This window comes from Oncorhynchus clarkii, unplaced genomic scaffold (assembly GCF_045791955.1).
Source record: "Oncorhynchus clarkii lewisi isolate Uvic-CL-2024 unplaced genomic scaffold, UVic_Ocla_1.0 unplaced_contig_1596_pilon_pilon, whole genome shotgun sequence".
Lineage (NCBI taxonomy): Eukaryota > Metazoa > Chordata > Actinopteri > Salmoniformes > Salmonidae > Oncorhynchus > Oncorhynchus clarkii.
Window position 1 is genome coordinate 47,647 of NW_027258033.1, and position 72,089 is coordinate 119,735.

General features: G+C 40.7%; 1 protein-coding gene and 3 pseudogenes across 1 annotated transcript; all 4 read left to right on the top strand.

The window, feature by feature from the left end:
• Window positions 1-5,128: 5,128 nt before the first annotated feature.
• On the top strand, window positions 5,129-8,836 carry LOC139394599 (CD5 antigen-like; the record flags this gene model as incomplete). The annotated part of the gene is made up of 5 exons (XM_071142702.1): window positions 5,129-5,434; window positions 5,560-5,835; window positions 8,339-8,437; window positions 8,541-8,629; window positions 8,747-8,836. Coding segments are annotated over 5 exons (860 nt in total), but the record flags the coding sequence as incomplete, so codon positions are not given.
• A 12,768-nt stretch (window positions 8,837-21,604) lies between these two features.
• Window positions 21,605-52,422, top strand: LOC139394601 (scavenger receptor cysteine-rich type 1 protein M130-like; annotated as a pseudogene).
• A 9,142-nt stretch (window positions 52,423-61,564) lies between these two features.
• LOC139394600 (zinc finger protein 180-like) lies at window positions 61,565-64,017 on the top strand (annotated as a pseudogene).
• Window positions 64,018-71,567: 7,550 nt separating this feature from the next.
• LOC139394602 (CD5 antigen-like) overlaps window positions 71,568-72,089 on the top strand; it is an 8,501-nt pseudogene continuing 7,979 nt past the window's right edge.

Consider the following 72,089-nt stretch of genomic DNA (forward strand, 5'->3'; position numbering starts at 1 on the left):
TCCACTATTGGCTCAGCTCAGCTGACCTATGGAGCTGAACAATTGAGAAAACAGAAACATAAGAAAGCAAATGAATTAAATTATATATAAACTCCTTTGCAGAGAGTGGTCCACCTTTCCACATTGTGACTGTTGTGGTGAGGTCTTGTTGAGAAATGTCACACCATTTCTCAGTGCTCAATGTCTCAACACTGTTTCTCAAGAGAACCACAACCATTTGTCCTGCTCGTCTCTCACAGTTTAGTTCAGTCTACTGCTCAATAACAGGATATGGAGAAACAGCATTTGGCTGTGAGTCCAGAACCATGAGTCACTCATGTAGACAAATGGGAAGTGTTCTAGCAGAGGGAGCAAATCTCATCAGAACATCATGTGACTTTAGTTAAATACAGAGATACACTAGATAAACATAACAGACTATAATTAAATACATAGATACACTAGATAAACATTATAGATAAACATAAACATAATTTTGCCAGCTGTCTCCACTAGGGCCCTCTCAGCCACCTGGCTCCACTAGGGCCCTCTCAGCCACCAGGCTCCACTAGGGCCCTCTCAGCCACCAGGCTCCACTAGGGCCCTCTCAGCCACCAGGCTCCACTAGGGCCCTCTCAGCCACCTGGCTCCACTAGGGCCCTCTCAGCCAGCTGTCTCCACTAGGGCCCTCTCAGCCAGCTGTCTCCACTAGGGCCCTCTCAGCCACCTGGCTCCACTAGTGCCCTCTCAGCCACCTGGCTCCACTAGGACCCTCTCAGCCACCTGGCTCCACTAGGACCCTCTCAGCCACCTGGCTCCACTAGGACCCTCTCAGCCACCTGGCTCCACTAGGGCCCTCTCAGCCACCTGGCTCCACTAGGGCCCTCTCAGCCACCTGGCTCCACTAGAGCCCTCTCAGCCACCTGGCTCCACTAGGGCCCTCTCAGCCACCTGGCTCCACTAGGGCCCTTTCAACGAGCCGGCTCCACTAGGGCCCTCTTAGCCAGCCTGCTCTATGTGGGCCCTCTCAGTCAACCGGCTCCACTAAGGTCCTCTCAGTCAGCTGGTGTCTATAGGAGAGCTCCACTAGGGCCCTCTCAGTCAGCTGGTGTGTGTAGGAGAGTGTGAGATGTATGTACAGAAAGTAGAAGTACAAATGTCAAGGGAAATGAACTAAAGTGATAAATCTAGTCCTAGGTTTTATTTACTGTGGTGTTTGTTCTCCACTGGTTACCCTGTTCTCATCACAACAGGTCACACATTCTGCTGACATGATTACACACTGTGGTATTTCACCTAACAGATACAGGAGCTTGTCAATATTATATTTGTTTTCAAATTATTTTGGGATCTTTGTAATCTGAGGGAAATATGTGTATCTTATATCATCGTACATTTGGCAGGAGGTTAGGAAGTGCAGCTCAGTTTTCACCTCATTTTGTGGGCAGTGGGCACATAGCCTGTCTTCTCTCTGCCTATGGCAACTTCTCTCAATAGCAAGGCTAAGCTCAATAAGTCTGTACATTGTCTCTATTTATGCCATCATGTACTGTCTGTTTAGGGCCAAATAGCATTTAAGTTCAAATTGAGAATTTGTAATGTTTTCCCAATAGGTAATATCATTTTATATATGTTTGGTTATAATTTGTTTGGGCCAGACTGTCTGAGTTCTGTCCTGAGGCTTTGTTGGGTTAGTAGTGGTTTGTGAACTAAGCTTCAGGACCAGCTGGATGAAGGGACTTTTCTCTATGTTCATCTCTTGGTATTTCAGTGCTGGTCTCTTGTTTTTATGTGGTTATAGACATTGAAGTCTTGTTTCTGGATATTAATTAATGATGGATATTAATTAGTGATTGTATTAATTAGTGATGGATATTAATTAGTGATGGATATTAATTAGTGATGGATGTTAATTAGTGATGGATATTAATTAGTGATGGATGTTAATTAGTGATGGATATTAATTAGTGATGGATATTAATTAGTGATGGATATTAATTAGTGATGGATATTAATTAGTGATGGATATTAATTAGCGATGGATATTAATTAGTGATGGATATTAATTAGTGATGGATATTAATTAGTGATGATATTAATTAGTGATGGATATTAATTAGTGATGGATATTAATTAGTGATGGATATTAATTAGTGATGGATATTAATTAGTGATGGATATTAATTAGTGATGGATATTAATTAGTGATGGATATTGGCCTTATTCTGCCCTACATGCATTATTTGGGCCTTTTTCTTTGAGAATGTTTTTGCAGAATGTCAATTGGATGTTGGCCCCATTTAAAAAATCTTGATTGGTTAGTGGACCTAACACTTCACTCCCACAAAGGGCAACTAGTTCAAGTGTAGATTTGGATACTTTGTGTGAGGTTCTAATTGTTATGTCAATTTGAATTTGTCTTTTGATAGCTCAAAAAGTCCCTCTTCCTTCCTCTTTCAGTTGATTGACAGCCAAGCAGAAATGGCCCGTATATCTTATTGTTAAGCCCAGATATGAAGAGACTTTAGTGTCCTCTGTCTTTCATCCTACTGTGACATTTTTAAACCTTGGATTTTAGTTGTTATTTTTTTAATCATGTTCTTTATCTGAGAGATATAAGACAGATCAGGAAACTATAATTTTTTACTTGAATGTAACCCCTTATTGTTAAGAACTAAACTCTCTCCATATATACTTCTAAAAATGTGTTAAACTAGTACCAGGAGACCTTCAGACGAGTCTTGTAAAGCTTGTGGACGTCCTAGATCACAACAACCTGTCTGTGTTCCTGAGAGACTCACCTTTCCATAGTGGGATCATGTTAGTGTGTCCTAGATCACAACAACCTGTCTGTGTTCCTGAGAGACTCACCTTTCCATAGTGGGGTCATGTTAGTGTGTCCTAGATCACAACAACCTGTATGTGTTCCTGAGAGACTCACCTTTCCATAGTGGGGTCATGTTAGTGTGTCGTCCAAACGGTTCTGACACTACAGACAGAAGTTGGCAGATGGACTGTATGACCTCAGACGATGCTTATGGGGTTGTAGGACAAAACAGAGAACATCATCATGTTCCTGAGTCTCATCTTTCCATCGTTTACAGGCCAAACTGATCTGACGTTACAGATTTCCACACGGCTGCAGAAATTGTAGGCGAAGGGTTCCATTGTAAATGAAAAGAGCATCTGCCAAACATGGATTGTGTGTGTGGGGGTACAGAGATGTGGTAGTGTTGGGGAATAATCAGAATTAGTTGGTAACATAGGTAACTACATGTGTTGGGGAATAATCAGAATTAGTTGGTAACATAGATGTTTTATATTCATCATATGTTTGTAAGTTACTTCTCATCAGAATGTGTTTGTATAATACTGTGGCAGGGTTGCAGTATCTGGTCTCTGTCAGGACTAAGTTACTTCTCATCAGAATGTGTTTGTATAATACTGTGGCAGGGTTGCAGTATCTGGTCTCTGTCAAGACTAAGTTACTTCTCATCAGAATGTGTTTGTATAATACTGTGGCAGGGTTGCAGTATCTGGTCTCTGTCAGGACTAAGTTACTTCTCATCAGAATGTGTTTGTATAATACTGTGGCAGGGTTGCAGTATCTGGTCTCTGTCAGGACTAAGTTACTTCTCATCAGAATGTGTTTGTATAATACTGTGGCAGGGTTGCAGTATCTGGTCTCTGTCAGGACTAAGTTACTTCTCATCAGAATGTGTTTGTATAATACTGTGGCAGGGTTGCAGTATCTGGTCTCTGTCAGGACTAAGTTACTTCTCATCAGAATGTGTTTGTATAATACTGTGGCAGGGTTGCAGTATCTGGTCTCTGTCAAGACTAAGTTACTTCTCATCAGAATGTGTTTGTATAATACTGTGGCAGGGTTGCAGTATCTGGTCTCTGTCAAGACTAAGTTACTTCTCATCAGAATGTGTTTGTATAATACTGTGGCAGGGTTGCAGTATCTTGTTGCACCATACCAACGATAAGCCTGTCTTCCCCATCACATCATGAAAGGTCATGTTGATGTTCATTTAACCTCTGTCTCTCTCTTCCTCTGACTCCTCCCTTTCTCCTTTGTTTCTCTCTGTCTCTTTGTTTCTTTCTCTCTCTTTCTCCTCTGTCTCTCTCTTTCTCCTCAGATCTCCAGGCTCAAAGCGTCAGTCCACCAGGTAGGTAGAGTATAAATCTACAGTGATTATAGCAGTTCAATATTAGTTAACTTTATTATCCCACATGGATAAATTAATGTGTCCATACAAACCATTCTAAACCCCAATAACAATTAGTGTTTTATAGAACTACTAATACTTGTCAACCACAAAGCATTACTGCTGTTAGAATAACAGAATCACTGTCATCATCTGTCCTCACCACTGTGTTTTCCTCTCTGCTGTTTACAGCTGAATACTCAGTCAGACTGGTGAATGGGACCACTTCCTGTTCTGGTACAGTGGAAGCCTTCTACAGAGGAGAGTGGTTGAGTCTATGTTCTAGCTGGTGGAGAATGATCGGAGAGGTTAAGGTTGTGTGTAGAGAGCTGGACTGTGGGAATCCTGTAGCTGAATCTAGAGGAGGTCTGATTGAAAAGGGAAGAGGAGGAGTCATGCAAATTAGTACTTGCAGGGGAAATGAGTCTTCAGTTAGACAGTGTGGCATCAGAAGAGGAGGACCTGGTATCTGTGATGGTGGATATTATCATCATGTGATCTGTTCAGGTAAAAGACTGGTCATATTGAGAGATTTATTTATACATTATACAATATTACCATGTATCATGTTTTATGTGTTTTTATTTCATTTAAATAGAGGGAGAGATGTCAGATGTATTTAAACATTATATTTGTGTTTGTCATATTGGTTTATGGGAGATGTTCATGGGCAGATCATTGTAGTTCAGATGGTACTGAAGTGAAGCTGCCTGATGGATGTCCAGCTGTTTATTTTCTATAAAGTGAAGTGAACTTATTCCTGTCTCCTGCCTGCATTATTCCCAACCCTATCCTGAGTGACTAAGAACCCATTTCTACCTCTTACAGTATCAAACATAGCAAACTACAATCTTTTATCCAACATATTTGTGTTTAGTCCTTGACAGTGTCATCAACAAAACTGATTGAATGTTCAACCAACTCTTTTTCTCCAGACTCTGTGCGGCTTGTGGATGGAGCTGGTCTCTGCTCTGGGAGAGTGGAGGTGAAGTCCAATCAGTCCTGGGCCTCAGTGTGTGAAGCTGACTTTGACCGGCAGGATGCAGAGGTAGTCTGTGGGGAGCTTGGCTGTGGGTCTCCTGCAGCTCTACAGGGGGGGCTCTATGGAGGAGGTGAGGGTCAGACCTGGGATAAAGAGTTCCAGTGTAAAGGCAGAGAGTCCCTTCTCCTGGACTGTGACACCTCAGACAGAGAAAACAACACCTGCCTACCTGGTAATGCTGTTGGACTCACCTGCTCAGGTAAGAAACAGTTTGTCACTCAATCAACATTGTTTCTCACCTGGAGTGAGGAATATGAGAGACAATATAGGTGAGTTTTAGTGAGAAAATAGTAAGATTACTGTCTCTCTCTTTTCTTTTCTCAGAGCCTGATGATGTGAGGCTGGTGGGAGGAGACAGTCGCTGTGTTGGTGGAGTGGAGCGGTACGACCAGGGAGAGTGGAGGACTGTGGGAGCTGACTGGAACAAGGAGAATGCAGCTGCAGTAGTGTGTAGACAGATGGGTTGTGGCTCCACTGTTTCAGCACTACCTGGAAACACCACTAGAGGGATTGGAGTTTTCTGTTATGGGTCTGAGTCTTCACTGAGGGAGTGTTCCAGAAGTTTTTATCTCCGTCCTGGACTCACAGTGATCTGCTCAGGTAATAACAAGATACACTACAGTGCCTTGCGAAAGTATTCGGCCCCCTTGAACTTTGCGACCTTTTGCCACATTTCAGGCTTCAAACATAAAGATATAAAACTGTATTTTTTTGTGAAGAATCAACAACAAGTGGGACAGAATCATGAAGTGGAACGACAATGATTGGATATTTCAAACTTTTTTAACAAATCAAAAAATGAAAAATTGGGCGTGCAAAATTATTCAGCCCCTTTACTTTCAGTGCAGCAAACTCTCTCCAGAAGTTCAGTGAGGATCTCTGAATGATCCAATGTTGACCTAAATGACTAATGATGATAAATACAATCCACCTGTGTGTAATCAAGTCTCCGTATAAAATGCACCTGCACTGTGATAGTCTCAGAGGTCCGTTAAAAGCGCAGAGAGCATCATGAAGAACAAGGAACACACCAGGCAGGTCCGAGATACTGTTGTGAAGAAGTTTAAAGCCGGATTTGGATACAAAAAGATTTCCCAAGCTTTAAACATCCCAAGGAGCACTGTGCAAGCGATAATATTGAAATGGAATGAGTATCAGACCACTGCAAATCTACCAAGACCTGGCCGTCCCTCTAAACTTTCAGCTCATACAAGGAGAAGACTGATCAGAGATGCAGCCAAGAGGCCCATGATCACTCTGGATGAACTGCAGAGATCTACAGCTGAGGTGGGAGACTCTGTCCATAGGACAACAATCAGTCGTATATTGCACAAATCTGGCCTTTATGGAAGAGTGGCAAGAAGAAAGCCATTTCTTAAAGATATCCATAAAAAGTGTCGTTTAAAGTTTGCCACAAGCCACCTGGGAGACACACCAAACATGTGGAAGAAGGTGCTCTGGTCAGATGAAACCAAAATTGAACTTTTTGGCAACAATGCAAAACGTTATGTTTGGCGTAAAAGCAACACAGCTGAACACACCATCCCCACTGTCAAACATGGTGGTGGCAGCATCATGGTTTGGGCCTGCTTTTTTTCAGCAGGGACAGGGAAGATGGTTCAAATTGATGGGAAGATGGATGGAGCCAAATAGAGGACCATTCTGGAAGAAAACCTGATGGAGTCTGCAAAAGACCTGAGACTGGGACGGAGATTTGTCTTCCAACAAGACAATGATCCAAAACATAAAGCAAAATCTACAATGGAATGGTTCAAAATAAACATATCCAGGTGTTAGAATGGCCAAGTCAAAGTCCAGACCTGAATCCAATCGAGAATCTGTGGAAAGAACTGAAAACTGCTGTTCACAAATGCTCTCCATCCAACCTCACTGAGCTCGAGCTGTTTTGCAAGTAGGAATGGGAAAACATTTCAGTCTCTCGATGTGCAAAACTGATAGAGACATATCCCAAGCGACTTACAGCTGTAATCGCAGCAAAAGGTGGCGTTACAAAGTATTAACTTAAGGGGGCTGAATAATTTTGCACGCCCAATTTTTCAGTTTTTGATTTGTTAAAAAAGTTTGAAATATCCAATAAATGTCGTTCTACTTCATGATTGTGTCCCACTTGTTGTTGATTCTTCACAAAAAAATACAGTTTTATATCTTTATGTTTGAAGCCTGAAATGTGGCAAAAGGTCGCAAAGTTCAAGGGGGCCGAATACTTTCGCAAGGCACTGTATATGGCCAAAAGTAGGTGGACATTAGGTGGCACATCTAGGAGCAACAACGGCTCAGCTGCGAAGTGGTAGACCACAAAAACTCACAGAACGAACCTCAGAAGCGCATAAAGCGTACAAATATATGATTGAAAAACTCACTGCTGAGTTCCACATACTTTTGTCCATGTATTATATCTCCTTCCTGGACTCACAGTGATCTGCTCAGGAAATATCAACATCCTTCATTCATACAACTTCCTCTGCACCTCTCATGATGACTGTTTAGCTTGTCAGTCTGCTTTACTAAATAGATTACTCAGTCAAGTAGGAATCAAATACACCTTAAATATCCCAGAATGCTTTTGTATGTGAGTGTTATCTCAGTGAACGTCTCTACTCACTACCACTGTCACATGTCATGTTATTGTCACATCTAAATGAGGAAAGTAGTTGAGGAGCTACGTTTTCTTTTTCTCTCCTCTTGTTCCAGATGTCCTGCTTAAGCCTGATATCAACATATGTTGTCTCAGTGACTGTAGGCCCACTACTCATGTTGCCCTGTGAGGGAGGATGGCTGGCACTGTTACATGCTGATGTTATTGTCATATCTATAGGAAACTAGTTGAAGAGGTTTTTCTTGTTCTCTTTTATTGTTACAGATCTCCTGGTCCAGCCTGATATCTTCCTGACTGACTCAATGGGAGGGGTCTCCAGGGGCCACCAGGGGCCCGAGATGTTCAGGGGCTACAACTTCACCATCACCTGCTCCACTCAGCCACAGTACCCAGTAGGCTCCTTCCACCTCACGTTCACCGGCTCCAACAGAACCCAGACCCAGCCAGCTGTCAATCACTCTGCTGCCTTCCTCTTCCCTGCTGCAGATGACTCCCACCAAGGGACCTACAGCTGTGTTTATGACAATTATGTTTTCTCTCATAACTTCTCCTCTGAGAGCGAGCTCCTCTCCCTCACCATCACAGGTAACTGAACATGAACCAGACTTATAACTTTGTCATTGACAGATTTCCCACAGATCTATGTGATGTTGATCAGTCCCCTCATCAAAGGTGTTTCTGTTTGCAGCTTCTCCTCTGCCAGCCTTCATCATCAGACACGTTGTAGTGCTGCTGACCCTACTGACAACCATCACCACCTCCTACCTGTACTACAAGGTAAAGACATTTACTCAGACGTTACAAGTCATTTAAACTAGAGGGTGAGAGGGTGAGGGGGAGAGAATGGAGATACTAGAGAGTAAATGTCTGACTGTTGGTGCTGTGTCTACCTAGCCCACCAGGAGGCAGAAGAGAGTGAACAGGGTGAGCAGCATGGATCTTTGTCAATGCCATGGAGATGGTCTCTCTGAGCTCCAGAGCTGAAGCTGGACCGGGAGAGGAGAGAGCAGCCCAGGGGACGGAGTAGGAGTAGAATAAATCTGACCCTATATGCTGATCTTAGGTCAGTTTTGTGTTTTAAATCGATGGTCAGCAGTGGACTGGTGTTTAAAATGTGGTGACAAACCTGAAGTGGTTCTAATTTTAATAACAAGTTCAGAATTAGTTTCTCTTTCTAGAACCTTGGAAGAAATCTAAAAGGAGTGACTGCAACCACCATTATTCATTTAGTTTGTTTTTTACCACCAGAGAAACATGGGGTTTGGGTAACATGGGGTTTTGGGTAACATGGGGTTTTGGTAACATGGAATTTTGGTAACATGGGGTTTGGGTAACATGGGGTTTGGGTAACATGGGGTTTTGGGTAACATGGGGTTTTGGTAACATGGGGTTTTGGGTAACATGGGGTTTTGGGTAACATGGGGTTTTGGGTAACATGGGGTTTTGGGTAACATGGGGTTTTGGTAACATGGGGTTCTGGGTAACATGGGGTTCTGGGTAACATGGGGTTTTGGGTAACATGGGGTTTTGGTAACATGGGGTTTGGGGTTTTGGGTATCATGGGGTTTTGGGTAACATGGGGGTTTTGGGGTAACATGGGGTTTGGGGTAACATGGGGTTTTGGTAACATGGGTTTTTTGGGTAACATGGGATTTTGGGTAACATGGGATTTTGGATAACATGAGGTTTGGGTCACATGGGGTTTTGGGTAACATGGGGTTTTGGGTAACATGGGGTTTGGTAACATGGGGTTTGGGTAACATGGGGTTTTGGGGTAACATGGGGTTCGGGTAACATGGGGTTCGGGTGACATGGGGTTTTGGTAACATGGGTTTTTTTGGGTAACATGGGATTTTGGGTAACATGGGATTTTGGATAACATGAGGTTTGGGTCACATGGGGTTTTGGGTAACATGGGGTTTTGGGTAACATGGGGTTTTGGGTAACATGGGGTTTGGTAACATGGGGTTTGGGTAACATGGGTTTTTTGGGTAACATGGGGTTCGGGTAACATGGGGTTCGGGTGACATGGGATTTTGGGTAACATGGGGTTTGGGGTAACATGGGGTTTTGGGTAACATGGGGTTTTGGGTAACATGGGGTTTTGGGTAACATGGGGTTTTGGTAACATGGGGTTTTGGTAACATGGGGTTTTGGGTAACATGGGGTTTTGGGTAACATGAGGTTTTGGGTTTTGGGTAACATGGGGTTTTGGGTAACATGGGGTTTGGGGGTAACATGGGGTTTTTGGGTAACATGGGGTTTGGGTAACATGGAGTTTTGGGTAACATGGGGTTTGGGTAACATGGGGTTTTTGGGTAACATGGGGTTTGGGTAACATGGGGTTCTGGTAACATGGGGTTTTGGGTAACATGGAGTTTTGGTAACATGGGGTTTGGGTAACATGGGAATTTGGTAACAATCGGTTTTTAATTATTTTAAGAGAGCAGCTGTTTCATGTTCAAGTATTGCTTCTTATCTTTATTTTTTTTGTCTTATTTAGTGTCTCTTAGATTCAAAATCTTATTTAGTGTCTCTTAGATTCGAAATCTTATTTAGTGTCAGATTCTTTATCTTATTTAGTGTCTCTTAGATTCTTTATGTTGAAGTGTTTCCATTATTAGTCCAGGTATTATTATAATCATCTGTTCATTCTTTGTGTTTTTAAACATTTTTTAATAAAGGGGTTTGTTGTTGTTTACCTCTCATGATGTTATTGATTATAAACGTTATGATATTGATTATGATGTAGATTAGTGTTATGTTGTTAGTAGTATATAGATAATGTTATTGATTATAAATGTTATATTGATTATGAAGTAGATTATTGTTGTGATGTTGCTCTCTAAACTGCCATGTAATCAACTGAATGCTTTTAATAAAATTACAGGCTGTCAGTCTTGTGTGATTTAATTATTAGACAGACTACAACATACAGTATGAATTAACTGAGATCAGTCTGTGTGATTCCCCTCTTGGACAGACTACAACATACATTATGAATTAACTGAGATCAGTCTGTGTGATTCCCCTCTTGGACAGACTACAACATACAGTATGAATTAACTGAGATCAGTCTGTGTGATTCCCCTCTTGGACAGAATACAACATACAGTATGAATGAACTGAGATCAGTCTGTGTGATTCCCCTCTTGGACAGACTACAACATACAGTATGAATTAACTGAGATCAGTCTTGTGTGATTCCCCTCTTGGACAGAATACAACATACAGTATGAATTAACTGAGATCAGTCTGTGTGATTCCCCTCTTGGACAGACTACAACATACAGTATGAATTAACTGAGATCAGTCTTGTGTGATTCCCCTCTTGGACAGACTACAACATACAGTATGAATTAACTGAGATCAGTCTGTGTGATTCCCCTTTTGGACAGACTACAACATACAGTATGAATTAACTGGTACATTTGGCAGAAGGTTAGGAAGTGCATCTCAGTTTCCACCTCATTTTGTGGGTTGTGTGCACATAGCCTGTCTTCTCTGGAGAGCCAGGTACTGACCTGTATATAGTCCTAGTACTATACAGTCATTCTCAAAGTCAGACTTTTTAAACAGAAAAACAATACAAGTACATAACAATGTATATAACAATGCTTAAACCACATCAGGAGACCACGTTTGAGTTTTGGGAAGAATCTAAGAAATTTAGATTTTAATTCAAGTGTGAACCTGGAGTACAGACACCCAGCACTATTGTTGTATTAGCAGTGTTTATATAGTACAGACATCTAGCACTATTGTTGGATTAGCAGTGTTTCTGGAGTACAGACACCTAGCACTATTGTTGGATTAGCAGTGTTTCTGGAGTACAGACACCCAGCACTATTGTTGGATTAGCAGTGTTTATATAGTACAGACACCTAGCACTATTGTTGGATTAGCAGTGTTTATATAGTACAGACACCTAGCACTATTGTTGGATTAGCAGTGTTTATATAGTACAGGCACCTAGCACTATTGTTGGATTAGCAGTGTTTATATAGTACAGACACCTAGCACTATTGTTGGATTAGCAGTGTTTATATAGTACAGACACCCAGCACTATTGTTGGATTAGCAGTGTTTATATAGTACAGACACCTAGCACTATTGTTGGATTAGCAGTGTTTCTGGAGTACAGACACCCAGCACTATTGTTGTATTAGCAGTGTTTATATAGTACAGACACCTGGTGGAACCAACTTCACATCGCCCCCCAGAAGAAAGGCACACAGACACCAACACTTCAGGTTGACTCAGTTTTTATCTGCAGTAAAAGATATCTAACAGTGATGACAGGCATTGACAGGACGGTCACATGTTCACTGGTTAGGTAGGACACAAGATATCTGTTAGATAGGAACAACAGTAGTGATACATGGTTAGGTAGGACACAAGATATCTGTTAGATAGGAACAACAGTAGTGATACATGGTTAGGTAGGACACAAGATATCTGTTAGATAGTGTGGCGAAATCTGCACGGAGCCTTCACCGTGCACTGCCACTTTAAGAGCGCATGAGCAGTAAGGAAGGAGAAAATAAAGAGAGCTCGTTCAGCTCTTTGGGGAGGGGCTCTTTGGTGGCGCGACAGTTTGATTGTGTGTGCTGTAGAAGTTTTGTTTGTTTTTTCAGCGTGTGTAGTTTATAGAGTATTTAACTCAATCATCGGTGTAATTGCTCTAGGTCGTGGTTGTTTTCGTTTGGGACCGCGCCCGTTATGGATCGCATGGATTAGTAGCAACATTGTTGCGAAGCTTTAACATACAAACCAACAAACTCCCTCTATCGTTCCAGTGTTTTACCCTGCAACAGACTCTCTATTTTTCCAATGCACTTCCCATTGAAGTTCATTAGAGCTGTACTATTATTGCCCTGCCAGAAGTATTTGGACATTTCAGTTAAAAGGGAGGTTGCTTGCAAATTGTGTATTGTTATGTGAACTGTATTGAGATGTACTAATGACATGTGGCCGAGAAGACTGGACATTTTTAAGGCCTTTGTTGTGTCGATAAACACCCCCCACATTCATACCCTCTGCACTCATCCACTAGAAAATAATACAGATTATTGCAAATCCTATGTTGATGACTGGGTTCATTCTTGTATGAAGTTGCTGTTGAATTGCTCTGCCATTATTACTATTATTGTATGAGGTATTCTTGTTGGGGTTAACCCTGTGCTGTGATGTGGGTTTTATATGGTGTGTATTCTCTTTTCTCTCCACTGGCTATCTGGTAAACAGGCTACACTCTAGGCAGTCTCTTCTGCTGATGTGTGTGTGGGTCTGGTAGTGGTTCTCTCTATTCTACTCTTTTCCTTTCGGCATGGTTAATACCTGCCTGGCGCCCGAACAAAAGCTTTCTTTACCCCTCTCTAATAAATACCGCTACAATAGGAACAACAGTAGTGACACATGGTTAGGTAGGACACTATATATCTGTTAGATAGGAACAACAGTAGTGACACAAGATATCTGTTAGATAGAAACAACAACAGTAGTGATACATGGTTAGGTAGGACACAAGATATCTGTTAGATAGGAACAACAGTAGTGACACATGGTTAGGTAGGACACAAGATATCTGTTAGATAGGAACAACAGTAGTGATACATGGTTAGGTAGGACACAAGATATCTGTTAGATAGGAACAACAGTAGTGACACATGGTTAGGTAGGACACAAGATATCTGTTAGATAGGAGTAACAGTAGTGACACATGGTTAGGTAGGACACAAGATATCTGTTAGATAGGAACAACAGTAGTGATACATGGTTAGGTAGGACACAAGATATCTGTTAAGATAGGAACAACAGTAGTGACACATGGTTAGGTAGGACACAAGATATCTGTTAGATAGGAACAACAGTAACGTTATTGATACAAACCCTCAATGTGAAGTGATATTAATCCATAAATACAGAGCACAAGTACAACCCTTTTATATAAACCTTTTACGGTAGTAAGAAAATAAACATTAACTTAATATTTCAACAAGTCACCTGCTAGTAAATCACCTGCTGGTAATAACTAGCGTGACATTGTAGTGCAGAGACCAACGGTGCTCGTTAGCTCGTCATTAACACGGCTAGCTAAGACAGCAACAACTTGGTTAACTGGCTGAAATATGTCTTCAATTCATGAACGGCTAAATAAATATCTACAGAGCCACATTCGCTATTGACTTTAGGATATATGAACCAGTTTTCCAAAACCACTATTGTGTTATACAGTTTGAAACAGTTTTTATGTACAGAGGAAGAGGACTCGAACCTGCTCTCAGAATATCTGTCAGACTGAGGAGCGGGCAGACCAACTTCCCAAATAGGGGCGAAGCACTCAAAACACACTAGTTGTTCTTTCAAAGGAAATTATACAAAAATGGTAAGTCCGAAGACCTCTCGTATTACCAACCTTACTACAATGGCAGCAAATATTTTAATGAATTCAGTAACACATAATGAAAGGAAACGTTATTTATATGACCCCTTTTCCTGAGGTGAATGGTTTCTCCCACTACTCTCCCGGAACTGAGGCTTTGACATCAACAGTTTCACTTTGTTCCACCTTTGGTGAGCAAAACAGCTAATAACGTAGCTAAATACTGACATTATCCTCCATCGAGATATCTGTTCATATCTAAATACATGGCTCTGCTTTGGTCTATTCCATTGATATTGTCAAACTGAACATTACATTGAACATGTGAGTCATTTAGCAGACGCTCTTATCCAGAGAGACTTACAGTAGTGACTGGATACATTTTCATACGTTGCATTGGCAGGACAATTCCATTAGTAGTTGGGAGGAGAGCAGAAACAGCCTAACACCTCCACTGATACTGTGTAACCTGTCTGCAGTCAACCAGCCATCCAGACTGAAGTGAAGGCCTTGTTACAGAATGAAAACACCTTCTCTTTCGTCGGCATGGCAACCTGTAAACATGTCAGTGGCGTCACAATGTTGCACAACAGCAGCAGAACATTGGATGGAGGGTCATTGTATCATTACACAGTGTCCCTGTCTATTCTACTGTATTGGTACATGTGGTATTACAATACATTAGAAGATCTGTAGACGGCAGCATTGAAACAATTTACAACACATCGTCAACTAGCAACCTACTCTGTTTCAGTGCTGTTTAAATTACCCACTTATTTTATTCTGCTGTTAGAGGCCATCCGTAGAGACAGTCAGGAAATTAGTCTTTGTAGCTAGGCTTTTTCTGTCAAACCTGGGAAGTGTGTCTATATAGGTAAGTACATATACAATTAGGATTTTACTTTAAGGTCAAATGTACTGTAACTGTCTAGTTGTTTTATTTATGTTTTAACCTTTATTTAACAAGTCAGTTAAGAACAAATTCTCATTTTCAATGACGGTCTAGGAACAGTGGGTTAACTGCCTTGTTCAGGGGCAGAACAACAGATTTTTACCTTGTCAGCTCGGGGATTAGAATATAGGCCTACACTCTTAAATAAAAGGTGCTATCTAGAACCTAGATGGATTCTTCCACTGTCCCCATAGGAGAACCCTTTGAAGAACCCTTTTAGTTCCAGGTAGAACCCTTTGGGGTTCCATTTAACAGAGGGTTCTACATGGAACCAACATGAGTCAAATGTACTGTCTAGTTGTGAAGAGAATCGAAATATGTTGTTTACTGATCTCCTCTCCATTCTAGCACCATACGTTCTGTTGTTTACTGATCTCCTCTCCATTCTAGCACCATACGTTCTGTCGTTTACTGATCTCCTCTCCATTCTAGCACCATACGTTCTGTTGTTTATTGTCCTCCTCCCCTCTCCATTCTAGCACCATACGTTCTGTTGTTTATTGATCTCCTCTCCATTCTAGCACCATACGTTCTTCAGAAGCTGGACAGCATATGAATAGAATCCATCTTCTCTCACCCTCTCCCCTCAAGACCAACATCACACAAGATGCTTCAGAACAACAACAACAACAAGCTGGTGAAGTTGCTACCCAACAGGAACAACCAATATGTTTAAGTTATATATTCTACCAAGTGTTAATGTCATTGTAGAGTGTGGGTCCCAAAGACCCTCCCCATTAGTGATTAAGGGGACTTGAAGATTCATCTGTTTTGCTGCAGGCCTTATAATAGATACTGTTTCTATGTGTCTAAAACTCTGCCACTATACGTTGTACAAGCATCTATATTAGTCTTTGTGGTTAGGCCCTGGTTGATGTGAGAGTGGGCTTGCAGGCTGGGTCTGAGTCAGACTGAAACTAGATAAAGAGAAGTAACCACTGTCTGGTTTTGACATGTTGATATTGTGAGACAGTGGTCAATGCTAATGAATTCACAGAAGCTACTGTACCAGGTTACTTTATAAGGTAACCTCAGCTTATTGATACACACACACATTGACGTAGGTGATCATACCACCAGGTAGTGATCACATGTATATAATCAGCTGTGCCCTTAGGTGGGGTGCAGAACTTACTCTGAAACATACATGCTGTGTTCCCGTTGTCAACATCTGTCTGCAACCACATTAATAAATGAACGATTTATTTACTTAAAGATATTGTCTGGTTGCTGATTTCACCAATAAGCAAATGATTGACAAGGAACAAGGAACCTGCCCTGACATCACCACCATGGATGTTTAAGTTATATAGTCTACCAAGTGTTAATGTCACTACCATGAATGTTTAAGTTATAAAGTCTACCAAGTGTTAATGTCACCCCCATGGATGTTTAAGTTATATAGTCTACCAAGTGTTAATGTCACCCCCATGGATGTTTAAGTTATATAGTCTACCAAGTGTTAATGTCACCACCATGGATGTAGAAGTTATATAGTCTACCAAGTGTTAATGTCACCACCATGAATGTTTAAGTTATATAGTCTACCAAGTGTTAATTTCAACACCATGTGATATTATAGGACACACTATGTATAACTTTGCTTCCCTGCCAGCAGTTTCCTGTGGAGTTTTTCTAATGTCAGTGTTTCCTGTATGTAGGTGGGTTGAACAGATCTTGTCTGCTTAACAGTTTGTCACGTCATAGAAGTAAGGAAGTAATGAGATAGAAGTCATATAGTCTAGCAGTATTTCTCACTCTTCAGTCCTCTCTTCATGACAGTAGACTTGTTTCGCTCAGTGGAGCCCCAGTTAGAGGCAGATATGATACCTGCAGTGGTACTGATGACCCTGTTGTGGAGCACAGGTAGGATGCTGTTATACTGATATACACTTGTGGCAGTTACTGAGATATGATTTAATATTGTAAGATATATTATAATTTGCAGGGTTAGTAAAATAACATGCAACTGGAAGCAGACAGTAAAAATGTGTCTCAAAGCAGGACAATGATGTGATCACCTGTAAATGTACTTTACTGTAGTCTAACTGTCCATCTGTGGACAGGCACTAATGTCAGTTAAGTTGTGATGGTGTCATGTGTCTGACTGTTGTATATTCAGTGTGTCAATGATTGATTGTATCTGTCTCTATGTAAATGAATGAGAGAATACAATGTATTTTATATTGGTCATATTTTAGAGCAGGAAAAGGGGAGAGGGGATCGATGAGGTCTGTGACCTGAGTCAAGCTCAACAGGCCTGATGCTATATGTCAGGAAGAGATAGATAGAGAGGGAAGTGGAGAGGAGGAGAGAGATAGGGAGGAAAAAGGGGAGTGGGTGGGGATGGCAGAGGAGAGGGTAATGGAGAGCGCAAGGAGGGGAGGGGATAGAGCATAGCCACGGTAAGTAGGAGGAGACAGAGCCACAGGAAGTAGGAGGGGACAGAGCCACAGGAAGTAGGAGGGGATAGAGCATAGCCACGGGAAGTGGCTTTCCATAGTGGGGTCATGTTAGTGTGTCCTAGATCAAAACAACCTATAGGTGTTCCTGAGAGACTCACCTTTACATAGTGAGGTCATGTTAGTGAGTTCTCATCGTGTTCCTGAGTCTCATCTTTCCATCGTTTACAGGCCAAACTGATCAGACGTTACAGATTTCCACACGGCCGCAGAAATTGTAGGCTAAGGGTTCAATTGTAAATGAAAAGAGCATCTGCCAAACATGGATTGTGTGTGAGGGGGTACAGAGATGTGGTAGTCATATAATAATCATGCTGTGGTCTACATTTTGTTCATCATCAAGCAGACCAGATCATTAGAGATGGTGGAAGAGCCTGTTAGGCTGTTTAAAATGGAAGAATATCATTTATATACTGTAGCATGAGACTAATACCTCTATATACATTTTAACAGGATTTGAGTGACGTTTTCTCAATTGTTTTATTATAAATATATTTTATACATTTTCACTGAGACGTCATGGCGTGTCCATCAATTTAAATCCCAACTTGTAACTAAAGTATAAATAATCAACAATGTATTGGACAGAACTATGAGGTCTAAAGGTTTGGCTTTCCAAGACATTCTGTTCATCTGCAAGCAGACCTGATGATTATAGATGGTCGGAGAACCTGTTATTTAAAATGGAAGAATATAACTTACTGTAGCCTATATAATGTAACAATGACAATAATCCATTCATATATACTGTAGTTGAAGGTTATTTTAGTGTCATAAAAAGTGTTCATTAAAACAAATCAGGATGTTTGGTGGATGGATTCAGTGTAGGTGTTCTGCTGTGTATCGAGGGGTTTATATGAAAGTGGTAGATTTGTAATTCTTTACAAGAGAAAGTTCTGGATTACTTTTCTTTGGGTGACCTCAGTCTTTGACGATTCAGCTACTTTGTTCACAGTCCTACTGTAATGGTCTGGGTAGCTGGTGCAGAGGAGTCAGGACAGTAGAGATGAGTAACACATGTAACTTTACTCAAATATTCCAATAACGTGTCGTAAATACCGAGCCCACAGTAACAGACCAAACATACATAAAACAATCCCGCACAAAAACCATGGGGAAAACAGAGGGTTAAATAATGAACATGTCATTTGGAATTGGAACCAGGCGTGTAAAACAAAGACAAAACAAATAGAAAATGAAAAGTGGATCGGCGATGGCTAGAAGGCCGATGACGTCGACCTCCGAACGCTGCCTGAACAAGTCATAGGAAAGGGGAGAGGGGAGGAGGGAGGAGAGGAGAGGAGATTGTGAGAAATGGAGAGGGCGAGAAGAGAATAGGAGTGGAGTGGAGGGATAATGAGGTGGGAAGAAGAGGAGAATAGAGTGTCAAAAGAGGAGAAGAGAGGGGCAGAAGATAAGAGGGGGAGAAGAGGACAGGGGGCGGGGAGAAGAGGAGGGGGGAGAAGTATAGAAGAGAGACGGAGAAGAGGAAAGGGAGGGAAGAGGAGAGGGGGAGAAGAAGAGAGTAGAGGGGCAGAAGAGAAGAGGGGCGAGAAGAGGAGATGGGGAGGAGAGGAGAGGAGAAGAGAGGGGGAGAAGAGATGGAGGACATTGGAGAAGAGATGAGGAGAAGAGAATGGTGGAGGTGGAGAAGAGGAGAAGAAAGGGGGAGGAAAGGAGAGGGGGAGAAGAGGAGATTGTGAGAAGTGGAGAGGGGGAGAAGAGGAGAGGGGTGGAGGGAGAATGAGAGGGGGAGAAGAGGAGAGGAGTGGAGAGAGAATGAGAGTGGGAGAGGAGGAGAATAGACTGTCAAAAGAGGAGAAGAGAAGATGAGAGGGGGAGAAGAGGACAGGAGAGGGTTGGAGAAGAGGGAGGGGAGAAGAGGAGAGGGGAGGGGAGAAGAGGGGAGAAGAGGAGAGGGGAGGGGAGAAGAGGAGAGGGGAGGGGAGAAGAGGGGAGGGGAGGAGAGGGGAGGGGAGGGGAGAAGAGGTGGAGAAGAGAAGAGGGGGGAGAGGAGAGGGGGGAAAGAGGAGAAGAGAGGGGGAGGTGTGGAAGGGGGAGGGGGAGAAGAGTAGATGAGAGGTGGAGAGAAGAGGAGAGGGGGAGAAGAGGAGAGGAAAGGGGGAGGAGAAGAGAGAGGGGGGGAAGAGATGAGAGTAGAGGGAGAAGAGAGTGGGAGGTGAAGAATGGGTGGAGAGGAGTAGACGAGAGGGGCAGAAGAGAAGAAGTGAGGACGATAAGAGGAGAAGTGAGGGAGAGGAGTTGTGGGATAATGAAAGGTGGCATCCTATGATGTTGCCATGTTGAAAGTCACTGAGATCTTCATTAAGGACATTCTACTGACAATGTTTGTCTATGGAGATTGCATGGCTGAGTGCTTGATTTGATACATCTGTCAGGAAGGGGTGTGGCTGAAATAGAGTCTACTAATTTGAAGAGATGTCCACATACAATCAATCAATTACATTTATGTATTTACTTCTTATATCAGCTGATGTCACAAAGTGCTGTACAGAAACCTAGAACCCAAGATGTTCAAACGTTCATAGACGACCAGCAGGGTCAAATAATAATAATCACAGTGGTTGTCGAGGGTGCAACAGGTCAGGAGTAAATGTCAGTTGTCTTTTCATAGCCGATCATTCTGAGTATCTCTACCGCTCCTGCTGTGTCAAGAAAGTTGAAAACAGCAGGTCTGGGACAGGAAGCACGTCTGGTGAACAGGTCAGGGTTCCATAGCCGCAGGAAGAACAGTTGAAACTGGAGCAGCAGCACGACCAGATGGGGACAGCAGGCAGAACAGTATATATAGTGTATGTACACATGGGTGTTGTTGCACCATACCAACGATAAGCCTGTCTTCCCCATCACATCATGAAAGGTCATGTTGATGTTCATTTAACCTCTGTCTCTCTCTTCCTCTCTCTCTTCCCTTTCTCCTTTGTTTCTCTCTCTCTCTGTCTCTTTCTCTCTCTTTCTCCTCTGTCTCTCTCTTTCTCCTCAGATCTCCAGGCTCAAAGCGTCAGTCCACCAGGTAGGTAGAGTATAAATCTACAGTGATTATAGCAGTTCAATATTAGTCAACTTTATTATCCCACATGGAGAAATTCATGTGTCCATACAAACCATTCTAAACCCCAATAACAAGTAGTGTTTTATGGAACTACTAATACTTGTCAACCACAAAGCATTACTGCTGTTAGAATAACAGAATCACTGTCATCATCTGTCATCACCACTGTGTTTTCCTCTCTGCTGTTTACAGCTGAATACTCAGTCAGACTGGTGAATGGAACCACTTCCTGTTCTGGGACAGTGGAAGTCTTCTACAGAGGAGAGTGGACAGGTCTATGTCCTAGTTGGTGGAGCATGATGAGAGAGATTAAGGTTGTGTGTAGAGAGCTGGACTGTGGGAATCCTGTATCTGAATCTAGAGGACCTCTGATTGAAGATGGGAGAAGTGGAGTCAGACTATATAGGTGTAGTGGAGATGAGTCTTCTATTAGACAGTGTGAGATCGTAGAAGAACCTGGTGTCTGTGATGGTGGATATTATCATCATGTGACCTGTTCAGGTTAGAGACTGGTCATATTGAGAGATTTATTTATACATTATACAATATTACCATGTATCATGTTTTATGTGTTTTTATTTCATTTAAATAGAGGGAGAGATGTCAGATGTAGTTAAACATTATATTTGTGTTTGTCATATTGGTTTATGGGAGATGTTCATGGGCAGATCATTGTAGTTCAGATGGTACTGAAGTGAAGCTGCCTGATGGATGTCCAGCTGTTTATTTTCTATAAAGTGAAGTGAACTTATTCCTGTCTCCTGCCTGCATTATTCCCAACCCGATCCTGAGTGACTAAGAACCCATTTCTACCTCTTACAGTATCAAACATAGCAAACTACAATCTTTTATCCAACATATTTGTGTTTAGTCCTTGACAATGTCATCAACAAAACTGATTGAATGTTCAACCAACTCTTTTTCTCCAGAGTCTGTGCGGCTTGTGGATGGAGCTGGTCTCTGCTCTGGGAGAGTGGAGGTGAAGTCCAATCAGTCCTGGGCCTCAGTGTGTGAAGCTGACTTTGACCGGCAGGATGCAGAGGTAGTCTGTAGGGATGTTGGCTGTGGGGCTCCTGCAGCTCTACAGGGGGGGCTCTATGGAGAAGGTGAGGGTCAGACCTGGGATAAAGAGTTCCAGTGTAAAGGCAAAGAGTCCCTTCTCCTGGACTGTGACACCTCAGACAGAAAGAACACCTGCCTACCTGGTAATGCTGTTGGACTCACCTGCTCAGGTAAGAAACAGTTTGTCACTCAGTCAACATTGTTTCTCATCTGGAGTGAAGAATATGAGAGACAATATAGGTGTGTTATAGTGAGAAAATAGTAAGATTACTGTCTCTCTCTTTTCTTTTCTCAGAGACTGATGATGTGAGGCTGGTGGGAGGAGGCAGTCGCTGTGCTGGTGGAGTGGAGTGGTACGACCAGGGAGAGTGGAGGATTGTGGGAGCTGACTGGAACAAGGAGAATGTAGCTGCAGTAGTGTGTAGACAGCTGGGTTGTGGCTCCACTGTTTCAGTACCACCTGGAAACACCACTAGAGGGATTGGAGTTTTCTGTTCTGGGTCTGAGTCTTCACTGAGGGAATGTTCCAGAAGTTATTATCTCCGTCCTGGACTCACAGTGATCTGCTCAGGTAATAACAAGATACACAAAATGGCCAAAAGTAGGTGGACATTAGGTGGCACGTCTAGGAGCAACAACGGCTCAGCTGCGAAGTGGTAGACCACAAAAACTCACAGAACGAACCTCAGAAGCGCATAAAGCTTAAAAATATATGATTGAAAAACTCACTGCTGAGTTCCACATACTTTAGTCCATGTATTATATCTCCTTCCTGGACTCACAGTGATCTGCTCAGGAAATATCAACATATTATAATTATATTCAACTGATTTCCTTCATTTATACAACTTCCTCTGCACCTCTCATGATGACTGTTTAACTTGTCAGTCTGCTTTACTAAATAGATCACTCAGTCAAGTAGGAATCAAATACACCTTAAATATCCCAGAATGCTTTTGTATGTGAGTGTTATCTCAGTGAACATCTCTACTCACTACCACTGTCACATGTCATGTTATTGTCACATCTAAATGAGGAAAGTAGTTGAGGAGCTACGTTTTCTTTTTCTCTCCTCTTGTTCCAGATGTCCTGCTTAAGCCTGATATCAACATATGTTGTCTCAGTGACTGTAGGCCCACTACTCATGTTGCCCTGTGAGGGAGGGTGGCTGGCACTGTTACATGCTGATGTTATTGTCATATCTATAGGAAACTAGTTGAAGAGGTTTTTCTTGTTCTCTTTTATTGTTACAGATCTCCTGGTCCAGCCTGATATCTTCCTGACTGACTCAATGGGAGGGGTCTCCAGGGGCTACCAGGGGCCCGAGATGTTCAGGGGCTACAACTTCACCATCACCTGCTCCACTCAGCCACAGTACCCAGGAGGCTCCTACCTCCTCACGTTCACTGGCTCCAACAGAACCCAGACCCAGCCAGCTGTCAATCACTCTGCTGCCTTCCTCTTCCCTGCTGCAGATGACTCCCACCAAGGGAACTACAGCTGTGTTTATGACAATTATGTTTTCTCTCATAACTTCTCCTCTGAGAGTGAGCTCCTCTCCCTCACCATCACAGGTAACTGAACATGAACCAGATTTATAACTTTGTCAATGACAGATTTCCCACAGATCTATGTGATGATGATCAGTCCCCTCATCAAAGGTGTTTCTGTTTGCAGCCTCTCCTCTGCCAGCCTTCATCATCAGACACGTTGTAGTGCTGCTGATCCTACTGACAGCCATCACCACCTCCTACCTGTACTACAAGGTAAAGACATTTACTCAGACATTTAGAAGTCATTTAAACTAGAGGGAGAGGGTGAGGGGGAGAGAATGGAGATAGTAGAGAGTAAATGTCTGACTGTTGGTGCTGTGTCTCCCTAGCCCACCAGGAGGCAGAAGAGAGTGAACAGGGTGAGCAGCATGGATCTTTATGTCAATGCCATGGAGACGGTCTCTCTGAGCTCCAGAGCTGAAGCTGGACCGGGAGAGGAGAGAGCAGCCCATGGGACGGAGTAGGAGTAGAATGAAGCTGACCCTACATGCTGATCTTGGGTCAGTTTTGTGTTTTAAATCGATGGTCAGCAGTGGACTGATGTTTAAAATGTGGTGACAAACCAGCAGAAAAACATGGGATTTTGGGTAGCATGGGGATTGGGTAAATTGGGGTATGGGTTAACATTGGTTTTGGTAACATGGGTTTTGGTATCATGGGGTAACATGGCGTTCTGGGTAACATGAGGTTCTGGGTAACATGGGGTTTTGGGTATAATGGGGTTTTGGATAAGATGGGGGTTTGGGTAACATGGGGTTTTGGGTAACAAAGGTTTTGGGTAACATGGGGTTCTGGGTAACATGGGGTTCTGGTAACATGGGGTTTTTGGGTAACATGGGGTTTTGGGTAACATGGGGTTTGGGTATCATGGGGTTCTGGTAACATGGGGTTTGGGTAACATGGGGTTTTGGGTAACATGGGGTTCTGGGTAACATGGGGTTCTGGTAACATGGGGTTTTGGGTAACATGGGGTTCTGGGTAACATGGGGTTTTGGTAACATGGGGTTTTGGGTAACATGGGGTTCTGGGTAACATGGGGTTCTGGGTAACATGGGGTTCTGGGTAACATGGGGTTTTAATAATTTTAAGAGAGAAGCTCAATTAAGTCTGTTTTTTGACTCTTCATGTCTTTATCTTATTTAGTGTCTCTTAGATTCTTTATCTTATTTAGTGTCTCTTAGATTCTTTATCTTATTTAGTGTCTCTTAGATTCTTTATCTTATTTAGTGTCTCTTAGATTCTTTATCTTATTTAGTGTCTCTTAGATTCTTTATCTTATTTAGTGTCTCTTAGATTCTTTATCTTATTTAGTGTCTCTTAGATTCTTTATCTTATTTAGTGTCTCTTAGATTCTTTATCTTATTTAGTGTCTCTTAGATTCTTTATCTTATTTAGTCTCTTAGATTATTTATCTTATTTAGTGTCTCTTAGATTCTTTATCTTATTTAGTCTCTTAGATTCTTTATCTTATCTAGTGTCTCTTAGATTCTTTATCTTATTTAGTGTCTCTTAGATTCTTTATCTTCAAGTGTTTCCATTATTAGTCCAGGTATTATTATAATCATCTGTTCATTCTTTGTATTTTTAAACATTTTTTAATAAAGGGGTTTGTTGTTGTTTACCTCTCATGATGTTATTGATTATAAACGTTATGATATTGATTATGATGTAGATTAGTGTTATGTTGTTAGTAGTATAGAGATAATGTTATTGATTATAAATGTTATGATATTGATTATTGATTATGATGTAGATTATTGTTCTGATGTTGCTCTCTAAACTGCCATGTAATCAACTGAATGCTTTTAATAAAATTACAGGCTGTCAGTCTTGTGTGATTTAATTATTAGACAGACTACAACATACAGTATGAATTAACTGAGATCAGTCTGTGTGATTCCCCTCTTGGACAGACTACAACATACAGTATGAATTAACTGAACTGAGATCAGTCTTAAGTGATTTAATTATTAGACAGACTACAACATACAGTATGAATTAACTGAGATCAGTCTTGTGTGATTTAATTATTAGACAGACTACAACATACAGTATGAATTAACTGAGATCAGTCTTGTGTGATTCCCCTCTTGGACAGACTACAACATACAGTATGAATTAACTGAGATCAGTCTGTGTGATTCCCCTCTTGGACAGACTACAACATACAGTATGAATTAACTGAGATCAGTCTGTGTGATTCCCCTCATGGACAGACTACAACATACAGTATGAATTAACTGAGATCAGTCTGTGTGATTCCCCTCTTGGACAGACTACAACATACAGTATGAATTAACTGAGATCAGTCTGTGTGATTCCCCTCTTGGACAGACTACAACATACAGTATGAATTAACTGAGATCAGTCTGTGTGATTCCCCTCTTGGACAGACTACAACATACAGTATGAATTAACTGAGATCAGTCTGTGTGATTCCCCTCTTGGACAGACTACAACATACAGTATGAATTAACTGGTCATACATTTGGCAGGAGGTTAGGAAGTGCATCTCAGTTTCCACCTCATTTTGTGGGCTGTGGGCACATAGCCTGTCTTCTCTGATTTCCAAATTGACCTCTTGGCAAAGGGAGCCAAAAATTCTGTGGTGCTCTATTCTGGAATATTAACTGTCGTTTATCGCCCCCTGGTGGAAAGAACGTAATATAATCCTTCTCTATATATTTCTGTGCATTTTGTACCTCGCAGCACACCGTACAAATATTCAAAGTTAAACGCCGATATTACCGTTCTGCTAGCAGCAGGATAATATGTTTGCAGCACACAGCATATTATATTTTTCTAAATAAAAAAAAATTATACAATAAAAAATTCTAAAAATATATATTTTTTTTTTCTAAATAAGAGTCCCTCTGAAAGGACAAGCTCAAATTTGACAATATCGATTATTTTAGCACTGTAGTTCAATACAACTGTTTTTCACAGCATTGCAACCACTTTTGAAACAAATGGATAATTTGACATATTTTAATATTGTATAATTCATACCAGCATTTATTTTGACAGTTTCCAAACTGTTGAAAGATGTCAATGTTTCCAAACTGAATACTGGTATGTTGAAAGCTGTTGTGTAGGTCAGTGGTGTAGTGGTGCCTGGAGAAGTGGGTATACAGTACTCTAATTTAGCAAAACATTTTCCAAACGGCCCAGAGAAGGAAAGGCACCCTGTGTGAAAAGCACGAGAAACAGTGATACACTCTGAATGACCTAAATGATGAATCCCATATTGGTCTTTCACAGTCAGACCAACCCAAGCTGTACTGTTCAGTAGGATAATAGTAGACCAACCCAAGCTGTACTGTTCAGTAGGATAATAGTAGACCAACCCAAGCTGTACTGTTCAGTAGGATAATAGTAGACCAACCCAAGCTGTACTGTTCAGTAGGATAATAGTAGACCAACCCAAGCTGTACTGTTCAGTAGGATAATAGTAGAGCAACCCAAACTGTTCTGTTCAGTAGGATAATAGTAGACCAACCCAGGCTGTACTGTTCAGTAGGATAATAGTAGACCAACCCAGGCTGTACTGTTCAGTAGGATAATAGTAGACCACTTTTGAGGTTTGGGGAAAATCTAAGAAATGTAGATTTTAAGGTAGTTCCCATTTAATTCAAGTGTGAACCTGTAGAACAGGCCCCAAGCACTATTGTTGTATTAGCAGTGTTTATATAGTACAGACACCTAGCACTATTGTTGTATTAGCAGTGTTTATATAGTACAGACACCTAGCACTATTGTTGGATTAGCAGTGTTTATATAGTACATACACCTAGCACTATTGTTGGATTAGCAGTGTTTATATAGTACATACACCCAGCACTATTGTTGGAGTAGCAGTGTTTATATAGTACAGACACCTAGCACTATTGTTGGATTAGCAGTGTTTATATAGTACAGACACCTAGCACTATTGTTGGATTAGCAGTGTTTATATAGTACAGACACCTAGCACTATTGTTGGATTAGCAGTGTTTATATAGTACAGACACCTAGCACTATTGTTGGATTAGCAGTGTTTATATAGTAGAGACACCTAGCACTATTGTTGGATTAGCAGTGTTTATATAGTACAGACACCTACACTATTGTTGTATTAGCAGTGTTTATATAGTACAGACACCTAGCACTATTGTTGGATTAGCAGTGTTTATATAGTAGAGACACCTACACTATTGTTGGATTAGCAGTGTTTATATAGTACAGACACCTAGCACTATTGTTGGATTAGCAGTGTTTATATAGTACAGACACCTAGCACTATTGTCGGATTAGCAGTGTTTATATAGTACAGACACCTACACTATTGTTGGATTAGCAGTGTTTATATAGTACAGACACCTAGCACTATTGTTGGATTAGCAGTGTTTATACAGTACAGACACCTAGCACTATTGTTGGATTAGCAGTGTTTATATAGTACAGACACCTACCACTATTGTTGGATTAACAGTGTTTATATAGTACAGACACCTAGCACTATTGTTGTATTAGCAGTGTTTATATAGTACAGACACCTAGCACTATTGTTGGATTAGCAGTGTTTATATAGTACAGACACCTAGCACTATTGTAGGATTAGCAGTGTTTATATAGTACAGACACCTAGCACTATTGTTGTATTAGCAGTGTTTATATAGTACAGACACCTACACTATTGTTGTATTAGCAGTGTTTATATAGTACAGACACCTAGCACTATTGTTGGATTAGCAGTGTTTATATAGTACAGGCACCTAGCACTATTGTTGGATTAGCAGTGTTTATATAGTACAGAAATCTTGTGTTTATTTGACTCTGATGATAAAGAAATATAAAATATTCCTGTAAAGGACTGTGTTAAATATTTAGGAATACATCTGTCAAAAAAACACTTAGTCAGACAACACATGAATTTCTCTCCTAAAATGAAGAAAACCAAAAAGATATGTAATAATTGTCTACAAAGAGATGTTTCTATACTTGGGAGAGAACTTCTGTCCAAGGCAGAGGGACTGTCTGGTTTTGTGTACCCCTCATTATCTTTATGTGTAAACCCTGCTACTTGTAAAGAGATCAACAAGACCTTTCTTGACTTCATCTGGAAAAATACATCTCACAAACTAAAAGAGTCAGTCCTCTAATAAAAGAGCTGAAGGAGGTCTGGAAGTGTTGGACTTTGTGACATAAATAACACTTTCAAGACCAACTGGTTGAAAAGATGTTTGATCAATACTGATTCAATATGGTATTTCATTCACCCAGAGACTGGACCTACTTATCCACATCTACTGTGTCCCCATCCAGAGACTGGACCTACTTATCCACATCTACTGTGTCCCCATCCAACAGCACACTTTCAAACATAACATCTACCGGCAGCCTAGAGGTGTGTCCGAACATCAAGGAGAAGGGTGGAACCCAGTAGTCTCGCCCACCCAGTGTGCGATTCAGACGTTCTGCTTGGCTGTTACCCATTGGATGGTAAGGTGTGGTGTGGGACTTTTCAACTGTGTGGCTGTTGATGATTTCTGTGTTTTCTGTGAAAAAGGTGAGAATCTGTTCCACTTGTTCTTTGATGTAAATTTGTGTCAGCATTTTGTGAAAACCCTTGCAAGATACTTATTTACCATTATGAACACTGCCCATGTTTAACATGGAGGATATAATATGTTACCATTATGAACACTGCCCATGTTTAACATGGAGGATATAATATGTTACTATTATGAACACTGTCCATGTTTAACATGAAAGATATAATATGTTACCATTATGAACACTGCCCATGTTTAACATGGAGGATATAATATGTTACCATTATGAACACTGCCCATGTTCTACATGGAGGATATAATATGTTACCATTATGAACACTGCCCATGTTCTACATGGAGGATATAATATGTTACTATTATGAACACTGCCCATGTTCTACACGGAGGATATAATATGTTACCATTATGAACACTGCCCATGTTTAACATGGAGGATATAATATGTTACCATTATGAACACTGCCCATGTTTTACATGAAGGATATAATATGTTACCATTATGAACACTGCCCATGTTCTACATGGAGGATATAATATGTTACCATTATGAACACTGCCCATGTTTAACATGGAGGATATAATATGTTACCATTATGAACACTGCCCATGTTCTACATGGAGGATATAATATGTTACTATTATGAACACTGCCCATGTTTTACATGGAGGATATAATATGTTACCATTATGAACACTGCCCATGTTCTACATGGAGGATATAATATGTTACTATTATGAACACTGCCCATGTTCTACATGGAGGATATAATATGTTACTATTATGAACACTGCCCATGTTTTACATGGAGGATATAATATGTTACCATTATGAACACTGCCCATGTTTTACATGGAGGATATAATATGTTACCATTATGAACACTGCCCATGTTCTACATGGAGGATATAATATGTTACCATTATGAACACTGCCCATGTTCTACATGGAGGATATAATATGTTACCATTATGAACACTGCCCATGTTCTACATGGAGGATATAATATGTTACCATTATGAACACTGCCCATGTTTAACATGGAGGATATAATATGTTACCATTATGAACACTGCCCATGTTTTACATGGAGGATATAACATGTTACCATTATGAACACTGCCCATGTTTAACATGGATATAATATGTTACCATTATGAACACTGCCCATGTTTAACATGGATATAATATGTTACCATTATGAACACTGCCCATGTTCTACATGGAGGATATAATATGTTACCATTATGAACACTGCCCATGTTCTACATGGAGGATATAATATGTTACCATTATGAACACTGCCCATGTTCTACATGGAGGATATAATATGTTACCATTATGAACACTGCCCATGTTTTACATGGAGGATATAATATGTTACCATTATGAACACTGCCCATGTTTAACATGGAGGATATAATATGTTACCATTATGAACACTGCCCATGTTTTACATGGAGGATATAATATGTTACCATTATGAACACTGCCCATGTTCTACATGGAGGATATAATATGTTACCATTATGAACACTGCCCATGTTTAACATGGATATAATATGTTACCATTATGAACACTGCCCATGTTCTACATGGAGGATATAATATGTTACCATTATGAACACTGCCCATGTTCTACATGGAGGATATAATATGTTACCATTATGAACACTGCCCATGTTCTACATGGAGGATATAATATGTTACCATTATGAACACTGCCCATGTTTAACATGGAGGATATAATATGTTACCATTATGAACACTGCCCATGTTTTACATGGAGGATATAATATGTTACCATTATGAACACTGCCCATGTTCTACATGGAGGATATAATATGTTACCATTATGAACACTGCCCATGTTTAACATGGAGGATATAATATGTTACCATTATGAACACTGCCCATGTTTAACATGGATATAATATGTTACCATTATGAACACTGCCCATGTTTAACATGGATATAATATGTTACCATTATGAACACTGCCCATGTTCTACATGGAGGATATAATATGTTACCATTATGAACACTGCCCATGTTCTACATGGAGGATATAATATGTTACCATTATGAACACTGCCCATGTTCTACATGGAGGATATAATATGTTACCATTATGAACACTGCCCATGTTTTACATGGAGGATATAATATGTTACCATTATGAACACTGCCCATGTTCTACATGGAGGATATAATATGTTACCATTATGAACACTGCCCATGTTTAACATGGAGGATATAATATGTTACCATTATGAACACTGCCCATGTTTTACATGGAGGATATAATATGTTACCATTATGAACACTGCCCATGTTCTACATGGAGGATATAATATGTTACCATTATGAACACTGCCCATGTTTAACATGGAGGATATAATATGTTACCATTATGAACACTGCCCATGTTTTACATGGAGGATATAATATGTTACCATTATGAACACTGCCCATGTTCTACATGGAGGATATAATATGTTACCATTATGAACACTGCCCATGTTTAACATGAAGGATATAATATGTTACCATTATGAACACTGCCCATGTTTAACATGGAGGATATAATATGTTACCATTATGAACACTGCCCATGTTTAACATGGAGGATATAATATGTTACCATTATGAACACTGCCCATGTTCTACATGGAGGATATAATATGTTACTATTGCAATGAAACCACTGAAATGATTGTCAATTTTTTTATTCTTGTTGCCAAATACTTTATACACAAACAATCATTCCAAAATTCTATACCAAAATTACACATTTTTCTGACTGAATTTAAATATTTTATTAAAACATTAACCCTAGTGAATAACAACAAGAATAACATTTTCCTGAATCATTATAGATTTTTTCAGAGTGATAACAACTACACTAAAATAGTTAATTTTTTATTACTTCATTGATATTTTGTGTGTTTTAGTATTTTCTAGTTGATACTAGTTCTGTTTCTTATGATGTAACAACGTAAATTGTTGGTCTGTATTTTGAATAAAAAAATAAATATATAAAATTAAATTAAAATAAAAAGACACATCGCCATCTGCTGACTGGAGGGGCAACACAGTTGAGGAACCAAAAGTTTATTTTCATTTATTTCATAAAAGTGTAATATTGTATTAAGTCGTTCTTGGAGAAGCATGTGTTGATTTATTCGTGTTTAATGAGTGAGAATTTAAAACAAACTTTAGACCCACTACATATTTACATTGAACCAGAGTTCTGACATGGATCATTTTGACCCCAGAGGCATATCTTTTATCAAAGCCAAAATGTGGTTTATTCCATTTTTCATGACTTTGTCAATCAATTTGTTCTTAATACATCTAAATCATGGTTTAGTGTATCTGTATCAATATGGACAGGGACAAGATTTCTTTCCTGTGTGTGTTCTCTGGTGTATAGTCAGATGGCTAGATGGAACAAAACTCTACATCAGAAAATACATACATGAAGGAGTTGTTTCATGATATCAATGAAATGATGTCACAATGTAGAATGTTTAAACATTGTAGAAGGAGTATTTTAATGATGTCACAATGTAGAATGTTTTAACATTGTATTAAGAGTATTTTAATGATGTCACAATGTAGAATGTTTTAACATTGTAGTAGGAGTATTTTAATGATGTCACAATGTAGAATGTTTTAACATTGTAGTAGGAGTATTTTAATGATGTCACAATGTAGAATGTTTTAACATTGTAGTAGGAGTATTTTAATGATGTCACAATGTAGAATGTTTAAACATTGTAGTAGGAGTATTTTAATGATGTCACAATGTAGAATGTTTTAGCATTGTAGAAGGAGTATTTTAATGATGTCACAATGTAGAACACTAAATGTTTGCCCCCTGTTCAATTGATTTCTGTTTTGATATTAGCCTCAGGGGGAAAATCCAGGCTCTGAATTGAAAGAGTGCTATTTATATGATATAACAGAAAGTGACTAACACAAAAAGAGCTGTGTTACACTTACAGCATTGGTGACCCACTTGAATCAAAATGTAGCTAGATGTTTTCTACAAGTTGTCCTCTAACCAGTGATGTACACATTATTCCCAGATTCCATGTGGTTTTTGAGCTGTTAGTTTTAACAGGACAAACTCATCTCCCCACTCTCACACAAATGATTTCAACATGATATCGATGAGGGATGAAAAATAAGTGTTGTGTTCCTTTGTTTAACGACCTCTAAATGTAAATGCATCTCTCCAAAATGTAGCTGACTGTCTTCTACAGGTTGTCCTCTAACCAGGGAGGTAAAATATATCTCCCATTTCCATGTGTTTTTAGTTGTGTTAGTTTCAACAGCACCAACAACCTGATTTGTCCTCTAACCAGGGAGGTAAAATATATCTCCCATTTCCATGTGTTTTTAGTTGTGTTAGTTTCAACAGCACCTACAACCTGATTTCCCCCTAATTGATATCAGTGATTTATTGCTACTTGTCAAAACAACACTGTTTCTGGTGCTGGTGCATTTTAAAAGGTGCTTGTTTAAGTAACATGATTATTGTTGCAGATGTTTGTGCAGATGGTACATTTTATGTTTAGGTTTTCAGTATCACAAATGGTTTCTGCATATTGGTTATTGATTTGGACACATTAAAGCTGTGTTTTGACATTGGGCTGTACCACCAAGCTAAATGTCATTGAAAAGATGTTGAAAAGAAGACGATACCCAACGTCCAATATACGTTTGGTTTTAGTTGAAGGTTGTAAATATTTATTTTCAGGTTGTTGTTAATAACGACTTGAAAACAACTTAATTTCAAAGTTCTTAGAGTTTAGACACATTGACTGTTGTTGAGAATATTGAATCAACTATTTCACCAAACCAGAACCTGTGAATTCAACTAGACTTTATTACAAACAGTAACAAAGCTGAACAATTCCATGGAAGAACTGACTCTTCATTCTTAGTACTTGGCTTTTATACAGTCTGATCCTTATATAACATTATAACCACTAGGCTACCCTGCTGCCCCAATAATACACTATATACATGTAATATAGCCTATACAGTCTGATCCTTACATAACATTCTAACCACTACCCTGCTGCCCCAATAATACACTAAATACATGTAATATAGCCTATACAGTCTGATCCTTACATAACATTCTAACCACTACCCTGCTGCCCCAATAATACACTAAATACATGGTATATAGCCTATACAGTCTGATCCTTACATAACATTCTAACCACTAGGCTACCCTGCTGCCCCAATAATACACTAAATACATGTAATATAGCCTATACACCTCTTGCACTGAGATGCAGTGTCTTAAATACATAAACATACATTAAATGGCCAGCAGCATACCATCCTGCATACCACTGCTGGCTTGCTTCTGAAGCTAAGCAGGATTGGTCCTGGTCAGTCCCTGGATGGGAGACCAGATGCTGCTGGAAGTGGTGTTGGAGGGCCAGTAGGAGGCACTCTTTCCTCTGGTCTAAAAAAAATATCCCAATGCCCCAGGGCAGTGATTGGGGACATTGCCCTGTGTAGGGTGCTGTCTTTTGGATGGGATGTTAAACGGATGTCCTGACTCTCTGAGGTCATTAAAAACCCCATGGCACTTATCGTAAGAGTAGGGGTGTTAACCCTGGTGTCCTGGCTAAATTCCCAATCTGACCCTCAAACCATCACGGTCACCTAATAATCCCCAGTTTACAATTGGCTCATTCATCCCCCTCCTCTCCCCTGTAACTATTCCCCAGGTCGTTGCTGCAAATGAGAATGTTGTTCTCAGGCAACTTACCTGGTAGAATAACAGATAAATAAAATAAATAAATACAAATGTGTTGAATACAACAGGTGTAGACTTTACTGTGAAATGCTCTGAGACCCAACGATGAAGAGTTAAAACATCATACCTTTTATGAGGTACATTTTCACATCTCATAGTACAGAACTCCTAACTGGTCACCTTGTGACACAGACAGTCTGTCATTCATTCATTCATTTGGATTGTAAACATCTCACCACACAACCATTGATTCAAAATATAAGTTTATTGTGAAATGTAATTAGAACGTTGGTTTAATCACCAAAACACAACATATTGAAATCTTTTTTCAATTTAGTCGTTTTAACTACCAGTTGATCCAATTGAAAACAATGCAGGATACGTGTTTCAAATGTCCCTTAGAAGTGCTGACAGTAATATACTACAGTACTGTAAATTACAGTAGATTACACAGTTCACATTAGACAATACACTTAGTGAAATTACAAGATGATGTCATAATACTGCATCAACTGGTTGTTTGATGCAGCAGAATGAGGTTCTTAGAGTTCTACTGTGTCTGAACTGAGAGGAGCTTCTGAGATGGACCTCCAGCTACTGATTGATGATGGTCAGTAGAGCTTCTGAGATGGAACTCCAGCTACTGATTGATGATGGTCAGTAGATCTTCTGAGATGGAACTCCAGCTACTGATTGATGATGGTCAATAGATCTTCTGAGATGGAACTCCAGCTACTGATTGATGATGGTCAGTAGAGCTTCTGAGATGGAACTCCAGCTACTGATTGATGATGGTCAGTAGAGCTTCTGAGATGGAACTCCAGCTACTGATTGATGATGGTCAGAAGATCTTCTGAGATGGAACTCCAGCTACTGATTGATGATGGTCAGTAGATCTTCTGAGATGGAACTCTAGCTACTGATTGATGATGGTCAGTAGATCTTCTGAGATGGAACTCCAGCTACTGATTGATGATGGTCAGTAGAGCTTCTGAGATGGAACTCTAGCTACTGATTGATGATGGTCAGTAGAGCTTCTGAGATGGAACTCCAGCTACTGATTGATGATGGTCAGTAGATCTTCTGATATGGAACTCCAGCTACTGATTGATGATGGTCAGTAGATCTTCTGAGATGGAACTGAATCAAATCAAATGTATTTATAAAGCCCTTCGTACATCAGCTGATATCTCAAAGTGCTGTACAGAAACTCAGCCTAAAACCCCAAACAGCAAGCAATGCAGGTGTTGAGGCACGTTGGCTAGGAAAACTCCCTAGAAAGGCCAAAACCTAGGAAGAAACCTAGAGAGGAACCAGGCTATGAGGGGTGGCCAGTCCTCTTCTGGCTGTGCCGGGTGGAAATTATAACAGAACATGGCCAAGATGTTCAAATGTTCATAAATTACCAGCATGGTCAAATAATAGGTCTGGGACAGGTAGCACGTCTGCTGAACAGGTCAAGATTCCATAGCCGCAGGCAGAACAGTTGAAACTAGAGCAGCAGCACGGCCAGGTGGACTGGGGACAGCAAGGAGTCATCATGCCAGGTAGTCCTGAGGCATGGTCCTAGGGCTCAGGTCCTCCGAGAGAGAGAAAGAGAGAAAGAAAGAGAGAAAGAGAGAATTAGAGAGAGCTTACTTAAATTCACACAGGACACCGAATAAGACAGGAGAAGTACTCCAGATATAACAAACTGACCCTATCCCCCAACTACTGGAGGCTGAGACAGGAGGGGTCAGGAGACACTGTGGCCCCATCCGATGATACCCCCAGACAGGGCCAAACAGGAAGGAGATAACCCCACCCACTTTGCCAAAGCACAGCCCCCACACCACCAGAGGGATATCTTCAACCACCAACTTACCATCCTGATGTCCACATACTGATGTTGATGTATTGTATGTACTGCAGACAGACAGACAGACAGACAGACAGACAGACAGACAGACAGAACTACTTGTCACCCCTCCACTCTCTCCCTGAGTCCAGGCCCCAGACATACAGAACAGCAACAAAGAGAGAGAAAGAGAAAATTAGAGAGAGCTTACTTAAATTCACACAGGACACCGAATAAGACAGGAGAAGTACTCCAGATATAACAAACTGACCCTATCCCCCAACTACTGGAGGCTGAGACAGGAGGGGTCAGGAGACACTGTGGCCCCATCCGATGATACCCCCAGACAGGGCCAAACAGGAAGGATATAACCCCACCCACTTTGCCAAAGCACAGCCCCCACACCACCAGAGGGATATCTTCAACCACCAACTTACCATCCTGATGTCCACATACTTTTGTTGATGTATTGTATGTACTGCAGACAGACAGACAGACAGACAGACAGACAGACAGACAGACAGACAGACAGACAGACAGACAGACAGACAGACAGACAGAACTACTAGTCACCCCTCCACTCTCTCCCTGAGTCCAGGCCCCAGACATACAGAACAGCAACACCGTCAGAACTATAGCAGTCTTCATTCTGAAATGACTCTGGTCTTCTTCAGAGGTAGTGCAGTAGTCTACAGGGTTCAGAACTCACCTTTTTAAACACTTCTTATCACTCATATCATGAGGTTTCACATGTGTTTGGTTACATAGTGCCAAATGTTCTTCTGGGTGATTAAACAGCAAACATTAAGAGTGTTTACTTATCAGACCCACATATATAATAAATATACTATAATATACTATATTCATTTGCTTTTAGTACTCACACATGAATCATATCCTGTTTGCAGGTATTGTGTTGTTTTGAGCCAGCAGTAAAAATACACTGACAGGACAGTTCCTCTTATGGCCACTAGCATTGCTTGCTGTTTGGGGTTGTAGGCTGGGTTTCTGTACAGCACTTTGAGACATCAGCTGATGTAAGAAGGGCTTTATGAATAAAATTGATTTGATGATTGATTTGATAGTCCTCTGAGTGGAACGGTGGGAGACAAACAGGACCCCCCCCCCCCCCCCCATCTCCCATACTCTTCTTCTCTCCCCTCTCCACTTCTCTCTCTCCCCTTTTCTCCCCCTCTCATCTTCCCCCGCTAATCTCCCTTCTCCTCTTCTCCACCTCTCATCTTCCCCCCCTCTCATCTTCCCCCTTCTCCCCTCTTCTCTCTCTCCTCTTCTCCCCATCTCCTCTTCTCCACTCTATTCTCCCCCTGTCCTCTTCTCCCCCCTCTCCTCTTTTCTCTCTCCTCTCCTCTCCTCTCCTCTCCTCTCCTCTTCATATTTTATCACTGACTATCACCAGTGATGTCATCATAACCAGTAACCTGTTCCTCTCTTGGCCCAGCCTGACCCTGACATATAGCATCAGGCCTGTTGAGTTGACTTGGGTAACAGACCTCTAGCTTCTACACCACATCCCCCCTTCTACTGCTCTAACATGAGACCTCGTCAGTACCCATTTTGGGTGCTGGTAATGTTTATATTTTATATTTAGATGCTGGAACATTAAGCCAATATTCTATAAGAGGTGAACTCAAGCAGTAGAAAGTTAGAGGTGATATTATAGGACACACTATGTGTAACGTTGCTGCTCTGTCAGCAGTTTCCTGTGGAGTTTTTTTAACATATCAGTTTGCTGTAGTGTGTTCAACCACTGATCCAAGATAAGTTGCTAAGAAGTTAATCTCACATCATTGAAGTTAGGACGTAATGAGAGAGAAGTCATATAGCCTAGCAGTATTTTCCACTCTTCAGTCCACTCTTTTTGACAGCAGACTGTGGAGCCCCAGTTAGAGACAGATATGATACCTGCAGTGATACTGATGACCCTGTTGTGGAGCACAGGTAGGTTTTGCTATACTGATATACACTTGTGACAGTTACTGAGATATGATTTGATATTGTAAGATATATTATAATTTGCAGGGTTAGTAAAATAACATACAACTGGAAGCAGACAGTAAAAATGTGTCTCAAAGCAGGACAATGATGATCACCTGTAAATGTACTTTACTGTAGTCTAACTGTCCATCTGGGGACAGGCACTAATGTCAGTTAAGTTGTGATGGTGTCATGCATCTGACTGTTGTATATTCAGTGTGTCAATGATTGATTGTATCTGTCTCTATGTAAATGAATGAAAGTATATATTATGTATTATATATTATATTGGTGTTATGTTAGAGTAGGAGAAGGGAGGGTGTAGATGATAGAGGTCTATGAGCTGAGTCAAGATCAACAGGTCCAACACTATACGTCATGAAGAGAGAGAGAGAGAGAGAGAGAGATGAGAAGAGAGGAGGGGTGGGGAGAGAGATTTGAGGAGGAGGAGAGAGAGAGAGGGTAGGGAGAGAGGAGGGGTGGGGAGAGAGATTTGAGGAGGAGGAGAGAGAGAGGGTATGGAGAGAGGAGAGAAAAAGGGAGGGGAGAGAGAAAGGGAGGGGCGATGGGAAAGGAGGGCATAGAGCAAGATAGGTGAGAGAGGAGGGTATGGGAGAGAGATTTGAGAAGGAGAAAAGAGGGAAGGGTAGAGGAGAGAGGAGGGTAGGGGAGAGAAGGTAGGGTAGAGAGAAGGGGAGGGGAGAAAGGAGGGAAGGGGAGAGTGGAGGGTAGGAGAGAGAAGGGTAGAGTAGAGACGATGGGAGGGGAGGGGATAGAGAGATTTGCAGAGGAGAGAAGAGGGTAGGGGAGAGAGGAGGGTGGAGGAGAGATGGGGAATGTGTTTACACATGGGTGTTGTTGCACCATACCAACGATAAGCCTGTCTTCCCCATCATATCATGAAAGGTCATGTTGATGTTCATTTAACCTCTGTCTCTCTCTTCCTCTGACTCCTCCCTTTCTCTCTCACTCTGTCCCTCGCTCCCTTTCTCCTCTGTCTCTCTCTTTCTCCTCAGATCTCCAGGCTCAAAGCGTCAGTCCACCAGGTAGGTAGAGTATAAATCTACAGTGATTATAGCAGTTCAATATTAGTCAACTTTATTATCCCACTTGGAGAAATTCATGTGTCCATACAAACCATTCTAAACCCCAATAACAAGTAGTGTTTTATGGAACAACTTATACTTGACATATTATATATTATATTGGTCTGATGTTAGAGTAGGAGAAGGGGGGTGTAGATGATAGAGGTCCGTTACCAAGGCAACAGGTCTGATGCAATCTGTCAGGAAGAGAGAGAGAGGAACAGAGAGAGAGAGAGAAGGCGTGGAGAGAAAGTGAGATGTCAACAGAGATAGGGCTGACAGACTAACATGCAGTCAACTGAATATCTTGTCTTTACTGACTTCTCACAAGTGATGTCATCATAACCAGCAACCTTTTCCACACTTGGTCCGGCTCAGCTTGACCCCTGACCCTTGAAATTAATGATTTAAAAAATTATATATATATATATTTTTTAAATTAGATTTATTCTCATCTGCAAAGAAAGTTACACATTTGCATGGAAGGGGAATGTACACTACATGACCAAAAGTATGTGGACACCTGCTCATCTAACATCTCATTCCAAAATCATGGGCATTAATATGGAGTTGGTGCCCCATTGCTGCTATAACAGCCTCCAGTATTCTGGGAAGGCTTTCCACTAGAAGATGGAACATTGCTGCAGGGACTTGCTTCCATTCAGCCACAACAGCATTAGTGAGGTTGGGCGATTAGGCCTGGCTCAGTCGACGTTTCAATTCATCCCTAAAGGTATTCAATGGGGTTTAGGTCAGGGCTCTGTGAAGGCCAGTAAAGTTCTTCCACATCGATCTCAACAAACTATTTCTGTATGGACCTCGCTTTGTGTACAGGGGCATTGTCATGCTGAAACAGGAAAGGGCCTTCCCCAAACTGTTGCCACAAAGTTGGAAGCACAGAATAGTCTAGAATGTCATTGTATGCTGTAGCGATTACATTTCCCTTCAATGAAACTAAGGGGCCTAACCCGATCCATTAAAAACAACCCCAGACCATTATTCCTCCTCCACCAAACTTTACAGAAGGGGTGTCCACATACTTTTGTATATATAGTGTATGTACACATGGGTGTTGTTGCACCATACCAACGATAAGCCTGTCTTCCCCATCACATCATGAAAGGTCATGTTGATGTTCATTTAACCTCTGTCTCTCTCTTCCTCTGACTCCTCCCTTTCTCCTTTGTTTCTCTCTGTCTCTCTGTCTCTTTCTCTCTCTTTCTCCTCTGTCTCTCTCTTTCTACTCAGATCTCCAGGCTCAAAGCGTCAGTCCACCAGGTAGGTAGAGTATAAATCTACAGTGATTATAGCAGTTCAATATTAGTCAACTTTATTATCCCACATGGAGAAATTCATGTGTCCATACAAACCATTCTAAACCCCAATAACAAGTAGTGTTTTATGGAACTACTAATACTTGTCAACCACAAAGCATTACTGCTGTTAGAATAACAGAATCACTGTCATCATCTGTCCTCACCACTGTGTTTTCCTCTCTGCTGTTTACAGCTGAATACTCAGTCAGACTGGTGAATGGGACCACTTCCTGTTCTGGGACAGTGGAAGTCTTCTACAGAGGAGAGTGGTTGAGTCTATGTTCTAGTTGGTGGAGCATGATGATAGAGACGTGGTTGTGGGACATGAGAGAGACCAAGGTTGTGTGTAGAGAGCTGGACTGTGGGAATCCTGTATCTGAATCTAGAGGACCTCTGATTGAAGATGGAAGAAGAGGAGTCAGACTATTTAGTTGTAGGGGAAATGAGTCTTCTATTAGACAGTGTGACATCATAGAAAAACCTGGTGACTGTGATGGTGAATATTATCATCATGTGACCTGTTCAGGTAAGAGACTGGTCATATTGAGAGATTTATTTATACATTATACAATATTACCATGTATCATGTTTTATGTGTTTTTATTTCATTTAAATAGAGGGAGAGATGTCAGATGTATTTAAACATTATATTTGTGTTTGTCATATTGGTTTATGGGAGATGTTCATGGGCAGATCATTGTAGTTCAGATGGTACTGAAGTGAAGCTGCCTGATGGATGTCCAGCTGTTTATTTTCTATAAAGTGAAGTGAACTTATTCCTGTCTCCTGCCTGCATTATTCCCAACCCTATCATGAGTGACTAAGAACCCATTTCTACCTCTTACAGTATCAAACATAGCAAACTACAATCTTTTATCCAACATATTTGTGTTTAGTCCTTGACAGTGTCATCAACAAAACTGATTGAATGTTCAACCAACTCTTTTTCTCCAGAGTCTGTGCGGCTTGTGGATGGAGCTGGTCTCTGCTCTGGGAGAGTGGAGGTGAAGTCCAATCAGTCCTGGGCCTCAGTGTGTGAAGCTGACTTTGACCGGCAGGATGCAGAGGTAGTCTGTAGGGATGTTGGCTGTGGGGCTCCTGCAGCTCTACAGGGGGGGCTCTATGGAGAAGGTGGGGGTCAGACCTGGGATAAAGAGTTCCAGTGTAAAGGTAATGAGTCCCTTCTCCTGGACTGTGACACCTCAGACAGAAAACACAGCACCTGCCTACCTGGTAATGCTGTTGGACTCACCTGCTCAGGTAAGAAACAGTTTGTCACTCAATCTACATTGTTTCTCACCTGGAGTGAGGAATATGAGAGACAATATAGGTGTGTTTTAGTGAGAAAATAGTAAGATTACTGTCTCTCTCTTTTATTTTCTCAGAGCCTGATGATGTGAGGCTGGTGGGAGGAGGCAGTCACTGTGCTGGTGGAGTGGAGTGGTACGACCAGGGAGAGTGGAGGACTGTGGGAGCTGACGACTGGGACGATGTAGCTGCAGTAGTGTGTAGACAGCTGGGTTGTGGCTCCACTGTTTCAGTTCTTCCTGGAAACACCACTAGAGGGTTTGGAGTTTCCTGTTCTGGGTCTGAGTCTTCACTGAGGGAGTGTTTGAGAATGGATGATCTCCGTCCTGGACTCACAGTGATCTGCTCAGGTAATAACAAAACACACTATATGGCCAAGAGTATGTGGACATTAGTGGATTCGTCTATTTCAGCCAAACCTGTAGCTGACAGGTGTATCAAATTGAGCACATGGCCATGCAATCTCCATAGACAAACATTGCCAGTAGATTGGACTTACTGAAGATCTCAGTGATTTAATGTGGCAAGTCTAGGAGCAACAACGGCTCAGCCGTGAAGTGGTAGACAACACAAGCTCACAGAACGGACCGCCGAGGTTCTGAACCACATAGAGCCTAAAAATAATCCTCTGTTGTAAAACTCACTGCTGAGTTCCACATACTTTTGTCCATGTATTATATCTCCTTCCTGGACTCACAGTGATCTGCTCAGGAAATATCAACATATTATAATTATATTCAAATGATTTCCTTCATTCATACAACTTCCTCTGCACCTCTCATGATGACTGTTTAACTTGTCAGTCTGCTTTACTAAATAGATCACTCAGTCAAGTAGGAATCAAATACAACTTAAATATCCCAGAATGCTTTTGTATGTGAGTGTTATCTCAGTGAACGTCTCTACTCACTACCACTGTCACATGTCATGTTATTGTCATATCTAAATGAGGAAAGTAGTTGAGGAGCTACGTTTTCATTTTCTCTCCTCTTGTTCCAGATGTCCTGCTTAAGCCTGATATCAACATATGTTGTCTCAGTGACTGTAGGCCCACTACTCATGTTGCCCTGTGAGGGAGGGTGGCTGGCACGGTTACATGCTTATGTTATTGTCATATCTATAGGAAACTAGTTGAAGAGGTTTTTCTTGTTCTCTTTTATTGTTACAGATCTCCTGGTCCAGCCTGATATCTTCCTGACTGACCCAATGGGAGGGGTCTTCAGGGGCCACCAGGGGCCCGAGATGTTCACGGGCTACAACTTCACCATCACCTGCTCCACTCAGCCACAGAACCCAGGAGGCTCCTTCCTCCTCACGTTCACCGGCTCCAACAGAACCCAGACCCAGCCAGCTGTCAATCACTCTGCTGCCTTCCTCTTCCCTGCTGCAGATGACTCCCACCAAGGGAACTACAGCTGTGTTTATGACAATTATGTTTTCTCTCATAACATCTCCTCTGAGAGTGAGCTCCTCTCCCTCACCATCACAGGTAACTGAACATGAACCAGACTTATAACTTTGTCATTGACAGATTTCCCACAGATCTATGTGATGATGATCCGTCCCCTCATCAAAGGTGTTTCTGTTTGCAGCCTCTCCTCTGCCAGCATTCATCATCAGACACGTTGTAGTGCTGCTGATCCTACTGACAGCCATCACCACCTCCTACCTGTACTACAAGGTAAAGACATTTACTCAGACGTTACAAGTCATTTAAACTAGAGGGAGAGAGAGGGAGGGAGAGAATGGAGATACTAGAGAGTAAATGTCTGACTGTTGGTGCTGTGTCTCCCTAGCCCACCAGGAGGCAGAAGAGAGTGAACAGGGTGAGCAGCATGGATCTTAATGTCAATGCCATGGAGATGGTCTCTCTGAGCTCCAGAGCTGAAGCTGGACCGGGAGAGGAGAGAGCAGCCCAGGGGACGGAGTAGGAGTAGAATGAAGCTGACCCTACATGCTGATCTTAGGTCAGTTTTGTGTTTTAAATCGATGGTCAGCAGTGGACTGGTGTTTAAAATGTGGTGACAAACCTGAAGTGGTTCTAATTTTAATAACAAGTTCAGAATTAGTTTATCTTTCTAGAACCTTGGAAGAAATCTAAAAGGAGTGACTGCAACCACCATTATTCATTTAGTTTGGTTATTACCACCAGAGAAACATGGGGTTCTGGGTAACATGGGGTTTTGGGTAACATGGGGTTTGGGTAACATGGGGTTTTGGGTAACATGGGGTTTTGGGTAACATGGGGTTCTGGGTAACATGGGGTTTTGGGTAACATGGGGTTTGGGTAACACAGGGTTTGGGTAACATGGGGGTTTGGGTAACATGGGGTTTTGGGTAACATGGGGTTCCAGGTAACATGGGGATTTGGGTAACATGGGGTTTGGGTAACATGGGGTTTTGGGTAACATGGGGTTTGGGTAACATGGGGTTTTGGGTAACATGGGGTTTTGGGTAACATGGGGTTTGGGTAACATGGGGTTTTGGGTAACATGGGGTTTGGGTAACATGGGGTTTTGGGTAACATGGGGTTTTGGGTAACATGGGGTTCTGGGTAACATGGGGTTTTGGGTAACATGGGGTTTGGGTAACACATGGTTTGGGTAACATGGGGGTTTGGGTAACATGGGGTTTTGGGTAACATGGGGTTTTGGGTAACATGGGGTTCCAGGTAACATGGGTTCTGGGTAACATGGGGTTTTGGGTAACATGGGGTTCTGGGTAACATGTGGCTAATAATTATTTTAAGAGAGATCTCAATTACGTCTGTTTTGTGTCCAGAATGTATTGATTTTTGCTTTTGTCTTCATGTCTTTATCTTATTTAGTGTCTCTTAGATTCTTTATCTGATTTAGTGTCTCTTAGATTCTTTATCTTATTTAGTGTCTCTTAGATTCTTTATCTTATTTAGTGTCTCTTAGATTCTCTATCTTATTTAGTGTATCTTAGATTCTTTATCTTATTTAGTGTCTCTTAGATTCTTTATCTTATTTACTGTATCTTAGATTCTTTATCTTATTTAGTGTCTCTTAGATTCTTTATCTTATTTAGTGTCTCTTAGATTCTTTATCTTATTTAGTGTCTCTTAGATTCTCTATCTTATTTAGTGTATCTTAGATTCTTTATCTTATTTAGTGTCTCTTAGATTCTTTATCTTATTTATTGTATCTTAGATTCTTTATCTTATTTAGTGTCTCTTAGATTCTTTATCTTATTTAGTGTCTCTTAGATTCTTTATCTTATTTAGTGTCTCTTAGATTCTTTATCTTATTTAGTGTCTCTTAGATTCTTTATCTTATTTAGTGTCTCTTAGATTCTTTATCTTATTTAGTGTCTCTTAGATTCTTTATCTTGAAGTGTTTCCATTATTAGTCCAGGTATTATTATAATCATCTGTTCATTCTTTGTGTTTTTAAACATTTTTTAATAAAGGGGTTATCTTTTTCTCAAGTCATTTTGGTTGGTTGTTGTTGTTTGTTTTGTTGTTGTTAACCTTATGATGCAGATTATTGTTATGATGTTGTCAGTAGTACATACAGTGGGGAGAACAAGTATTTGAAACACTGCCGATTTTGCAGGTTTTCCTACTTACAAAGCATGTAGAGGTCTGTCATTTTTTATCATAGGTACACTTCAACTGTGAGAGACGGAATCTAAAAAATCCAAGAAAATCACATTGTATTTCTAAATAAGAGTCCCCCTGCAAAGACAAGCTCAACTTTGAGGATATCTATTATTTTAGCACTGTAGTTCAGTACAACAGTACAAAAAAATAAATGGATAATATGACATATTTTAATATTGTATAATTTATACCAGCATTTCTTTTGACAGTTTCCAAACTAACAAAATACTTGTATGTTGAAAGCTGTTGTGAAGGTCAGTGGTGTCGTGGTGCCTGGAGAAGTGGGTATACAGTACTCTAATTTAGCTAAACATTTTCCAAACTGAATACTGGTATGTTGAAAGCTGTTGTGTAGGTCAGTGGTGTCGTGGTGCCTGGAGAAGTGGGTATACAGTACTCTAATTTAGTAAAACATTTTCCAAACGGCCCTCTCAGCGAAGGAAAGGCGCCCTGTGTGAAAAGCACGAGAAACAGTGATACACACTCTGAATGACCTAAATGATGAACCCCATATTGGTCTTTCACAGTCAGACCAACCCAAGCTGTACTGTTCAGTAGGATAATAGTAGACCAACCCAAGCTGTACTGTTCAGTAGGATAATAGTAGACCAACCCAAGCTGTACTGTTCAGTAGGATAATAGTAGACCCACCCAAGCTGTACTGGTCAGTAGGATAATAGTAGACCAACCCAAGCTGTACTGTTCAGTAGGATAATAGTAGACCAACCCAAGCTGTACTGTTCAGTAGGATAATAGTAGACCTTTTATTGAAACAGAGAAACTGAGTCAGAAATTCACAAATTCAATTTCAGGTTTTTGTTCTCAAAGTCAGACTTTTTTTAAACAGAAAAACAATCAATTGTATGTTCTAAGTCCATAACAATACTTACACCACATCAGGAGACCACTTTGAGGTTTGGGGAAAATCTAAGATATGTACATTTTTGAGAGTAGTTCCCTTTTAATTCAAGTGTGTTGGATTAGCAGTGTTTATATAGTACAGACACCTAGCACTATTGTTGGATTAGCAGTGTTTAAATAGTACAGACACCTAGCACTATTGTTGGATTAGCAGTGTTTATACAGTACAGACACCTATCACTATTGTTGGATTAGCAGTGTTTATACAGTACAGACACTATTGTTGTATTAGCAGTGTTTATATAGTACAGACACCTAGCACTATTGTTGGATTAGCAGTGTTTATATAGTACAGACACCTAGCACTATTGTTGGATTAGCAGTGTTTATATAGTACAGACACCTACACTATTGTTGTATTAGCAGTGTTTATATAGTACAGACACCTAGCAGTATTGTTGGATTAGCAGTGTTTATATAGTACAGACACCTAGCACTATTGTTGGATTAGCAGTGTTTATATAGTACAGACACCTAGCAGTATTGTTGGATTAGCAGTGTTTATATAGTACAGACACCTAGCACTATTGTTGGATTAGCAGTGTTTATATAGTACAGACACCTACACTATTGTTGTATTAGCAGTGTTTATATAGTACAGACACCTAGCACTATTGTTGTATTAGCAGTGTTTATATAGTACAGACACCTACACTATTGTTGGATTAGCAGTGTTTATATAGTACAGACACCTACACTATTGTTGGATTAGCAGTGTTTATATAGTACAGACACCTACACTATTGTTGGATTAGCAGTGTTTATACAGTACAGACACCTACACTATTGTTGGATTAGCAGTGTTTATACAGTACAGAAATCTTATGTTTATTTGACTCTGATGATAAAGAAATATAAAATATTCCTGTAAAGGACTGTGTTAAATATTTAGGAATACATCTGTCAAAAAACACTTAGTCAGACAACACATGAATTTCTCTCCTAAAATTAAGAAAACCCAAAATATATGTAATAATTGTCTACAAAGAGATGTTTCTATACTTGGGAGAGAACTTCTGTCCAAGGCAGAGGGACTGTCTGGTTTTGTGTACCCCTCATTATCTTTATGTGTAAATCCTGCTACTTGTAAAGAGATCAACAAGACCTTTTTTGACTTCATCTGGAAAAATACATCTCACAAACTAAAAGAGTCAGTCCTCTAATAAAAGAGCTGAAGGAGGTCTGGAAGTGTTGGACTTTGTGACATAAATAACACTTTCAAGATCAACTGGTTGAAAAGATGTTTGATCAATACTGATTCAATACTGATTCAATATATTTAATTCACCCAGAGACTGGATCTACTTATCCACATCTACTGTGTCCCCATCCAGAGACTGGACCTACTTATCCACATCTACTGTGTCCCCATCCAGAGACTGGACCTACTTATCCACATCTACTGTGTCCCCATCCAGAGACTGGACCTACTTATCCACATCTACTGTGTCCCCATCCAGAGACTGGACCTACTTATCCACATCTACTGTGTCCCCATCCAACAGCACACTTTCAAACATAACATCTACCGGCAGCCTAGAGGTGCGTCCGAACATCAAGAAGAAGGGTGGAAACCCAGTAGTCTCGCCCACCCAGTGTGCGATTCAGACGTTCTGCTTGGCCGTTACCCATGGGATGGTAAGGTGTGGTGTGGGACTTTTCAACACCAGATAACTGAAGCAATTCTACACTAAGTAAACTCTCAAAGTTAGTTAGGTTTCAACAACAAGCTTTAATGGCCTGGAAAATATGTTTCCTGCACAATTCCCCCCCACATGATGTCCACATGTGTGGCTGGTTAAGGCCTTACAAATACTGTAGAACAAACAACGTTAAGGAAGGGCACTTTAACATGTTACATCAGATATATCCATGTAATTCTATGATGTCCACATGTGTGGCTGTTGATGATATCTGCGTTTTCTGAGAAAAAGGTGAGAATCTGTCCCACTTGTTCTTTGATGTAAATCTGTGTCATAATTTTGTGAAAACCTTGCAAGATACTTATTTACCATTATGAACACTGTCCATGTTTAACATGAAGGATATAATATGTTACCATTATGAACACTGCCCATGTTTTACATGGAGGATATAATATGTTACCATTATGAACACTGCCCATGTTTTACATGGAGGATATAATATGTTACCATTATGAACACTGCCCATGTTTTACATGAAGGATATAATATGTTACCATTATGAACACTGCCCATGTTCTACATGAAGGATATAATATGTTACCATTATGAACACTGCCCATGTTTAACATGGAGGATATAATATGTTACCATTATGAACACTGCCCATGTTTTACATGGAGGATATAATATGTTACCATTATGAACACTGCCCATGTTTAACATGGAGGATATAATATGTTACCATTATGAACACTGCCCATGTTTAACATGGAGGATATAATATGTTACCATTATGAACACTGCCCATGTTCTACATGGAGGATATAATATGTTACCATTATGAACACTGCCCATGTTTTACATGGAGGATATAATATGTTACTATTATGAACACTGCCCATGTTTAACATGGAGGATATAATATGTTACCATTATGAACACTGCCCATGTTCTACATGGAGGATATAATATGTTATCATTATGAACACTGCCCATGTTCTACATGGAGGATATAATATGTTACCATTATGAACACTGCCCATGTTCTACATGGAGGATATAATATGTTACCATTATGAACACTGCCCATGTTCTACATGGAGGATATAATATGTTATCATTATGAACACTGCCCATGTTTTACATGGAGGATATAATATGTTACCATTATGAACACTGCCCATGTTTTACATGAAGGATATAATATGTTACCATTATGAACACTGCCCATGTTCTACATGAAGGATATAATATGTTACCATTATGAACACTGCCCATGTTTAACATGGAGGATATAATATGTTACCATTATGAACACTGCCCATGTTCTACATGAAGGATATAATATGTTACCATTATGAACACTGCCCATGTTTTACATGAAGGATATAATATGTTACCATTATGAACACTGCCCATGTTTTACATGGAGGATATAATATGTTACCATTATGAACACTGCCCATGTTTTACATGAAGGATATAATATGTTACCATTATGAACACTGCCCATGTTCTACATGAAGGATATAATATGTTACCATTATGAACACTGCCCATGTTCTACATGGAGGATATAATATGTTACCATTATGAACACTGCCCATGTTTTACATGAAGGATATAATATGTTACCATTATGAACACTGCCCATGTTTTACATGAAGGATATAATATGTTACCATTATGAACACTGCCCATGTTTTACATGAAGGATATAATATGTTACCATTATGAACACTGCCCATGTTTTACATGAAGGATATAATATGTTACCATTATGAACACTGCCCATGTTTTACATGGAGGATATAATATGTTACCATTATGAACACTGCCCATGTTTTACATGAAGGATATAATATGTTACCATTATGAACACTGCCCATGTTCTACATGAAGGATATAATATGTTACCATTATGAACACTGCCCATGTTCTACATGGAGGATATAATATGTTACCATTATGAACACTGCCCATGTTCTACATGGAGGATATAATATGTTACCATTATGAACACTGCCCATGTTCTACATGGAGGATATAATATGTTACTATTATGAACACTGCCCATGTTCTACATGAAGGATATAATATGTTACCATTATGAACACTGCCCATGTTCTACATGAAGGATATAATATGTTACCATTATGAACACTGCCCATGTTCTACATGGAGGATATAATATGTTACCATTATGAACACTGCCCATGTTCTACATGGAGGATATAATATGTTACCATTATGAACACTGCCCATGTTCTACATGGAGGATATAATATGTTACTATTATGAACACTGCCCATGTTCTACATGAAGGATATAATATGTTACCATTATGAACACTGCCCATGTTCTACATGAAGGATATAATATGTTACTATTGCAATGATAACAAGACCATTGAAATTATTGTGCATTTTTTTATTCTTGTTGCCAAATACTTTATTCACAAACAAACATTCCAAAATTCTATACCAAAATTACAAATTTTTCTGATTGAATTTAAATATTTTATTAAAACATTAACCCTAGTGAATAACAACAAGAATAACATTTTCCTGAATCATTATAGATTTTTTCAGAGTGATAACAACTACACTAAAATAGTTACTTTTTTATTACTTCATTGATATTTTGTGTGTTTTAGTATTTTCTAGTTAATACTAGTTCTGTTTTGTATGATGTAACAATGTAAATTGTTGGTCTGTATTTTGAATCAAAAAATAAATATATAAAATAAAATAAAAAGACACATCGTCATCTGATGACTGGAGGGGCAACACAGTTGAGGAACCAAAAGTTTATTTTCATTTATTTCATAAAAGTGTAATATTGTATTGAGTTGTTCAAAGAGAAGCATGTGTTGATTTATTCGTGTTTAATGAGTGAGAATTTAAAACAAACTTTAGATCCACTACATATTTACATTGAACCATAGTTCTGACATGGATCATTTTGACCCACTACATATTTACATTGAACCATAGTTCTGACATGGATCATTTTGACCCACTACATATTTACATTGAACCATAGTTCTGACATGGATCATTTTGACCCCAGAGGCATATCTTTTATCACAGCCAAAATGTGGTTTATTCCATTTTTCATGACTTTGTCAATCAACTTCTATTAATACATCTAAATCCTGGTTTAGTGTTTCTGTATCAATATGGACTTTTAACACATTCACATCCTTTGTACTCCAACTACAATGTTAAAACATTCTACATTGTGACATCATTAAAATACTCCTACTACGATGTTAAAACATTCTACATTGTGACATCATTAAAATACTCCTACTACGATGTTAAAACATTCTACATTGTGACATCATTAAAATACTCCTACTACGATGTTAAAACATTCTACATTGTGACATCATTAAAATACTCCTTCTACAATGTGAAAACATTCTACATTGTGACATCATTAAAATACTCCTTCTACAATGTTAAAACATTCTACATTGTGACATCATTAAATACTCCTACTACAATGTTAAAACATTCTACATTGTGACATCATTAAAATACTCCTACTACAATGTGAAAACATTCTACATTGTGACATCATTAAAATACTCCTTCTACAATGTTAAAACATTCTACATTGTGACATCATTAAAATACTCCTACTACAATGTTAAAACATTCTACATTGTGACATTAATTCATTGATATCATGAAACAACTCCATCATTAATGTATTTTCTGATGTTTGATCAGAGATCTTTTATCAGAGTATCTCTTGTCACATTGATCACAGCTATGAGATTTCTCTCCTGTGTGTGTTCTCTGGTGTGATATCAGGCTACTTGACTGAAAAAAACTCTTCCCACATTGACTACAGCTGTAAGATTTCTCTCCTGTGTGTGTTCTCTGCTGTATAGTTAGATGCCTAGATGTAACAAAACTCTTCCCACATTGATCACAGCTATAAGGTTTCACTCCTGTGTGTGCTCTCAGGTGTACTATCAGCCAGCTTGAGTGATTAAACCTCTTCCCACATTGAGTACAGTTATAAGGTTTCTCTACTGTGTGTATTTTCTGGTGTGATTTTAGATCTGTTGAACTAACAAAACTCTTTCCACAGTCAGAGCAGTGGTAAGGTTTCTCTCCCTTGTGTGCTCTCAAGATGTACCATCAGGCAGCTTGAGTGAGTAAAATGTTTCCCACATTGATCACAGCTATAAGGTTTCTCTCCAGTGTGTATTCTCTGGTGAGTTTTCAGGCAGCTTGACTGAGTAAAACTCTTCCCACATTGATCACAGCTATAAGGTTTCTCTCCAGTGTGTATTCTCTGGTGAGTTTTCAGGCAGCTTGACTGAGTAAAACTCTTCCCACATTGATCACAGCTATAAGGTTTCTCTCCAGTATGAATTCTCATGTGTACTTTTAGTGATTCTGATCTTAAGTAACTCTCCCACAATCAAAACAGTGGTGAGATTTCTCTCCTGTGTGTACTCGCTGGTGTATTTTAAGTTCTGATGAAGATTTGCAACCTTTCCCACGGTCTGAGAAGCAATGAGATTTATTCCCTGTGGGTCTCTGCTGGTGATTCTTGAGGTGATATGATCTGGAGAGACTCTTCTCTGCCTCGTCAACTTAGTAGTCACATCTCTCTCCTGTGTAAACAACAAGTCAGACAGATGGTTAAAGGCCCACAACAGCAGAAATCCACTGTAAAAGGTGATGCCAACAGCGTAGCCATGATGTTGTACAACAATTGACGTCTGTAAAGAATGTTAAAATTACTTGACAATCGTCTGAAGACAGTCAAGTGAGCAACAAGTCATATTTAGTATTTTTTTCACATTAGTAGTAACATCAATGATTTTAGGCTAGAAAAAAGTAAAAGTTGTTGACATCCTAAGCAGTGTGCCAGATGACTTTTGGTCTTCTATATAGGCCCCTTTCTGTGTTTGCTAAAATTGCAACAAGGGCGATGCACATGCAATTTGGTTGCAGAAACCCCTCCCTTCTAATGCAGAAACCACTCCCTTCTAATGCAGAAACCCCTCCCTTCTAATGCAGAAACCACTCCCTTCTAATGCAGAAACCCCTCCCTTCTAATGCAGAAACAACTCCCTTCTAATGCAGAAACCCCTAGTTATGGATGTTGTATATCTGCCTGGAGCAAAAAGGTGAGCAGAGATTGTAGTTTTTCCACAATGTATTCTGAATATGACAACACACTATCAGTGTAAGATCAGGATGCTACTCAAGGAACCTCACATTAATTTCTGTGTCTATTCACTAATTCACCCCCGTGGGGGAAAACTCAGGGGACTTCTCATAGGCTGACAGCAGATATAGCCTCCATTTCCAGGTTGCTTATGAGTGCTTTTCACACTACTTTGGATTATAATTGTAAGGTTCATTTGAATGTCCTGATTAATATAATGTTTGGTTTTGTCGAAAATGTACTACTTTATATTTAAAAACGACTTCAACCAGTAAAATGTTATTTGGCTACTATCTTCAGACAATACCCCATAGTGACATCACAATACCCCATAATGACATCACAATACCCCATAATGACATCACAATACCACATAATGACATCACAGTACCCCATAATGACATCACAATACCCCATAATGACATCACAATACCCCATAATGACATCACAATACCCCATAATGACATCACAATACCCCATGAAAGTGAATAAAAGTTTAGAAATGCTTGCATACCAGGGAACTTTTGGCTAAACCAACTATATCATACTACGACCAATAAGCATACTACAAACTCAATGTACGTCACAAATAGTACAGTTAGTATGAGTATTCCAACACAGCTCAGGTCTCTGGGCTGCCATTTTGTTTCTGTTTAAAACCCAGGTTGCCCCTTTAAAAAAGCCACACAATAAACAACCAATCTGCAGTTGAAACAATAACAAAGCTGTCATTATTATTTTACTCCAATGTTTAGAAACAAATGTCAGATTTCCCCTTTAACACCACACACATCAGTCCCACAACTGCTTCTGTTTTTAACACAGTAACGGTACCTACAGTTGAAGTCCAAAGTTTACATACACCTTAGCCAAATACATTTAATCTCATCACAATTCCTGCCATTTAATCCTAGTAAAAAATTCCCTGTCTTAGGTCAGTTAGGATCACCACTTTATTTTAAGAATGTGAAATGTCAGAATAATGGTAGAGAGAATTATTTATTTCAGCTTTCATTTCATCAAATTCCCAGTGGGTCAGAAGTTTACATAAACTCAATTAGTATTTGGTAGCATTGCCTTTAAATTGTTTACCTTGGGTCAAACGTTTCAAGTAGCCTTCCACAAGCTTCCCACAATAAGTTGGGTGCATTTTGGCCCATTCCTCCTGACAGAGCTGGTGTAACTGAGTCAGGTTTGTAGGCCTCCTTGCTCGCACACGCTTTTTCAGTTCTGCCCACTAATGTTCTATACGATTGAGGTCAGGGCTTTGTGATGGCCGCTCCAATACCAGCCACAATTGTACCCGAAGACAGGAAGTGCCTATTCCTCATCTCACCAAGGATAAACTTCAACTCAATCGCCAGTACTGGCGACATCGTGTGGAAGCTGTAGGCATTGTAAACTGGACGCTATCTGTTTTCCCTTGCCATAGACAATACAGAGACTGGCGGAGGGATATTGTTTGTGTGTTTTTTTGTGAACAGTTTTCTTTGGGATTTTGCCTCCTACACACGTTCTGTCATAGTCACAGACATGATTTAACCAGTTTTAGAGACTTCAGAGTGTTTTCTATCCACACATACTAATCATATGCATATACTATATTCCTGGCATGAGTAGCAGGACGTTGACATTTTGCGCGATTTTTAACAAAAAGCTGCAAAAAATTGCAGCCTCTTTAAGAGGTTTTAAAGAATCCCACGGGGAGTCTTCAGACACGCCCCCAACATCAGTCAAATGGTGGTGAGGTCTGATCTTCCACCCGAGCCACGTAGTACTTTCCTACAAGGTTCGTTACACTGCTAGCTGGTAGGACTCCTTTGCTGGATTAGACTATAGCTGAGATCCCAATACCCATGTAAACATAGCTTACTGACAGATCAATGAGGTCAGATCCAATACCTATGTAAACATAGCTTACTGGCAGATCAATGAGGTCAGATCCAATACCCATGTAAACATAGCTTACTGATAGATCAATGAGGTCAGATCCCAATACCCATGTAAACATAGCTTACTGACAGATCAATGAGGTTAGATCCAATACCCATGTAAACATAGCTTACTGATAGATCAATGAGGTCAGATCCAATACCCATGTAAACATAGCTTACTGATAGATCAATGAGGTTAGATCCAATACCCATGTAAACATAGCTTACTGATAGATCAATGAGGTCAGATCCAATACCCATGTAAACATAGCTTACTGATAGATCAATGAGGTCAGATCCAATACCCATGTAAAAATAGCTTACTGATAGATCAATGAGGTCAGATCCAATACCCATGTAAACATAGCTTACTGATAGATCAATGAGGTTAGATCCCAATGCCCATGTAAACATATCTTACTGACAGATCAATGAGGTCAGATCCAATACCCATGTAAACATAGCTTACTGACAGATCAATGAGGTCAGATCCAATACCCATGTAAACATATCTTACTGATAGATCAATGAGGTTAGATCCAATACCCATGTGTTGCGAACAGGTCGATTGTAGCGGTAGTCGTTTCGATGGAGAATAACTTGACAGTTATTTTGACTGCGGTGGTTATTGTTGTCGTGGTTTCGTGGAAGAAACCGTTGTTGTGCATCATCTTTCAACGCTCCAATAGCTGATAATGACCAAACCTGTTTAGGCTTTTAACTTCAATGAACCTGAAAGTGTTCATAGTATAAACATCTGTTGGGTTGGTAGAATGTGGAAAGACCCACCTCATTGGTTAATATTCCCTGTAGGAGAAACATCTGTTGGGTTGGTAGAATGTGGAAAGACCCACCTCATTGGTTAATATTCACTGTAGTAGAACCATCCGTTGTGTTGGTAGAATGTGTAAAGACCCACCTCATTGGTTAATATTCCCTGTAGAAGAAACATCTGTTGGGTTGGGAGAATGTGGAAAGACCCACCTCATTGGTTAATATTCACTGTAGTAGAAACATCTGTTGGGTTGGTAGAATGTGGAAAGACCCACCTCATTGGTTAATATTCACTGTAATAGAAACATCTGTTGGGTTGGTAGAATGTGGAAAGACCCACCTCATTGGTTAATATTCCCTGTAGTAGAACCATCTGTTGGGTTGGTAGATTGTGGAAAGACCCACCTCATTGGTTAATATTCACTGTAGGAGAAACATCTGTTGGGTTGGTAGAATGTGGAAGTAGGTTTTAAATTCATACTTATTACAAATCTGCAGTTGTCTGACTATTATATTATTATTTAATGAAAGAAATGTAAAAATGCACTTTTTGTCTGGAAATAAAATAAACATTTATCTGCGTTAACCACTCCAGTCAACAGATGGCGATATGCGTTTTTCAGGCGATGCTATCAGAGTGACGTATAATGTAGTGGACGGGACGCTTCTTCAACAACATCTCGTCAGCCACCTCGGTAGCTTCCTAGCGGAAACGTTCAAGCTGTTCAGACTGCTTCGGTCAATATTTACTTCTGTATTTGGAACATAATTCTGTCTTTTAACTAGTTTCCCCATTTCATGTCATATTTCCGTTTAGTCAGGTAACGGTAGCTGGCTTGATAAATGAGCCTATCACTAGGCTAGTCGCTAACTAGCTAGGTTAGCTGGCTAACATCCCCGAACATGAGCTCAGCAAGCTGCTGCCCTCCTGCTAAAAAAGAGGTCTGCTGGAAGGAGGAAGAAGGTATTTGGCTGAACGTTGTCGTGAAAGAGGAGAATGAAGAGGAGGATGTCACAGTAAACGAAGAAGTCGAGGGTGAGGCTGTTACACAGAAAGAAGAGGAAGAAAACGATTATACTTTTTTTGGAGTGAATGAAGGAGAGATAACTGTCATATTGAAGGAGGAGGAGAGGGAAGAAGAGGAGGAGACAGAAGATCTGAGTAACACCAGTAAGTCCTGTCTTGAAAATAGTTGTTGAACTGATACGTGGTTTTAAAACGGCATTCTACTCTAGTTCTGAGCTTAAATGCCGTTTTTTAATGTAGGAATTGATAAAGCTACACTGTAAGATGTGAATACCATCAAGAAGCTGGCCAACAACAAAACTTTAACAATGGATTTGCACCCAAAATCACAACTTAAATGTCTCACGGAATGGACTTGCCTTCATTCAATACTGCAATTCCACTGTACTAAACTGGAGGCGATTTCCAGCCCGTCGTTGACTGCGGTCAAGTGAGCCGACAGTCGCAAAACGCGGTCAGGCCATCTGCTCTTCGGTTTCTTCCTGAATTTGCGTGCGCGAAAACACTTTACGGAATGGCGTTTTTTCAGGTAGGGAAACTGAGTTGAATGGACACTCATGCACAGGTAGTCGAGACGATGGCTACAAATCATTACAAGCAAACCGTTTGAAGCACACCTATTCAATCTTCCATAATAAAAATGATACCAAATTGTTTATTTAATTTTGGCGTTATCATAAAGTACTTTATCATTGCTAGAGTGTCAAGCGTAGGCTGGACTGGTGTAAACGCTACAACATACAATGACATTCTAGACCATTCTATAGGCCTCTCTGACTAAGAACACACAGAGACCTGCATTTTGTAGTGGCTTTAATAACACTTGTGAAAAGTGACTTCAGGTGATTGAGGGATCTAGTCTAGATTAAATGTCATAGGAAGTTTTATTATGTGGAGGTTTCATTCAGGTCTCTGTTTAATTAAATCATCTGTTTGTCTTTGTCAGGAGAGAGACCAGACTCTCCTTCTGACAGCAGGAAGAGTCCTTCAGGGAAACCAGACCCCGAGACGTCCAAACCAGCAGGACGACATCACTGCTCCCAGTGTGGAAAGAGTTTTACTCAGTTAGGGAGCCTGAGAACACATAAGAGAATACACACTGGAGAGAAGCCTTACCACTGTTCCCAATGTGGAATGTCATTTACCCAGTTAGGGAGCCTGCAAACGCATGAGAGGGGACACACAGGGGAAAAGCTTTTCCAATGTTCCCATTGTGGAAAGAGTTTTGGCCATGTAGGAAACCTGAACAAGCATGAGAGGACACACACAGGTAAGAAGATGTACCGCTGCTCCCAGTGTGGAGAGAGATTTACCCGGTTAAGGTACCTGAAAGAGCATGAAAGAATACATACAAATACACAGGAGGAGAAGACATACCACTGCTCTCATTCTGGAAAGACATTTTCCCAGTCAGAAAACCTGAAAACACATGAGAGAATCGAGAGGCTGTGTTCTGACTTGTGTTTTTGACTGAGAATGTGTGTGTTTGTTTGGGCTGTCAGACTTGAGTTCACTTTGTGTAATGTTAGTGCACTATTTTTAATTGTGATTAATCCATTGTCTGAAAGGGTTGAAAACACACTGAAAACATCCAGAATACATCCTATATACAGCTAAAATCTACAATGCCATGTAAACACAAGATGACATTGAGGTTAAATAAAGTGTGATTTATCAATGGTACATATTTTGACAGGTCCACTGTGTGTCTCTGTAGAGTCATAATATCCATAACAACTAGAGGTCAAACAGGGAGATGGTTCCATTCATTTTCCCCACAGGGCTGTGTTTTGTTTAGACTCACCCTGGTGTGATGTTTTGATAACCATGTAAACCTCTCTGGGACAAGGTGACTGAGGACACAGTGTGTTGTGAATTTATTGTCATGATTTTAAAATGGTATAACTGCCTTTATTTTAGCTGGACCCCAGGAAGAGTAGCTGCTGCCTTGGCAGGAACTAACGTGAATCCATAATAAACCCCAGGAAGAGTAGCTGCTGCCTTGGCAGGAACTAATGGGGATCCATATTAAACCCCCAGGAAGAGTAGCTGCTGCCTTGGCAGGAACTAATGGGGATCCATAATAAACCCCAGGAAGAGTAGCTGCTGCCTTGGCAGGAACTAATGGGGATCCATATTAAACCCCAGGAAGAGTAGCTGCTGCCTTGGCAGGAACTAATGGGGATCCATAAAAACCTCAGGAAGAGTAGCTGCTGCCTTGGCAGGAACTAATGGGGATCCATAATAAACCCCAGGAAGAGTAGCTGCTGCCTTGGCAGGAACTAATGGGGATCCATAATAAACCCCAGGGAGAGTAGCTGCTGCCTTGGCAGGAACTAATGGGGATCCATAATAAACCCCAGGAAGAGTAGCTGCTGCCTTGGCAGGAACTAATGGGGATCTATAATAAACCCCAGGAAGAGTAGATGCTGCCTTGGCAGGAACCAATGGGGATCCATAATAAACCCCATTGAGAGTAGCTGCTGTCTTGGCAGGAACTAATGGGGATGTCTCTCTCTACTCTCAGATTCGAAAATGCTAATTAGCATCAAAGTAGACAACATGCCTACAAATCCCTGCAAGCTCCTGCAAATCATCTCTAGCCAACTCATTTCACAGAACAGTTCACAGAATTGTCCATTGAAATAAATGTTGACAATTTAATCATTGCTACATTAAGGCCTGATTGGTAGAGTGCTGCAGAGATGGTTGTCCTTCTGGAAGGTTCTCCCGTCTCCACAGAGGAAATCTGGAGCTCTGTCAGAGTGAACATCGGGTTCTTGTTCACCTCCTTGACCAAGGCCCTTCCCCCCCGATGTCTCAGTTTGGCCGGGTGGCCAGCTCTAGAAAGAGTATTGGTGATTCCAAACTTCTTCCATTTAAGAATGACGGCGGCCATTGTGTTCATGGGGACCGTCAATGCTGCAGACAATTTTGGTACCTTTCCACAGATCTGTGCCTCGACACAATCCTGTCTCAGAGCTCTACGAACAATTCCTTTGACCTCATGGCTTGGTTTTTGCTCTGACATGCACTGTAAACTGTGGGACCTTATATAGACAGGTGTGTTCCTTTCCAAACCATGACTAATTTATTGAATTTACCACAGGTGGACTCCAATCAAGTTGTAGAAACATCTCAAGGATGATCAATGGAATCAGGATGCATCTGAGATCATTTTCGAGTCTCATAGCAAAGGGTCTGAATACTTAAGTAAATACATTGGCAAAAATGTCTAAAAACCAGTTTTTGGTTTGTTATTATGGGGTTTTGTGTGTAGGTTGATGAGGGGGGAAATTATTCAATTTTAGAATGAAGCTGTAACGTAACTAAATGTGGAATAAGTGAAGGGGTCTGAATACTTAATGAATACACTGTATACCACTGGAAGAGTTTTCTATCATTGGCAGTTTTGTACACAGTTAGGTGATACGTGGTATAGAAAGTCCAATCTTAGGAGAGAACATGGGAGGCACTATACTGTGTGTCTGCAGGTGTCTATATGGTCGAAACCACTGATACAGGTGCCCCTCCACCCTCTGGTGGGATGGATCATGTCTACGGAGAAACCTACATTCAAATACTTAGATTTGTGTGTATTGGGTATATGTTGTGAAATTGTTAGATATTACTAGTTAGATATTACTGCACTGCCGGAGCTAGAAACACAAGCATTTTGCTACACCTGCAATAACATTTGCTAAACACGTGTATGTGACCAATAAAATGTGATTTTGATTTGATTTGAAATAAACGTCCTATTTATCAAAGGTGATTTTGGCTGGAGTCAAAATGACTCCAAAGGATTTTAATTTGTTAAAAGTCCATATTGATACAGAAACACTAAACCAGGATTTAGATGTATTAAGAACAAGTTGATTGACAAAGTCATGAAACATTGAATAAACCACATTTTGGCTGTGATAAAAGATATGCCTCTGGGGTCAAAATGATCCATGTCAGAACTATGGTTCAATGTAAATATGTAGTGGGTCTAGAGTTTGTTTTAAATTATCACTCATTAAAAACGAATCAATTAACACATGCTTTTCTTTGAACGACTTAATATAATAATCAACTTTAATTAAATAAATTAAATTCCTCAACTGCGTTGCCACTCCAGTCAGCAGATGGCGATGTGCGTCTTTTAGGTTCAGGCGACGCTGCCAGTGTGACGTATAATCTAGTGGACGGGACGCTCCTTCAACAACAACAGTTAGACACCTCGGTAGCTTTATAGCAAACATAGCTACAACATTCACTCTCTTTACACTGTTTTGGTGTATATTAGTCGCTGTGTATTAAACACACTTCTGTCGTATGTACGTGTTGGCCCATTTAATGATATATGTACGTTGTTTGTCAGCTAGCTGGTTTGCTAAATTAGCTTAGAGCTAGGCTAGTTGCTAATGCTAGCTAGCGAACATCTCCGACCATGAGTTCACTAAGTTACTCTCCTCCTGCTAAAGAAGAGGAGGTCTTCTGGACGGAGAAAGAAGTTCTCCTGAAAAGAGGAGGAGGAAGAGAAGGATGTTTCAATACAAAAACAAGTAGAGGGTGAGGCTGTTACCGTGAAAGAAGAAGAGAAAGACGTTTCAGTGAAAGAAAAGGAAGACTCGTTCAGAGTGAAAGAGGAGGAGGATGTTACAGTAAAAGAAGGGGAAGCGGAGAGAGAGGAGGCAGCAGTTTATGGAGTGAAAGAGGGGGAGGGGAGATGACTGTCACATCGAAAAAGGAGGAGGAGGACGAAGAGGAGGAAACTGGATATCTGGGCCCGGTTTCCCCAACGCATCTTAACGCATCCTATGGTTCTGACGGTGAACTCAGCCATAAGATGGTTTTGAGAAACCGGGCCGTGATTAACTCTAGTAAGTACTGTCTTAAAAACAGAGGCACAAACTCTGCAGTTGTTGAACTGATGTGTGGTGTTAAAGGGGAAATATGTAATTGCTACATTTATATTATTTATAGCCATTGATTCTTGAAGAATATAACACATACCTCATGAGCTTAGTTCAACTGTTGTACCCCATCAGAACCCCAAATAAGATTTTTTACACCAATGTTTAGAAACAATGTGAATCAACACTGTTTAGCCTCAACATGGTTAAAACTATCATGCTGATTTCATGGATGGTCAGTCCTTGCATCCGTAGGTCTGTCTATGAATTTGAGAGTAGTTACATTTCTCCAGACCCATCCATCATCTTATTACCAAAACAGTGGTGAAATGACATCTTTGTTATTGTTTGAACTGCAGATTGGTTGATCGATTGATTTGGCTTTTTTAAAGGGACAACCTAGGATTTAAACAGCAACAAAATGGCTGCCCTGAGACTTGGTTTGGTAAACAGCTGAGGGATGGGGGCTGGAGAAATGTAACCACTCTCACATTCAATTCATTGCCCTCGTGCGCCTATTTTAGCAAACACAGAAAGGGGCCTATATTGGTGACCAAAGGTTGTCTGGCACACTGCTTAGGGGTTCAGCAACTATAATAACTTATTTCTAGCCGACAATCATCGATGTTACGACTAATGTGAAAACATGACAAAATATGACTATTGTTGCTCACTTGATTGTCTCAAGACAATTGTCAAATAATTTTAACATTCATTACAGACGTCAATTGTTGTACAACATCATGGCTACGCTGTTGGCATCACCTTTTACAGTGGATTTCTGCTGTTGTGGGCCTTTAACCATCTGTCTGACTTGTTGTTCACACAGGAGAGAGACGTGACTATCGTGGATCCTCTGGGGAGCCTCAACAACATCATGAAGCTGACGAGGCAGGGATGAGTCCCTCCCGATCAGAACACCTCAAGAAACACCAGTGGAGACCAACAGGGAAGAAATCGCACTGCTGCTCTAACTGTGGGAAGAGTTACTTAAGATCAAATTCACTAAAAGTACACATGAGAATTCACACTGGAGAGAAACCTTACAGCTGTGATCAATGTGGAAAGAGTTTTACTACATCTAGCCATCGGATTGTACACCAGAGAACACACACAGGAGAGAAACCTTACAGCTGTTATCAATGTGGGAAGAATTTTACTCAGTCAAGCAACCTGGTATCACACCAGAGAACACACACAGGAGATAAACCTTATAGTTGTGAACAATGTGGGAAGAATTTTACAACATCCAGCCATCTGATTATACACCAGAGAACACACACAGGAGAGAAACCTTATAGCTGTGAACAATGTGGGAAGAATTTTACTACATCTAGTCATCTGATTGTACACCAGAGAACACACACAGGAGAGAAACCTCATAGCTGTGAACAATGTGGGAAGAATTTTACTACATCTAGTCATCTGATTGTACACCAGAGAACACACCCAGGAGAGAAACCTCATAGCTGTGAACAATGTGGGAAGAATTATACTACATCTAGCCATCTGATTGTACACCAGAGAACACACACAGGAGAGAAACCTCATAGCTGTGGTCAATGTGACAAGAGATACTCTGATAAAAGATCTCTGATCAAACATCAGAAAATACATTAATGATGGAGTTGTTTCATGATATCAATGAATTAATGTCACAATGTAGAATGTTTAAACATTGTAGTAGGAGTATTTTAATGATGTCACAATGTAGAATGTTTAAACATTGTAGTAGGAGTATTTTAATGATGTCACAGTGTAGAATGTTTAAACATTGTAGAAGGAGTATTTTAATGATGTCACAATGTATAATGTTTAAACATTGTAGTAGGAGTATTTTAATGATGTCACAGTGTAGAATGTTTAAACATTGTAGAAGGAGTATTTTAATGATGTCACAGTGTAGAATGTTTAAACATTGTAGAAGGAGTATTTTAATTATGTCACAATGTAGAATGTTTTAACATTGTAGTAGGAGTATTTTAATAATGTCACAATGTATAATGTTTAAACATTGTAGAAGGAGTATTTTAATGATGTCACAATGTATAATGTTTTAACATTGTAGTAGGAGTATTTTAATAATGTCACAATGTAGAATGTTTTCACATTGTAGTAGGAGTATTTTAATGATGTCACAATGTAGAATGTTTAAACATTATAGTAGGAGTATTTTAATGATGTCACAATGTAGAATGTTTAAACATTGTAGTAGGAGTATTTTAATGATGTCACAATGTAGAATGTTTTAACATTATAGAAGGAGTATTTTAATGATGTCACAATGTAGAATGTTTTAACATTGTAGCAGGAGTATTTTAATGATGTCACAATGTATAATGTTTTAACATTGTAGAAGGAGTATTTTAATGATGTCACAATGTAGAATGTTTAAACATTGTAGTAGGAGTATTTTAATGATGTCACAATGTAGAATGTTTTAACATTGTAGAAGGAGTATTTTAATGATGTCACAATGTAGAATGTTTAAACATTGTAGAAGGAGTATTTTAATAATGTCACAATGTAGAACTCTAAATGTTTGCCCCCTGTTCAATTGATTTCTGCATGATATGGATATTAGCCTCAGGGGGAAAATCCAGGCTCTGAATTGAAAGAGTGATATTTATATGATATAACAGAAAGTGACTCACACAAAAAGAGCTGTGTTACACTTACAGCATTGGTGACCCACTTGAATCAAAATGTAGCTAGATGTTTTCTACAAGTTGTCCTCTAACCAGTGATGTACACATTATTCCCAGATTCCATGTGTTTTTTGAGCTGTTAGTTTTAACAGGACAAACTCATCTCCCCACTCTCACACAAATGATTTCAACATGATATCGATGAGGGATGAAAAATAAGTGTTGTGTTCCTTTGTTTAACGACCTCTAAATGTAAATGCATCTCTCCAAAATGTAGCTGACTGTCTTCTGCAGGTTGTCCTCTAACCAGGGAGGTAAAATATATCTCCCATTTCCATGTGTTTTTCGTTGTGTTAGTTTCAACAGCACCAACAACCTGATTTGTCCTCTAACCAGAGAGGTAAAATATATCTCCCATTTCCATGTGTTTTTAGTTGTGTTAGTTTCAACAGCACCAACAACCTGATTTGTCCTCTAACCAGGGAGGTAAAATATATCTCCCATTTCCATGTGTTTTTAGTTGTGTTAGTTCCAACAGCACCAACAACCTGATTTGTCCTCTAACCAGGGAGGTAAAATATATCTCCCATTTCCATGTGTTTTTTAGTCGTGTTAGTTTCAACAGCACCTACAACGTGATTTTCCCCCTAAATGATATCAGTGATTTATTGCTACTTGTCAAAACAACAGTGTTTCTGGTGCTGGTGCATTTTAAAAGGTGCTTGTTTAAGTAATATGATTATTGTTGCAGATGTTTGTGCAGATGGTACATTTTATGTTTAGGTTTTCAGTATCACAAATGGTTTCTGCATATTGGTTATTGATTTGGACACATTAAAGCTGTGTTTTGACATTGGGCTGTACCACCAAGATAAATGTCATTGAAAAGACGTTGAAAAGAAGACGATACCCAACGTCCAATATACGTTTGGTTTTAGTTGAAGGTTGTAAATATTTATTTTCAGGTTGTTGTTAATAACGACTTGAAAACAACTTAATTTCAATGTTCTTGCAGTTTAGACACATTGACTGTTGTTGAAAATATTGAATCAACTATTTCACCAGAACCTGTGAATTCAACTAGACTTTATTACAAACAGTAACAAAGCTGAACAATTCCATGGAAGAACTGACTCTTCATTCTTAGTAGTTGGCTTTTATACAGTCTGACCCTTATATAACATTCTAACCACTACCCTGCTGCCCCAATAATACACTATATACATGTAATATAGCCTATACAGTCTGATCCTTACATAACATTCTAACCACTACCCTGCTGCCCCAATAATACACTAAATACATGTAATATAGCCTATACAGTCTGATCCTTATATAACATTCTAACCACTAGGCTACCCTGCTGCCCCAATACTACACTAGATACATGTAATATAGCCTATACAGTCTGATCCTTACATAACATTCTAACCACTACCCTGCTGCCCCAATAATACACTATATACATGTAATATAGCCTATACAGTCTGATCCTTACATAACATTCTAACCACTACCCTGCTGCCCCAATAATACACTATATACATGTAATATAGCCTATACAGTCTGACCCTTACATAACATTCTAACCACTACCCTGCTGCCCCAATAATACACTATATACATGTAATATAGCCTATACAGTCTGATCCTTACATAACATTCTAACCACTAGGCTACCCTGCTGCCCCAATAATACACTAAACACATGTAATATAGCCTATACAGTCTGATCCTTACATAACATTCTAACCACTACCCTGCTGCCCCAATAATACACTATATACATGTAATATAGCCTATACAGTCTGATCCTTACATAACATTCTAACCACTAGGCTACCCTGCCGTCCCAATATTGTGAGAGGTGATATTCTCCTGGACCAGAAAGCATCACAGGTGATATTCTCCTGGACCAGACAGCATCACAGGTGATATTCTCCTGGACCAGACAGCATCACAGGTGATATTCTCCTGGACCAGACAGCATCACAGGTGATATTCTCCTGGACCAGACAGCTGGGTGAATACACTATATATACAATAGTATGTGGACACCCCTTCAAATTAGTAGATTGGGCCATTTCAGCCACACCAGTTGCTGACAGGTGTTTAAAATTAAGCACACAGCCATGCACTCTCCATAGACAAACATTGGCAGTAGAATGGCCTTACTGACAATCTCAGTAACTTTGAACGTGGCACCGTTACAGGATGGCACCTTTCCAACAAGTCAGTTTGTCAAATTCCTGCCTTGCTGGAGCTGCCTGGTCGACTGTAAGTGCTGTTATTGTGAAGTGGAAACATCTGGGACCAACAACGGCTCAGCTAAGAAGTAGTGGGCCACACAAGCTCACAGAACAGGACCGCCGAGTGCTGAAGAGTGTAACGTGTAAAAATCGTCTGTACTTGGTTGCAACACTCACTAACGAGATCCAAACTGCCTCTGGAAGCAACATCAGCACAAGAAACTGTTTGTCAGGAGCTTCCTGAAATGGGTTTCCACGGCCGAGCAGCTGCATACAAACCTAAGATCAATATGGGCAATGTCAAGCGTCGGCTTGAGTGGTGTAAAACTCACAGCCACTGGACTCTGGAGCAGTGGATACGTATTCTCTGGAGTAATGAATCATCTTCACCTTCTAGCAATCCAACACACTAATCTGGGTTTGGAGGATGCCAGGAGAACGCTACCTGCCCTAATGCATAGTGACAACTGTAAAGTTTGGTGGAGGAGGAATAATGGTCTGGGGTTGTTTTTCATGGTTCGGTCCCCTTAGTTTCAGTTAAGGGAAATCTTAATGCTACAGCATAGAATGACATTCTAGAGGAATCTGTGCTTCCAACTTTGTGGCAACAGTTTGGGGAAGGCCCTTTCCTGTTTCAGCATGACAACGCCCCTGTACACAAAGCGAGTTCCATACATGAATGGTTAGTTGAGATTGGTGTGGAAGAACTTCACAAAGCCCTGACCTCAATGACGTTGAACGCCTTTAGGATGAATTGGAACGCCGACTGCGAGCCAGGCCAAATCGCCCAACATCAGTTTCCGACCTCACTAATGCTCTTGAGGCTGAATGGAAGCAAGTCCTCACAGCAATGTTCCAACATCTAGAGGAAAGCCTTCCCAGAAGAGTTGTGGCTGTTATAGCAGCAATGTTCCACAATCTAGTGGAAAGCCTTCCCAGAAGAGTGGAGGCTGTTATAGCAGCAATGTTCCAACATCTAGTGGAAAGCCTTCCCAGAAGAGTGGAGGCTGTTATAGCAGCAATGTTCCAACATCTAGTGGAAAGCCTTCCCAGAAGACTGGAGGCTGTTATAGCAGTAAAGGGGGACCAACTCCATGCAAATTCCCATGATTTTGGAATGAGATGTTAGATGAGCAGGTGTCCACATACTTTTGGTGATTTAGTGTACATATTCCACTCTCTCCCTGAGTCCAGGCCCCAGACCGACAGACAGACAGACAGACAGACAGACAGACAGACAGACAGACAGACAGACGGCTGGACGGACAGACAGACAGACAGAACTACTAGCCACCCCTCCACTCTCTCCCTGAGTCCATGCCCCAGACAGACAGACAGACAGGCAGACAGACAGACAGAACTACTAGTCACCCCTCCACTCTCTCCCTGAGTCCATGCCCCAGACAGACAGACAGACAGAACTACTAGCCACCCCTCCACTCTCTCCCTGAGTCCATGCCCCAGACAGACAGACAGACAGAACTACTAGCCACCCCTCCACTCTCTCCCTGAGTCCATGCCCCAGACAGACAGACAGACAGGCAGACAGACAGACATAACTACTAGTCACCCCTCCACTCTCTCCCTGAGTCCATGCCCCAGACAGACAGACAGACAGAACTACTAGCCACCCCTCCACTCTCTCCCTGAGTCCATGCCCCAGACAGACAGACAGACAGAACTACTAGTCACCCCTCCACTCTCTCCCTGAGTCCATGCCCCAGACAGACAGACAGACAGAACTACTAGTCACCCCTCCACTCTCTCCCTGAGTCCATGCCCCAGACAGACAGACAGACAGAACTACTAGCCACCCCTCCACTCTCTCCCTGAGTCCATGCCCCAGACAGACAGACAGACAGAACTACTAGCCACCCCTCCACTCTCTCCCTGAGTCCATGCCCCAGACAGACAGACAGACAGAACTACTAGCCACCCCTCCACTCTCTCCCTGAGTCCATGCCCCAGACAGACAGACAGACAGACAGACAGACCTACTAGTCACCCCTCCACTCTCTCCCTGATTCCAGGCCCCAGACAGACAGACAGACAGACAGACAGAACTACTAGTCACCCCTCCACTCTCTCCCTGATTCCAGGCCCCAGGCAGACAGACAGACAGACAGACAGACCTACTAGTCACCCCTCCACTCTCTCCCTGAGTCCAGGCCCCAGACAGACAGACAGACAGACAGAACTACTAGTCACCCCTCCACTCTCTCCCTGATTCCAGGCCCCAGACAGACAGACAGACAGACAGACAGACAGACCTACTAGTCACCCCTCCACTCTCTCCCTGATTCCAGGCCCCAGACAGACAGACAGACAGACAGACAGACAGACAGACAGACAGACAGACAGACCTACTAGTCACCCCTCCACTCTCTCCCTGATTCCAGGCCCCAGACAGACAGACAGACAGACAGACAGACAGACAGACAGACCTACTAGTCACCCCTCCACTCTCTCCCTGATTCCAGGACCCAGACAGACAGACAGACAGACAGACAGACCTACTAGTCACCCCTCCACTCTCTCCCTGATTCCAGGCCCCAGACAGACAGACAGACAGACAGACAGACAGACAGACAGACAGACAGACCTACTAGTCACCCCTCCACTCTCTCCCTGATTCCAGGCCCCAGACAGACAGACAGACAGACAGACCTACTAGTCACCCCTCCACTCTCTCCCTGATTCCAGGCCCCAGACAGACAGACAGACAGACAGACAGACCTACTAGTCACCCCTCCACTCTCTCCCTGAGTCCAGGCCCCAGACAGACAGAACAGCAACAGCGTCAGAACTATAGCAGTCTTCATTCTGAAATGACTCTGGTCTTCTTCAGAAGTAGTGCAGTGGCCTACAGGGTTCAGAACTCACCTTTTTAAACACTTCTTATCACTCATATCATGAGGTTTCACATGTGTTTGGTTACATAGTGCCCAATGTGTCCCTCCCTGGAGCCCGAAGGCCCCAGGCTCACCAGCATTACTCTCCATCCTGCACCATCATTACACACACCTGCTCCCCCCCCCCCCCCTCCCCCTCCCCCTCCCTGGAGCCCGAAGGCCCCAGGCTCAACAGCATTACTCTCCATCCTGCACCATCATTACACACACCTGCTCCCCCCCCCCTCCCCCTCCCCCTCCCTGGAGCCCGAAGGCCCCAGGCTCAACAGCATTACTCTCCATCCTGCACCATCATTACACACACCTGCTCCCCCCGTCACGCGCATCAACGATTATTGGACCTGGACTCAGTCACCTCTGTCATTACCTTCCCTACATCTGTCTGGTTCCCGATCTGTTCCCTGCTTCAGCATTAATTGTGGTTTGTGGTTTTGTACCCGTGTGCTGACGCTGTTCTTGTCTTTGTCTGTTCCTGATTAAATGTTGATTCCACGTACCTGCTTCTCATCTCTGGCGTATGTCCTGACACATTGTTCTTCTGAGTGATAAAACAGCAAACATTAAGAGAGTTTACTTATCAGACCCACATATATAATAAATATACTATAATATACTATATTCATATGCTTTTAGTACTCACACATGAATCATATCCTGTTTTCAGGTCATGTGTTGTTTTGAGCCAGCAGTAAAAACACACTGACAGGACAGTTCCTCTTATGGCCACTAGGTGGTAATCTGGTGTCAGAGACGCAGGACTGGAGACCAGAAGGAATCATTGTCCCAATTATCACTCCTTTCTCCTGAAGTGTGCACTTGTTCACTTCACTGAAATGCCCACTTGATTATAGTAGAGTCCTCTGAGTGGAACGGTTTGACAAACAGTACCTCCTCTCCCTCTCCTCCCCCCTCTCCTCTTCTCCCCCCTCTCCTCTTCTCCCCTCTCCCTCTCCTCTTCTCCCCCCTCTTCTCTTCTCCCCCCTCTCCCTCTCCTCTTCTCTCCTCTCCTCTTCTCCCTCTCCTCTCCTCTCCTCTCCTCTTCTCTCGTCTCCTCTTCATCTTTTTTGTCACTGACTTCTCACCAGTGATGTCATCATAACCAGTAACCATCCCCCCCTTCTCCTGCTCTAACATGAGACTTCATCAGTACTAATTTTGGGTGCTGGTACTGTTTTTATTGAGGTGCTGGAGCATTAAGCCAATATTCTATAAGAGGTGAACTCAAGCAGTAGAAAGTTAGAGATGATATTATAGGACACACTCTGTGTAACTTTGCTGCTCTGTCAGCAGTTTCCTGTGGAGTTTTTTTAACATATCAGTTTGCTGTCGTGTGTTCAACCACTGATCCAAGATAAGTTGCTAAGAAGTTAATCTCACATCATTGAAGTTAGGACGTAATGAGAGAGAAGTCATATAGCCTAGCAGTATTTTCCACTCTTCAGTCCTCTCTTTATGACAGCAGACTGTGGAGCCCAAGTTAGAGACAGATATGATACCTGCAGTGGTACTGATGACCCTGTTGTGGAGCACAGGTAGGATTTTGTTATACTGATATTCACGTGTGACAGTTACTGAGATATGTTTAGATATTGTAAGATATATTATAATTTGCAGGGTTAGTAAAATAACATGCAACTGGAAGCAGACAGTAAAAATGTGTCTCAAAGCAGGACAATGATGTGATCACCTGTAAATGTACTTTACTGTAGTCTAACTGTCCATCTGGGGACAGGCACTAATGTCAGTTAAGTTGTGATGGTGTCATGCATCTGACTGTTGTATATTCAGTGTGTTAATGATTGATTGTATCTGTCTCTATGTAAATGAATGAGAGTATATATTATGTATTATATATTATATTGGTGTTATGTTAGAGTAGGAGAAGGGAGGGGTGTAGATTATAGATTAGTTAAGTCAAGACCAACAGGTCCAACACTATACGTCACGAAGAGAGAGAGATGAGAAGAGAGGAGGGGTGGGGAGAGAGATTTGAGGAGGAGGAGAGAAGAGGGTAGGGGAGAGAGGAGGGTAG